At 36.8% G+C, this 68,358-nt stretch overlaps 10 protein-coding genes across 13 annotated transcripts in view; 2 read left to right on the top strand and 8 right to left on the bottom strand.

Moving 5' to 3' along the window:
• The window catches only part of LOC109723812, a 2,368-nt gene extending 161 nt beyond the window's left edge, over positions 1 to 2,207 (bottom strand). The window contains exons 1-3 of the mRNA XM_020252297.1: positions 1,041 to 2,207; positions 428 to 867; positions 1 to 323 (exon numbers count right to left, since the gene is read on the bottom strand). The exon at positions 1 to 323 is cut by the window's left edge and continues 161 nt beyond it. Coding sequence (XP_020107886.1) covers positions 257 to 323; positions 428 to 867; positions 1,041 to 2,177 — 1,644 coding nt within the window. The 5' untranslated portion in view covers positions 2,178 to 2,207 and the 3' untranslated portion in view covers positions 1 to 256. The remainder of the gene's footprint in view (positions 324 to 427; positions 868 to 1,040) is intronic.
• Positions 2,319 to 4,891, bottom strand: LOC109724067. The gene is made up of 6 exons (XM_020252715.1): positions 4,293 to 4,891; positions 3,387 to 3,572; positions 3,147 to 3,239; positions 2,871 to 3,053; positions 2,670 to 2,772; positions 2,319 to 2,586 (listed from the first exon to the last, which is right to left on the bottom strand). Exons 1-6 carry the CDS (start codon positions 4,545 to 4,547, stop codon positions 2,396 to 2,398), a joined length of 1,011 nt encoding a protein of 336 aa, XP_020108304.1. The 5' UTR covers positions 4,548 to 4,891; the 3' UTR covers positions 2,319 to 2,395.
• Positions 13,986 to 16,632, top strand: LOC109723864 (reticulon-like protein B16). 2 transcript variants are annotated; one of them, XM_020252353.1, is made up of 6 exons: positions 13,986 to 14,318; positions 14,423 to 14,580; positions 15,500 to 15,680; positions 15,793 to 15,934; positions 16,023 to 16,092; positions 16,385 to 16,551. In XM_020252353.1, the coding sequence occupies exons 2-6, from the start codon at positions 14,430 to 14,432 to the stop codon at positions 16,549 to 16,551; spliced, it is 711 nt and encodes a 236-aa protein (XP_020107942.1). In that variant the 5' UTR covers positions 13,986 to 14,318; positions 14,423 to 14,429. The 2 variants fall into 2 exon arrangements, with proteins under 2 accessions (XP_020107942.1, XP_020107941.1); XM_020252352.1 differs by having other exon boundaries at positions 13,987 to 14,580; positions 16,385 to 16,632.
• Positions 17,198 to 20,233, bottom strand: LOC109723862 (macro domain-containing protein VPA0103). The gene is made up of 7 exons (XM_020252349.1): positions 19,847 to 20,233; positions 18,809 to 18,857; positions 18,606 to 18,708; positions 18,409 to 18,504; positions 18,211 to 18,285; positions 18,034 to 18,103; positions 17,198 to 17,615 (listed from the first exon to the last, which is right to left on the bottom strand). Exons 1-7 carry the CDS (start codon positions 20,177 to 20,179, stop codon positions 17,547 to 17,549), a joined length of 795 nt encoding a protein of 264 aa, XP_020107938.1. The 5' UTR covers positions 20,180 to 20,233; the 3' UTR covers positions 17,198 to 17,546.
• LOC109723863 (expansin-A4-like) lies at positions 21,027 to 22,816 on the bottom strand. Its single transcript, XM_020252350.1, has 3 exons — positions 22,169 to 22,816; positions 21,634 to 21,946; positions 21,027 to 21,456 (listed from the first exon to the last, which is right to left on the bottom strand). The coding sequence occupies exons 1-3, from the start codon at positions 22,323 to 22,325 to the stop codon at positions 21,153 to 21,155; spliced, it is 774 nt and encodes a 257-aa protein (XP_020107939.1). The 5' UTR covers positions 22,326 to 22,816; the 3' UTR covers positions 21,027 to 21,152.
• LOC109724318 (uncharacterized aarF domain-containing protein kinase At1g79600, chloroplastic) lies at positions 33,431 to 37,802 on the bottom strand. Of its 2 annotated transcripts, XM_020253102.1 has the most exons (8): positions 37,468 to 37,680; positions 37,153 to 37,380; positions 36,177 to 36,512; positions 35,275 to 35,830; positions 34,957 to 35,143; positions 34,491 to 34,857; positions 34,232 to 34,356; positions 33,431 to 33,826 (listed from the first exon to the last, which is right to left on the bottom strand). In XM_020253102.1, exons 1-7 carry the CDS (start codon positions 37,540 to 37,542, stop codon positions 34,240 to 34,242), a joined length of 1,866 nt encoding a protein of 621 aa, XP_020108691.1. In that variant the 5' UTR covers positions 37,543 to 37,680; the 3' UTR covers positions 33,431 to 33,826; positions 34,232 to 34,239. The 2 variants fall into 2 exon arrangements, with proteins under 2 accessions (XP_020108691.1, XP_020108692.1); XM_020253103.1 differs by lacking the exon at positions 33,431 to 33,826 and having other exon boundaries at positions 34,102 to 34,356; positions 37,468 to 37,802.
• On the bottom strand, positions 41,022 to 45,743 carry LOC109723635 (transcription factor RF2b). Its single transcript, XM_020252064.1, has 4 exons — positions 44,892 to 45,743; positions 43,390 to 43,522; positions 42,840 to 42,924; positions 41,022 to 41,780 (listed from the first exon to the last, which is right to left on the bottom strand). The coding sequence occupies exons 1-4, from the start codon at positions 45,524 to 45,526 to the stop codon at positions 41,416 to 41,418; spliced, it is 1,218 nt and encodes a 405-aa protein (XP_020107653.1). The 5' UTR covers positions 45,527 to 45,743; the 3' UTR covers positions 41,022 to 41,415.
• LOC109724429 (B3 domain-containing protein Os07g0679700-like) lies at positions 47,680 to 55,554 on the bottom strand. 2 transcript variants are annotated; one of them, XM_020253249.1, is made up of 13 exons: positions 55,165 to 55,554; positions 54,661 to 54,742; positions 54,458 to 54,559; positions 53,173 to 53,849; positions 52,647 to 52,743; positions 51,958 to 52,132; positions 51,366 to 51,442; positions 50,442 to 50,855; positions 50,054 to 50,103; positions 49,559 to 49,672; positions 49,319 to 49,386; positions 48,429 to 48,877; positions 47,680 to 48,238 (listed from the first exon to the last, which is right to left on the bottom strand). In XM_020253249.1, the coding sequence occupies exons 1-13, from the start codon at positions 55,293 to 55,295 to the stop codon at positions 47,918 to 47,920; spliced, it is 2,757 nt and encodes a 918-aa protein (XP_020108838.1). In that variant the 5' UTR covers positions 55,296 to 55,554; the 3' UTR covers positions 47,680 to 47,917. The 2 variants fall into 2 exon arrangements, with proteins under 2 accessions (XP_020108838.1, XP_020108839.1); XM_020253250.1 differs by lacking the exon at positions 55,165 to 55,554 and having other exon boundaries at positions 54,656 to 54,735.
• LOC109724431 (vicilin-like seed storage protein At2g28490) lies at positions 59,032 to 62,202 on the top strand. The gene is made up of 5 exons (XM_020253252.1): positions 59,032 to 59,502; positions 60,382 to 60,563; positions 60,663 to 60,743; positions 60,831 to 61,247; positions 61,570 to 62,202. Exons 1-5 carry the CDS (start codon positions 59,097 to 59,099, stop codon positions 62,026 to 62,028), a joined length of 1,545 nt encoding a protein of 514 aa, XP_020108841.1. The 5' UTR covers positions 59,032 to 59,096; the 3' UTR covers positions 62,029 to 62,202.
• On the bottom strand, positions 62,482 to 64,957 carry LOC109724430 (pentatricopeptide repeat-containing protein At5g41170, mitochondrial-like). Its single transcript, XM_020253251.1, has one exon. It carries the CDS (start codon positions 64,896 to 64,898, stop codon positions 62,958 to 62,960), a length of 1,941 nt encoding a protein of 646 aa, XP_020108840.1. The 5' UTR covers positions 64,899 to 64,957; the 3' UTR covers positions 62,482 to 62,957.

Genomic DNA, 68,358 nt, shown 5'->3' with positions numbered 1-68,358 from the left:
CCTCCTCATGCTCACCTGAAGGGTGGGGGGTGAGAGGGAGGGATGATACTAGAAAGAGCAAAGCAAAGTTACTAGACTGTATGTACATTGACGAAACTGAAACTGCGACCGCAAGCTAGATAACGACGAACTCTTCTACTGCCATGAACGCTGCAACTCGAACGGTAATGTTCCGACTGGTTAGCTTCTCCTCTCTTTCTTTCTGCCTACCTCTATTAGTTGTATCTTTTCTACCTGTTAAAAGAAGTCTGTCTCCTCACTGCTTCAAACCAGAGAGAGGGGGGAAGTCGCCTTCATCTTTCAGTTTGTATGGTTCAGTTGGCCTGCAAATATTCATCCAAACAGTTACAACTATATTCATGGATAACCAACAAGCTGGTTCCTTTCATACTTTATAAAACCTTTTAGGGTGGCAAAAATGATTTACCTCTCACGGGTCGAATCCGCCCCCGATCTCTGCTGCGCTGCTGATGCATAGGTCACTGCAGAGCGCTGGTTATGGGGCGCAACACTGGCCTTCATACGAAGCTCCGGCGAGAAAGCCGCTAATGGAACAGCGCTGCGAGAGCCAAATTCAACACTACCTTCAGGTTTCACAATAAAGCCATTGGCTGGGGAATGACCTTTGGTGAGCAGGCGCGGGGGAGGGGGAGCATCAGATGCGGGAAGCTTCCCACGGCCGTTGCCGTTAGAGGGAGAGGCTTTTTCTTTTGGAGGTGGCACTGCCTCCTGACTGTCTTTTCCCTTCAAGCTTTTGTCTGTGGCTGAGCCCTCTTGATTGTTGCTACGAAACTTCGGTGGCCGATATGTGTAAGCTTGCTTTTTACCTCTTGAAGATGCGAAACGCTCCTTGTAGGCGCGGAAGTTCTACAAAACAAGATAAAGGAAATATTTTAAGTCGAAAACTTGGGAAAACTACAACCAAGTATATGAGTATATGATGATGCTGAGTCTAATTTCATCAATGAAAGTAATGGCCCAACCGTGAAGCAGAAATATATAAAGAGGATTAGTAACCAGAGGGTCAACAATAGCATTACCACATTTGGAAGGTATGTGCCTGTTCCGCGTTGCTGCCACGAATTATCCAGGATGCTATAAGAACAAATAGCAGGAGGGGGCTTCACTAATTGATCAACCTTAGATGAAGATGCTGCTACTTTTGGTGGCGGTTCAGGAATTGGTTCCTCTCCAGCAATACCCGCGAACATACTTTCCTTAGTATGGACATGCGATGAGTTTTCTTTTGCATTAACACTCGAGGAACTACTCTTTCCAGAAGGTGCCTCCGATGGGCTTTCTTTCGCATTGATACTCGAGGAAGTACTTTCCCCAGGAGGTGCCTCCGATGAGCTCTCTTTTGTGATAACACTTGAGACAACATTTTTCTCAGAAGACGCATCTAATGAGTTTTCCTCAGTTAACTCAGAAAGGGATTCTTTTTTAGCTGATTCGTCGATTCCTCCGAGCATATACTCAAGGATGTATTGCACTTGTCGAAGACATCTAAAATGGGAATCCAAATCTCCGGTGAGATCCGACAAGCTGAACAACGCATGGGTGTAAATAGCCTCCTCTACTCCAAACTTAGAAAGATAAAACCACTTTCTTGCTAGTAATCCATGTACTGAACCAGGAGAGAAATATTCTACATACCTAGTGTAATCGAAAGAGGAAAGTTCTCTTGATAGCTCATTCTCAAGTTGCTGCGGCAGTAAAAACATGTACGATCCCTCACAGTCGGCTGAAGGGGTACTATGAGATACTTCCTTCTTAGATCCAGGATTGGTCGATCCATTTTCATTGTTAGCATCCTTATTCTGATGAAAAAACAGATGGGGTACGGATTTAAGTCTTACCAGTGAGAAAGACGCACCATTTTCTGTACTTGGCAAAGCCGTTTGGTTCGCATTCTTGGTTCTTGACTCCAGTTTGGTCAGGCCATTTGCGGGACGAAGAGGCCTTTTGGCCTTCTCAATTTCCGACTCCAAATTTGAGACCTCCTTTTTTAAGCGCTCTTCACAGAGTGTTCCTTGAGAAGTCGAATCAACCTTTTTGTCCTTCTCAATCTCTAATCCTGATGAGAAAGGATTAAAGCCCGAATAGTTCGATTCTGCGGCACGCAACCCTGAAGGCATACGCCGTTGCAGGTCTGGCCTTTGTCCGTTCCCATGCATCTCCAAAGTATTTGCGAAAAATAGGGAAAGTTCATTCTCAATGTATTTTCGAGGTAAAATGAGAATATCGCAGAGCTTTCGAGCACCATACGAGAAAGCACTACGTATACGAAAGAAGTTCCCTAAAGAGAGGAAAACACAACATCAGAGGGTCTATCAAGCACGTAAAAGGAACGCACAATATATTTTCTGTCTATGGGAATTGAGAGCTGAATCTTCTAACCTTTGCTAACACTTCTGCCGAGGTTGTTGTTCTCCCTCAGAGGATCAATTATGTTTAGATACTTTGGACAAAATTTCGCAGAGCTTTTCTCAGACTCAGTCAGAGGTAAAGAGAACTTTTTAATAGACCTTTTCACGAACTCTTGACTAAGCAGTAAGTCGGCGCTACGTATATCTGTGTCTTCAACTGCGAAGTAAAGAAGAAAACCATTGAGAGAGAGAGCAAGCGAGAGATCGAGAGATAGGGAGAGATCAAAGGAAATCACTTACTGACTATGTCCGGCAATGAAGCTATGGCAACAGGACCATACAAACTGATACAATAGTTGTCCCAGTCGAAATTGCTGAAGTATTCCAAAAACCTGTAAAGGACCTGCAGAAGAGGAAGGAAGCTCGCATCCATAAGACTCCGATGGCGAATCCCTGCTTCAATAAATATGTTCCTGAAACTAAGTTACATTCACGACTCACCGCCAATGGCCCATCCATTGTTTTATGGAACAGGTTAAATATGTAGAGAACGAGCGTCTCCAACGCGTAAGTAGATATTAGGCCATGATGAGCGCCTAAAATACGACTCTCGTAGTAGCACCATGCCTTGATCAAAATGATACTCCGTTTAAAGAGATGGTCCTTTCCGATGTGTCGGTCAACCTGCGACCATGAATTCAAAGAAAAAACAAATGTGTACATAAACTTTGGGAGAGCAAATGTAGGAAGAGCGACAATAAGTTCGTACCGACATACCAGTTCAAGAAAGCAGAGTGTGCAGAGTCCGCCCATCTGGTTGAATGAGATATCGACAATAATATTATCGATAAGGCATTTAACAAGCCTGACCTGAAATACAAGTAAAACCAACATCATATGTATTCAAGATTATTCGCAACATGCCGTAAAGAAAGAGTCTAGATGTTTCAGGTCATATGCTCCAATTGTATGATCGAAGGAAACAACGTAGAATACGAATCCGATAGAGAAACGAACCTCTGCATTGATGTACTGCACATCCTTCACTTCGAATTCAGCGTCAGAGTTCTGCTCCTCATATTCAAGTATACAGCGAACGTCGCTGATCAAAGTACTGTCGGGAGCTGCGCTGCCAAATGCCGTCAGATCGATATCCCCATCGGGCAGATAAGTCTTCAACGGAACCGATCCGAACGGAAAAACCTGAAGAATTTGTATTCAGAGAGATTTTGTAAGCTTGTTATCTCAGCTACATTTTAGCAAAAAATAAAAAGGTAAGAGCAAACGCCGGAAGCATAGAGATTAGAAAGTAACAACACATACAATCTATACTAATATGCGATCACAATTTTATGACATATAAGCTCGAATTGAATTCGCAAACTACGCGGATCTCTGCTCAGAAAAGCGGAAGCGGGGCGAATTATCCTACTATTTCTCACTAGAATTCACATTTTATATCAAAATCAAGCATGAAAATCCATCGCCGCGCAAAGGCGCATGTGGAGATCAACACGGCACGATTCGAAGAAGCAACCGTGCTGCGAATTGGAGGATCTTATCACTAAATGCGCCTTGATTTAAGTGATTTTAAAACAAAACAATTTGCCCAATTGTGTTTGCTGAAGAAGCAGAGGCCGGTCAACGAGTCAAAAAGCGCTCCAACTAAACGCCTCTGACACTTTCACGAGCTTTATAGATATAAATCACTAAAGTACAACAATTCGGAGGAGTTAGGACATGTGAGTAGAAACATCATTGTTTAATGAAAATGACACAAACAACAAGGAATAATAATAATAATAATAATAATAATAATAATCAACGAGGTCAACTTCTAAGTTAATCAAAAAGTAATAACAACAACATCAGCAACAACAAAAAAAAGGTTAAAAATGAGGAATGAATTAGAATGGGGATCACCTCGCTGCCGAGGGAGACGCCGATGAGCTTCTGAACGTAGGCGACGACGCTCTTGCGCTTGGACTCGGAGTCGTCGGTGGGGCGGACGCGGGCGACGATGTCGGCGGCGCGGCGCTCGGCGGCGCGGAGGGAGTCGCGGCGGATCGCCACGGGGTGGGAGAGCGACTGCGCCATCGCCGCCGCCAGCGTCGGCGCCCGGTAGCCCCGCGCCACCGCGCTGCTCCCGTACGCCGCCCACTCCCTAAAATCCCCCATTTATCAAATTCCTCCTCCTCCTCCTCCTCCTCCTCTCCCCGAGGGAAATCGGAGGAGATCACGAAGCGCCGCCCAAAAAGAAAAAAAAAAGAAGGGAAAATTCAAAAGGATCGATGGATTATATTTTGCTTATATTTTATTTTATTTTATTTAGGAGGAGGACGAAGAGATGCGGCTCTCGGAGTTTGGGCCCGACCGGATCGGAAGAAGCTTCTTCTCCTCGGGATTTGGGCTTCGGTTCTTTCTTTCTGTGTGTACGAGAAAGAAACCCCCCGACCCCAAGGGAGAGATGTAATAATAATAATAATAATAATAATAATAATAATAACCCAGATCCCCTCTCTCTCTCTCTCTGTCTCTCTGTAAACAAACTATGCTCGGGGGAGAGAGAGAGAAAATGGGGGGGAGGAGGGTTTGCGCTCGCTCTCGCTCTCGCACGGACTCATGTCAATGTAATGTGGTGCCCCACCGGCTACCATTACCACCTCCGCTTTTATAGCGCGGGGGAGAGGAGAGAGACAAAAAAAAATAAATAAAAAAGGGGGGGAGGGGTTTTTTTTTTAAAAAAAATATTTTTCGCCACGTCATCTTTAGTAAGAGGAACACTGCCTCGGGACAAGCGCACCGGGGCCTAGTAAGTAGCAGCAAATGGGTAGGGGAGTCGGAAATCTTGGAAATAAATGGAAATATCCAAGGATAATATAGTTATTTTACTTTTTTTTTTATTTTTTGAGGAGTAAAAATAAAATGTGGTCTTATACTATTATTTTATTAGAGTACAAAACCTAGGAATGGCCTATGTTAGGAGGAAAAAAAAAGGATGCAGGTGTGGGAGAATTAAGTTTATGACAATTTTGATAATTTCTAACGGTGATTGAGCATGTGTTTGAAAGGTACGTTAATACGTTTGGACACCGATCGTTGTCGGGCGTACGTTTCTTGACGCGTGGCGCTCGATGATTCTGAGCGAGACCGACAAATTTGGTAGTTGCTAACGGTGATTGAATAGGTGTCTGCAAGGCACGTTACTGAGTTCAGGCACTGCAACGCTGTCGTGTACCCGCGCTTTTGTTGCGTGGTGCTCACTGATACTGATCTCAACTGACAAATTCGTTAGTTCCTAATTGTGAATGAAGACGTGTTTGGATCATATGTTAATAACTTCAAGCATTGAATCGTTGTCAGGCATATGTTTCTTGACGCGTGGTGCTCGATGATTCTGCGCAAGACCGACAAATTCGATAGATTGTGTAAGTGTTTGAAAGCGCGCACGTTAGTAAGTTCAGGCACTAAAACGTTGTCGTGTATGCGCTTTTGTTGCGTGGCGCTCGCTGATATTGAGCTCGACTGACAAATTTGATACTTCCTAATTGTGATTCAAGACGTGTTTGGATCACATGTTAATAACTTATAGCATTGAATCATTGTCGGGTAGGTGTCTCTTGATGCGTGACCGTCGATGAACACTGATTAAGACTAACAAAATCGATCGGTAGTTTCTAATAGTGACTGAACATACAAAAGACATGTTATATATATAATAATTTTGAAAACTGAATTATTCCCGATACACAATTCTTGACGCGTGGCGTGATGCTTGATGAGCGCAGTCAACAAAGTCGGTAGTGACCGACCATCTCTAGTACAAAGTGGTAAAGGGCTTGGTAGTTGGTATCCGAAGTCCCAAGTTCGAATTCTGGTTGATTCACATTTCCAGCTAAGTTTATTTCCAAATGAAATAAACGGAGCGGATAATATGCTATACCTATCTCTCAAAAAAAAAAAAAAAAAAAACAGAGTCGGTAGTGCTCAACCGTGATCGAGCACGTGTTCAAATGGTATGTCAATGAATTCGAGCATCGAATCATTGTCGCCCACACGTCTCTTGGCGCATGGCACTCGATGAACTTTGTGATTGCAACTCATGCCAAAGTTTGAGCTACAAATTGCTTAAACTACAGTTTAACATAGGATGTAAAGATTCATCTAGATCTCAATTATGCTTAGTTCAATTTTATCCCTAATAGTTTTCATCACAAGCAATCATATTTTTATGAATGATGCATGCAGTCCAAGTGGTCTTCCAAATGAATACGAATATTATAAATATCTTCAATGAAATTTAGCTTCTAGGGCAAAGAAATACTACTAGGGTTCTTAAGACACTTAAATAGGGACTGTATGACAAATTTAGAATGTACAGATTCAATGCACGATTTAGAAATTATTAACAATCAATTAGGGTAAAATGGCAACACAGTTTCAATTTTAGTCATGCACCCTCTCGACTTAGATTCTGAAAATATGGATAAATTAGGTTGATTAGATGTAACATGTTGTTCGATGTTGTTGACATGTCCACAACCCTTTAAATTTATAGAATAATTGATAAATCTGCACAATATTATCTAGTTGTAGCCGACCATCTCTAGCATGTACAAGTAGCAAGAACTCGATGATTGGTACTCGAGATTTCAAGCTTGAAGCCTTAATTGCTTCATACTTTCAGCTAAAATTTATTTCTTAAAAAAAAAAATGAACGAGGCAAGTAGCATACTATTTTTTTTAAAAAAATTATCTGGTTGTATAGAAATAGTTAGATTAAATTGGTAAACAAATCAACTATATCATGCCATAACCTAATTAGCAAATTTTGATTAAATTATGGCCTATTTTCTTTTAGTATTATTAACTCTCGCACTAATTTTTCTCAAAATGACAAAAATAAATTATCGAGAATTTGATCTTTAGCAAATGTTACGTGATATATGTGCAAATCTTAACACTCTAGCCTTTAATAAAAGAATAAGATTTACTCACTTGTATTATTCTTTTTTTAATACTAAAAATTCAATAAAAGTGTTTAAACTTTAAATTATGAGGTGTAAGTTGTGTATATTGTAATAGAGTATACAGTATTTTCCTTTTATCTTTACATAGATACACTGAAAACTTTTCTAACACTAGTGTATCTCATAAAATGTCAATAATTAATGAATAAAGTTTTTTTTTTAAAAAAAATATTTAACGGCTGTTTTACGGGCGACGAATTAGAATGACTAAATTGCCCCCGGGGGATTACCTCGCAATTAATGAAGTAAATCTCGGGTAGTAAATATGTGGGGGGTGGCGAGGGCCACGAGGAAGATACTCCTCGTGGACCCCCCCAGCGGTTACCTGCGCACCGTGAGGCGCCACGTGTCCCCGGAGCCACGTCGTCGGCGTGGGCCCCAGGGGCAGGGCGGGTCGGGGAGCGTTTCCGCCTTGGGGCTTTGTAACGTGTTGGTCCTCGTGGGGCCGTGGGCCCCACGTCGAGCGTTGGCACGCCACGTGGCAGCAGTCGCTTCTGTGCTCGCACCACGTGAGGCGTGCGCGCTCCTTCGCGCTTCCGTAGGTGAGAGAAAGGACACGTTATCGCCTGCACCGCGTGCATAAATACATCTCATACACCGTGTGTTATGTGATGTTCAAAAAGCTTGTATACAAATTTTATTTAGTAAATTTTTCAAAAAATTAAATGTTAGTCCTTTTTTGCCGTTAATTATTAAGACTACTTGATACCTTAATAGTAAATTTTTAATTTTTTAAAAGATTCTATATGTGCAACTATTTTGAGATGGGTTAAATCACATATATTTGATTAGTATATCATCAAAAATTTCTATAAAAAATTAATGATCGAGTCTTAATCCTTTGTTCGTACATCTATTTCTTGAATGGAAGGATTCCAATAGTCCAGAATAGAAAACTGTTAGGAATATTAGTAAACACTAATTCTTTGATCAAATTTTGAATGACTTTATAGTCGGAACGTTCCTACGTTTCAGATACTCTCAAAACTTTAGACAAAAATAAAATTGAGATATTGGGCCCTACAGCGTAAAGTACATTTTAGTACACCAAGTTTTGACAATTACTTGCAACCAAGAAGCGAATTCCTCGTGCATGTTGCACGAGTGCTTGGCTCAAGTTGGTAGACCTGAGAAACTATTGTGTGCACCAGGTGTATGCGCACAACTTTTGCATTGCATTCATGCACCGTTGCTCGAATGCTATTAGATTTGTACTTCATCAGTAATTTCATTATAATTTATCATAAAATTTTTGTTTTCGTCAAATCAATAAAATTTTTATCCGAAAAATTGACTAGCTGAATACATGAATTACCAAGATGATCTCACACGCGGTTACGTGATTAACATAGATTTGACCGAACTAACGAATATAAAAGCTTTATGTAAATTATCACCAAATTATTATTCGGGTCATAAATTTTAGCACTTTGAATTTCATACGGTGAATTATAAATTGAGCAAGATTAAGTTAATTCTAAAACTCTTTCCTTCTCCTTTTATCCAGTAATATAGTTTATAAGTTAAATGTTACAGCTCTGGCTCTTCTAGAAAAAAGAGAAACCCTTCATTATAAAAGTTATTTTAAATAAAAATAATAATATATTCAATCAAAATCTTCTCAAAGCAAAAAGATATACGAGTAATTTTTTTTAACATCATTTTAATATAAAATTTTTTAAATTATGTCCTATTAGATTCTTTATTATCTTAGATGACATAACAATTTCAGTTTAAAAATATATCCAATGTGGTATAACCAATACAATAGAAACTTTCTAGGTAAAAAACAGATAATACTATTTAATTATCATACACCTATAAAATAAGTATAAAATTTATATTCTGAACATCTAAAGGTCTGAATTTAATCACCAATTTTATCAATTTATTTGTTAAAATACTAATAAAAATTTTCGGATGATGAAATGTAAGATTTTACTTACAGATAATATTTATTTATTTATTTATTTTAAATGGTGTAATCTGAAGTATAAGATAAGATAAGAAAGGAGAAGGACAATACACGTGATGTACGAATGCGCGGGGCGCACGCAAGAAGTTTTTGGTGACACGGGCACACGGGAATCCTGTGGCCGGGGGGCATTTTGGGAAGGATAAAAAGGTGAGGGGTATTGTGGGAAATAAAGAGAAAAATGGGAGGAACGTACGAGTGCGGCGCATGGAACTTGCACGCGTTTTGGCGGGTACCCTTGCCGTTTCCTCGCCACTTTTTGTCGACTCCGACACGCCGAGCACCCTTGCGTAACGTCGCGTGACGTCACCGCTTTAGCTGTGCGCCAAAAGTAACGCTCAAGCCTCAAGCATTTTTTGGACTCCACTTGAGCCCCCCCATGGCTAGTGGAGCCCACCCTGACAGGGCCCCACTCTGGAAATGTCCTGATCAGTAAAATCGTGCCACGTGGCAGTCTATGGAACCATTCTAATTTTTTTTTTTTTTTTTGGTAACTGCCGTTTATCACGTGAATAGTACGAATTTTAAAATTACATAAACAATCAATTATTTTTTTTTTAATTATCATAGTCATTATGTGTGCAAGGAATTTGATACTCAGTTTCCTTTTTTTTTTATTTTTAATTTATTTTGATATTAGAAGTATTTGAAGAGCAATTATAATTCAAGCCAGAATGATAGTTTCAGTTGGTATGTACTACCATCCATACTATCGGTGCCAATAAAATCATACTATCCCTACTAGTCATATCATTCGTACGTGCCCATACACTGTCCTAACATATGAAAAAAAAAGTGTGCGTACCAAGACACACCAACATACTATATTGTACCGACAATATACCAGCACGTCCCTTGCTAGCGTTTTGAAAATTTTCGAATAGAACATACATAAGAGAGGTTCAACGTACATCCGTTGTTACGTCTTAATGAATAATTTGTTTTCTTTTAATTGTGCTTTGTTGTTCCTTTTAGTGATTCTGCAAAGGAGTTGATTCCATTTGCTAAATCTAGTTAATGCCTATAAACCTACAGATATTGATTCCAGTATTAGTAACAAATGAAGGCCAAGGGAATTGAGTGCTTTGCTCATAATTGTTTATGTTAGTTCCTTTATCACGACTGTTCAGCTTAAAGGAGTATGTTTAGGTCATATTTGGCTACACTTATACATTTCCTTTTCCGTTTTAAAACTCAAATGCTTGTATTATGAGTATCGCACGAGCCACCAGTTGTACTTTTCTATTATTGTTATTGTTGAGCATCTCACAAACTATCATATTTAGGAAAGAAAAGAAGAGCGAAAATAGGTGCATACTATTATTTTTGATTCAAAATTTTATCGATGCGTAGCTTGTAAGCAATTTACCATCCGCCAACATATTCAATCATTTTAATTTTAGAAAAGCCAAACCAGAGTTGCGTCACAATAAAGAAAAGTTTCCAGAGACGAGTTAAACAATATGGTAACTTATGTTCTCTCTAAATTTTTGACGCGCACACACAAAATCTAGTTAAAATGAAGTTTCGTCGCAATTTTTTTTTTGGATTATCGCAAAGCTAATACATGACCTTTGCGGCAACTAAAGGAGACTATACAGATTTTCCTGTGGATCAAAGAGGCATTTTTTTTATCAGATGATCTTAAGCTTCTTAAGTGACAGGAAATGTCTTTTGATTTAGCAAAAAAGTAGTCAATTAGCTTTAACTGATATTATACTCGATAGCTTAATGATCATTTGTGGCTAAACAAGAGAGAATTAATATCACAAGAGGTCAAGAATAAAAGGAACTCCCAAATCACCCATTCATGCTTAACAAACTAGTGGTGTATGATGGTCAGAGAAATGTACAATTAATTAGAATAGCATCACAGCTGCTTGGTAAATGCTAGCTTGGCACGGTTATATATGCTGAAATAACTTGAACTCTAATATTCTCCTGTTACCATGTTATGATTTGTAAGGTAGCCATTTTGTTGAATATAAAATATTAGGGGGGAATTGCTTATATACCCTTAAAAAATTTTCGGCTTTCTAATTTACCCCCTCCTAAAAGACTAATATTAAAAATATTCTTTTTACGTTCCAAGTTAATTCAAATATATCTCTAGAGTGAAATTTTGTTAGTTAAACAGTTAGCAATAGCCGTTATTTTTATAAAATTATTATTTTACCCTTTCAAATATATCCTTCTATTATTATCAATTTTTCTTATTTGCTCTTGTGTTAGGGGCAGACGAAGTATTTTGATTTTTGATCTTTTCAAATATACCCCTCCATTATCACTAACTTTTCTTATCTGCTCTTAAGTTAAGGGCAAGAAAGATATTTTTTTAACTCCGGTAGACATTTAGCTCACGTTTAACCTGAGATAACTTAACAGGTGGTAACTGTGGGATTATTTTTCAATAACGGAGGAACATACGAGGGATATATTTGAAAACAAAAAAATAAAATGGTAAATTAGATATTTCCAACTTTTTTTTGAGGAGTATATAGGTAATTATGCCAAAATATTAATACATCAACTTTTTTTTTTCTTTTTTACACCCTAAAAATAATCTTTCTGTATTATTTAACTTGGTATCAGAGTACAACTCTCGTATACTATCATCTGACAAGTTAAGCTTCTAAAAAAAGGGAATGGCCATTTCATTTTATTTAAGCGTATTTCATCTAGAAACTCTAAAATTGAGGGGGAGAAAAGAAATGTTGTGATCATGCTCTTTTTATCTCATAAGTGGGTTATTGTCATTGGGCTGGGCTTTGCGTGATAAGTAAATCAGATTTGGGCTCGAAATTCGACATTCTTAACAACATAAAGCCCACAAGAAATTTTAGCCTTTGGGTTGGTTAATTTGATGTCTACCAGTTTAGTTCCAATGGAAAATTCATGATTCGTAGATAAAATATGCTATTTTAATAAATTGCAAACAGCTAAGATCTTTTAAAAAGCTAAACTCAAATTTCTAATCTTATATTGTAAATGAAAATTCTTATAATATAATACACGAGTTGTTGTTAAATAACTAAGTTCTTTTGATGTTGAAACAAACCTTTAATTATGTTTGATGTTAGAAAGGTTTATCGATTAGGACATAAATTATCATACAGTAAATTTTACGTGAATTTTTATAACAAATTTATTTTTTCCGACAATTATTTTATAGGATATGGAAAAATTAGACTGTTTCTCTGTAAAAACCAATTTTTATTTTAACAAATTCCATCTATCTCTGATAAAATGAAAATAATACTAGTTTGCTAGTAGAATTGAGCTCCTAAATTATTTAAAGTGTCAAATTATTCGTGCTTGTAAATTTTTGGCCATTGGATGAAGATTTGAATGGTTAAGATAATATTTGTTCTCTAGAGTTGAGTAGATGCATGGTTGATGAAATAGGATGATCTAAGGAATAGATTTGGTCAAAGGGATAGATCTAACGGTTGAAAACTTGCAAGTATTAAGTGCTTGTTGTTTTAAAAGCACCATAGCGAGACTCTTTGTTATTATACTGTTATTACTAAACTCGGTAAACAGGCAAGTTGGATAATTCAAGGGCGGATCATGATATCCGTAGAGCATATGGGTAAGGATAAAATTTATTTATGTCCGCAAGATTTTCTTTTTTTTTTTTTACTCTTATATAAAACTTTCAAAAGTATAAAATAACTTCTAATTTGAAATATTATAATATACAATAAACAATATAAAATTTTAAAGCACATATTTTACATAATATAAAAATATTTTATCATCTTAATTTTTTATGGTACAAAATTAATAAAATTTTCATGATTATAGAGTCAATATTGTAAAGATTATATATCATTTGTTTAATTGCTTATGTTTCATTCTTTCTACGTACCCCGCATTTTTGTTATTTAAGGTATCTATTGGACCGAATTTTCATTTGTGTTTNCACACACACGCTAACATACAGGTTGTCCAATAAATCTATCACTTAACGGATATCTATTCATTTTATTCATGATTTTTACGTAAAACATAATATTCATATCCATAGATTTGCGAATAATTCAAACATGTCAGAGGATATGAATGAGTAGAGATTGTCGGGTTTAATTATCACATAAATAATTCAATTCCAACATTCCACGTATAGATTCGGGAAGCTAAAAGCATCCCAACATATGTCGAACAGCAACAGCAGCAGCAGCAGACTTGAGCTAAATTGCTCATTTAGTCCATGCGACACTCACCTTTCTTCGCAAAGTGAGTAAGCGTATTTTTTACTTGCTAAGTTAGAATCTACTCGTCCTAAATTAAGAACAAAAAAGAAAAAAAAAAAAGCTCTTTTATTATTTTTAAAGTGAAGAATTATAAATGAAAATTCTAAGTTGAGAGGATAGAGGCCACATCTATTTAAAGGCTATTTGTCGCCTATAAAATAAATAAAAAGATGCTAAGTGGTATGAAAATACATGTCAAAAGGAAAGGCTACGCGTTTTCAAAAGTCCTAATAAATATATTTTTTAAAAAACTTTTTGATTTCTGTACTATCAATTTTGAGATTCACATAGATGCTTCTAAAAGATCAAAGTAAAACTTCAACAGATATTTGCTTTGGAGTTGGAGTGAATGTAAAGAAAAATTTCAGACAAACTTTCTGAGTCCTGCAGCTCCGTTCCGTTTTTCTCCGAAAAGTCGACTGTCGTAAGAGAGAGAGAGAGAGAGAGAGAGAGAGAGAGAAAAGTTCCTTTCCGCCGAAAGGTACAACGCCCGTTAGGGTTTCTTTTTAACCCCAATAATTCTCAGATCATTCCCCCGATCGAAGCCCTAATTCGCCCCCCCAATCCCTAATTCCCCCTTTTTTGATCTCCCGAAAACGCACCGTAAGAGGATTTTTTTTTTTTTCGTGTGCGTGCTCGATTTTTGTTCCGATTTGACCGGTTAATTTGATTTGTGGCTCGAATTAAGGTACTGATGACGGATTCTAGTACTCTAGAGGAACTTAGTTGAGTTTTTTTCCTTATTTTTGTTGTAATTTTGGGTGGTTTTTGCGGTCGTTGGGTGGGATTAAGGTGTTAGATGGATTCTAGTGCGCAAGATGCTTCGAATGGTGAGATTACTGTGGATAGTAGAAAGGAGAGATCGTCGGATCAGTGTAGCTCGTCGGCCGCCGGGTATCGCCTTTTTGGTCGGCAACGATCGATGCATCAGATAATTGGGGGAGGGAAAGGTAATTTTATTGCACAAATTTTGCAAAATAAATTTGTGGTAATGTTTTTTGGTTCTTTTTAGTTTCTAGTGTGAGCAGGTGAAATTAACTGTTTGATTGTTGCAAAGTTCGAAGCTTGTGATAATTTTGGGCGAGTTTTGATGGCGGAGACTTGAGTTGGTGCTTGCAAGTTGTTTGATTTGTGGATGAAATTAATGGAATAGTGTTTTATCCGTAGATTATCCAATTATTTGGTGAATTAAGAAGGCTAGATCAAATTTACTCAGATTGATGGCTATAATGGTAATCCTGGGTATTCTATAACTATCATACTGTTTTCATTATATTAACACCTGATAGATCCCTTGTACAAATATAGTAAGAAATGCCAGAATATCTTAGTTTTAACGTATGTATCAATTTACTGTTCTATATTCGTTTTGGAATATTTGTGCTCAACTGGTGTTGCTGTTGTAATCACTTCTTCAGGATGTTATACCTGCCAAGCTAAGGGCAGAATAGGACGAGGAGTCAAATTACATAGTAAAGTTTGTAAAACTAGAAAATAGGATTTGAAACTTGCTTTTGTTCTCTTTGCTGCAAGTAAACTTTTCCTCTTCTTAAAGAATTATTTTGTGCATTGATTGATTACAAATTCCTGTTGTCAGATGGTCTTTGCTGATACAGTGGCCTTGCTATGTAATGTACGGTTAGTTTAGAATTCTTCAACTGTGTGAATCCTTTGTTTTTTAATCTCTTGAAGCTAGAAGCTCATGTTTCTGATAATTTTTTAATTACTAATACAGGTTTGTATCTAAATGCTAAATCTAGCAAATAACATGCTTGAAAGTTTAAAATTTAGTTACTAGATATTAATATCTTTTTTCTTTTCTTTTCTTTTTCCTCATTGATTTTGTGGCGTTTGCTTATTTTATGTCAGCTGCTGACGTCATCTTGTGGAAGTGGCGACGGGTTTCATTTGGGATTATCATTGTTGCAACTGCCGCATGGATTTTATTTGAGAAATCCGGCTTATCGTTCCTGACAGTCTGCTCTGACGTTCTGCTGATTTTGATAGTGGTTCAGTTCATTCGGGTTAAAACTGCTGCTTTACTAGATAAGTAAGATGATCATATGTATCTTATCTTTTTAAGTTTTTATTTGGTCGTGGGGTATTTTATTTAAATAAGGCATTTGTGAATGTTTAATAGTCTGATGATCATGTTTGGACAGGCAACTTAAGCCACTTCCAGAATTAGTTCTATCAGAAGAAATGGTGAACAATGCAGCAGCTTCTTTTCGTGTTAAAGTTAATCATATGCTCCTGATGGCACATGATATTACGCTTGGGAAGGACTTCAGGCTCTTCTTTCAGGTATGCAATAGTCAGAAAAATAAAATGCCACTGTCATGCTCTGGCCATCGAGCTAAAGTTTCAATTGAAACCATATCTTTCTTAACAGGTGGTGGTTTTCCTCTGGTTGTTGTCCGTTGTTGGTGGGTTCATTTCATTCGTCACTTTTGTTTACATAGGTATGTTTTCTTTCCACCTGTAGGTCCAACTCCAGTGTCCTCCCTTCTAGATTTATTAAGCTGTAGAAGTGTGTAGTGTGGCCAGCTATATGGATATATCAATGTAATATGAGTATCTACGTAAAATCAACTATCAAATTCTTTGTTAGTCTCTATGTAAAATCAACTACGAAGTGTGTAGTGTGACGGTTAGGACATTTCTTTGCATATTGTTCCAAAGTATTGTTAATTTTGAATCTATTGAATTGTACAGATTTATTTGGATATTGTTTTCTCTATGGATTGATTGCAGGGATTATTGTATCGATTACAATACCTGCGCTGTACAACAAGTTTGAAGCTCATGTGGATAGGTGTGCTGGGTTAGTCCACCAGAAGTTCTCCAAACATTACAAGATAGTGGATGAAAATGTAATAAGCAGACTACCGAGGAGCTTCGTGAGAGATAAGGATGCATGATGCTGCAAAGAACTCGAGCGGTGCATTTTCCTTTCCTTTATTTGCATTAAGCCAAGTGTTCATATGCTGTGCTTCTACACGGCATCTGTGTAGTGTGTAATATGCTCTTTTGTATTGTATACTTAAAAAGTTCATGTAGTGATCTCCTATAAGTGTATGAATTGTACAAGTTGGAAAGTTCGCGAGATTCAGAAGGGGAAAAACAAAAAAGAAAAACAGGTGACTATAGTATACATTTTATATAGAGAAATCAAATGTTGTTCATCTGTTGCATGAGTAAGTTTGATACAAGATTACAGTGACGGGCCACTTCGTCTTCTGCTCCTCCGGCTGAATTTTAGTAGGAAAACAATGAAATGCAAGGACACCAATCTTCTACGAGGAAGTCTTATATGCAAGTCCACTGATATTTTTGTGCTAAACAGCGATGATTTAATAGGGGAAAATGCTCGAGTCTCTGAAAATGTTGCTCTTAATTCTAATGTTACTCGCATGCAAAATTAATATATTAACGTATTGACCTGACATTTTTAAGGTTTGTAATAAATTAATAACAAAAATCTCTGTACACTAATATTAACACATCAGCTATATCTGAATATAACATTACAAAACTTGTAGCGCTCCAGAAAAATGTGACCACCCATTGATGATTTGAACAAGAATACGCCTGATTCAACATTATACCATAGAAACTACATTCTCTCCATCGTTTCATTTGGATGGTCAGTGATAAAACATATACTCGAAGAGCTGCATAGTCTCGTATTACAAACATATGGCCTCAGCTCTCAAATACCGTCTTATTTACTTAAACAAGAGCTACTGCAATATATGATCAACACAAATGCAATAGTCCTGAGACAAATAGAACTCTCAGATACCATCTTATTTACTTTTTAAACAATAGCTACTGCAATATGGTCAATACTAGTGCAATAGTCTTGAGACGCATAGAATTTTCGACCGTGGAGAAGCAATTTTGGTCGAAGCCTTCAAAGTAGCTCACGAGCAGTCTCGGCCCAAACATTATAAATCTCATCCGAGAATAACACAAAATGCACCTGCAAACAAAGATTCCCGCCATCGCTGACCTTAATCAGCTAAAAATGGATATCGATCTTATCCACATAGGTAGAATACAAAATATAAACCTAGCAAGGTTTTATTATACTGATGAACATGAAAGGATTCAAAAGAACTGCCAACAAAATAAATAAAAATTCAACATTGTAGAGCAAGAAAGAATAGCAAGAAAAGGGTGTTCAAAAGACAAAAATCATTTTATTTTAGTCAATATAATGAAAGGCTCTTAAGCTTAATTAGGAGATCCACCTAACCAAGTGCAAAGTGAACTTTCAATGCAGGTAAATTATTGCAAAGCAAAAGGCCCTACGCTTTCTAGTAAAAAGACTGATAAAATTGGTAAGAGAGTTCATCAATGAAAAAGGAAAAAAAACAAAATGGAAAGCAGTAAAGTACCTCTTTGAAGTCATCAGAGAACTCCTTCACAGTGGATATAGCTACTTTGGATGCTTCTTTCAAAGGATAGCTGCATTGAAGATATGCAAGATAAATTCAAGACTAAGAATAGAAAGAAGAATTGAAAATGGTCAAAAGTAAATTCAAGCTACTATATAAAGCTACATAACAAAATACCCGTAAACGCCACATGATATTGCCGGGAAAGCAATGTATCGAATGTTGTTCCCCTTAGCAAGCCTCAAACTGTTTCTGCACGAAAGCAAGTAGAGTTCTTGAGTATGGTTCCGCAACAATGAAAATACAAAAAAAAATTAAAGGAACTGTTCACTTAGTTTTTACAATAGATGCAGCAGCAAATATGAGAGGTCATACCTGTATGCATTACTCAAGGAAACCTCAGGCTGTTTATTGCTGTAATAAATAGGTCCGACAGTGTGTATTACATGTGACACAGGAAGCCGAAAAGCTCTGGAATTGTTTAATGTTCAAATGACAAGCATCTTTAAATAGCATAACAAAAGGTGGTATAATATTGAGCAATTAAATCAATATCCGGTAGAAATACTGACGGAGTAATCCTGGATTCTCCAGTAGGACAGCGAACTCCAGGTTTGACCTCTGGGACTTCCTCACACGCTGCTAAAAGTTCAGGCCCGGCAGCTCTATGGATAGCTGAGACATGGCATTTCAAGTCATTATAGATGATTGATGATAATCTCAAGACCGGCCACATAAAAAAACATTTGATCTCACGAAACTGCATTGCAGTTACCTCCATCAACACCTCCGCCTCCTAGCATCCGCTCATTAGCAGCATTTACCTGCAAACATTTTTATTTAATACGGGAACATGAGTAAAAGAAAGTTTTAAAAGTAAAGAATGAAAGATAATGTTGTAGGATGGTACTGCGAATTCTCTGGACACCAGGAAACAACCACGAACTATCAAAGTGAAGTTAAGTTCTACAGATAGGTGTAGAGTATAACTCTTATCTTCTAGGAGAAAGTTTAGGAGCAGGTTTGTGATAATGCAATTTTGTCAAACCATAAGCTCTTCCTGCGGTAAAGCCATATATATGCTGGCTAACACTTTCACATGGTGAAAAATCAAAGTGATAAGAGATATTTCGTTGGATATTATATCTAACGCAAGGTTATGAGGAGTCACTCTAAAATAAATAAAAAAATAAATTTGACAAAACTCCAAACAACAAAACAAACACGGAGGAAGGGATCTTGTGTTCTGCAATTGAACGACATTTTACAAAAGCACTACTCCCCCGAAAAGAGGAAATATCAGGCCCTGCACTAAGCCACTAACTAGTAGTAATAAATGGAACAAAGTTCGATAATTGGAGCAGCTCGTGTTTTACGAGGGTTTCTAAGTTTCAACGAAGTCAAATGATCAACATATTATGAACAAAATGCGTAGTTCTTTTTTGAATAAATTTGATTTTATGTTTCTCAGCCCTGAATGAAAAACTCCTCAACTTGAGTGCTTCGTGATCAACTAAATTGAGACGATAAATTTACTAAACCCAACAATTAATTAATTCTCTCAGTTCCATTAGAACAAAATAGCTAGCCCATTCCACAGGATAAAACTTTGAGAACTGTATTAACTATTATCATAATTTCTGAGAAATCCAACACCCTACCACATAAACAAGTATCTATAGCAAATTAAAGCAATAACCGGAGCATGCAAAATGAAAAAAAAAAAAAACAGGAAATAACAAAAATTCTATTGTTTGATGAATCAAATACTGAAAAATGAAAAAAGATGAATGAAATGGCGCCTCGATCTCACGATCGCGTCGGTCGATCCGTCGACGGACCACACGGTGATGTCCCCCTTCTGGATCTTAAGCACGCTCGAGGGCGAGAGCTGGAAACTCTCCACTGCGTCACCCATGGAGCTCAAAACCCTAAACCTAGGCGCCCCCGCGGCGGCGGCGGAGCTCGGCGGCGAGGAGCTGCGGGGGGTCTCCTTGGTTCTGGAGGAGAGGATCGACCCTGCGGTGGCTAGGGTTTTGAGGGGGCGAGGGCTCTGGAAAGAAGCGAGAGGGTTCGGGAAGCTTCGGAGGGACCCGAGAAGTCGAGCGGAGTTGGTTAATAGTGAAGAGGAAGCAGCACCCGTCATAGCCAAAAGAGACGATGCGGCGTCGCGGGCTTAGGACCAGAAACGAGCTTTTACCCTTTTTCGAAGAAATGCTGAGAACCTTATTTCCTGCGCCCGGTGCACACCATCCTCACTTTAACTCAACCATTTGATTTTTTTAGGCCAAAAAAAAAAAAACTTAAATTAATTGACTATTTTACTAATATTTTTTATAATTAAATAACTTAAATTAAACAATAATAATTAAACTATTTTTAATTATTATAAATCGTGATGGAAACGAGCCCTTAGAGTAGATGCTCGTTTTATAAAATGTAGTTTTAGCTTTGAGCCTTGCGTGGTATTATTTACTTTCGATTATTTGAACACCTAACGCATGCAACAGTTTCTTGTGCGCACATGATTTTTGGTGGGTCCCACAGTGCAGCTTCACAGCTATTTTAAGAAGCCCAAGTTTTATCCATCTGGGCCAAATCTAGCCCACTTAATTGGGCTTTTTAGATTCAGCCCAATAGTCCTACATTATACAGCAATCCTGTACTAACATACCACCCAAAACAACTTTGGAGATTATTTATTGATAATTAATCTAATCAAAAATAAGGAGAGATGCAGGGCAAAATAAATTCTTGAATTTGCACCAAATCGCGGTCCCAATTTTTTTTATTTTTTATTACCTGCTGATTCTTAAAATGGACAACTAATTCTCGCATACATTATGGCTTGAAACCACTCTACAAGTTCATAATCCCTATTCTATTTACCAATCACGACTCCCTCCTAGTACAACAGAAATTTAGGCCTCAGCGGGTGCTTAACTTAAAAAGCTACCTCAGCATCAAAGTAGGCCTCATGCTTCTCTCCTAGTTTATTTAGAGAGATCGCCCCCTCCTACTTTGAAATACATACCTACGTACGTACATACATGCATACGTGCATATAAATATATATATTTTTCGTCGAATCCGATTCGATAACAAATGAAAACGGAGACTTAGAATTGGCCTCCCTCGAAGGTCTGGCCGAACTGCCACCCGGCGGGCGCGACGTTGTAGCTGGCGACGGTGCGGCCGTCGCTGGTGGTGACCTGGAAGGAGAGGCTCTGGCCGTCGAGGTACGCGTTGCTCTGCCAGTTCTGGCCCCAGTTTTGGGACATTGCCTGCCACCCCGTGCGCGACCCCTTGATCGACACCGCGCGCACGTCCCCGGCCCCGCCCACGTTCGTGACCAGCACCAGGTTGAAGTAGGAGTGGCCGTTTATCGTGAACCTTATTCCTCCCTTCCTCGCACAGGGCACCCTGTAAAACAAGAAAAGATATCACCTTATTAGAATATTCGTGCATGATTTACAGAAGTGTTAGCTCATTACAAATACCGCAATAGAGCGTCGGATTCTAAGCTGAGAAGCTATGAGCACTTTTACCGCCAAAAACATCTAATTTTTAACTTCTCGTGCGAAATCGATGTGTGTTCACCTGCGGAAGGAGACGGGCACAATGCCGGCGCGGTATTGTGCTATTTGAAGGAAGGCGGGCTCGGCGAGATCAAAGTGCTGGAGAGGAGGATTGCACCAGCCGCCGTTGTCGTTCGGGAGGGCGTAATTCGGGGGGCAAAAATTGGTGGCGGTGACTATGAGGGAGCCTGGAAGGCACCACTGAGGATCGTCGGCGCACCGCATTTCGTAACAAGCCCCGCAGCTGAGCCCATTGTTGAACAACGCGGTGCTGAGGGCCGCGGTGTTCGTCCCGTACCCCTGGCTGTAGAGGTTGCCATATCCACACGCCCCTCCTACAAAAACAAAAACCGCTAAGAAAGGAACGCTTTGATAGAAAGGACTAGTTACTCTCGACTAGAACTTCTGTAAAAGTACTAATTTATTATAAACAGAAGATTGGAAAGTCTTAGAGGCTTTTGTGCTAGACGTCTGACTTTTACTTACTGAGCAGAAAAGCTATTTCAATAGCGAGGGTCGAAATATCTATCGATTAAACTCGATTATTAATTACTAACCCATTGTTCCCGACGCGTCGCCGCCGCCGTAGAAAGTAGCATGAGCATTTTGCCATCCAGAGGAGTACCCGAAGGCTCCTGGTGCCAAGAAACATAAAGAAGCGAGGAAGTACACAAGAGCATTGTAGAGTACTACTCCGTTCATTGTGGGTGCCATAGCGGGGGGAAAGTAATCTAAATAATTAGGAATGATTAAGAGAGTGAATGAGTTGTGGTGCTTCGTTGATGCTTTAATTGGGGAAGAGGAGAGGGGTATTTATAACACAAAGTTGGTGTGGTTAATTAACTAGTACTTGAATTGTGTTTATTGTGAAGAGACAAATCCGGTTGTTCGCAATGGATTGGCCCATCTGATGGGATTCATTCGGGTTGCTGCGATTTTTGGAACAAATGCACATGCGATTGCTCCGGGTGTGAAAAGTACCCAACCACTGAGCCCTGTGGCCCCTTGCCTCTCACCCACATGCACATATGATTTATTAAGAGCTACTCTGATAAGGAGCATCTTAGCGAGATTTTATTGAGACAGTTTGGAGAGCGGTAAGATTCGCTTCATATCTAAACGTTAAATTCCCGTTCAAATATACAAAAGTTTTTGTCCGAATCTCAATAGTGTGTTAGACAGCAGATTTTGAAGAGCTCAAAAAGAGAAAATGAAATGCTTCTTATTTAAGTTGGGCAGATTTAGAGGAGCTCAATAAGAGAGAATTAGATGCTCCTCATTTAAGTTTTTTCTCCATATATGTGTATATATATACACACACACGCTCGCACGCGTGTGTGCATGCGCACGTACACACAGAAAAAAGAGAGAGAAAGACTTAGACTAAAATACTCTGAGCAATTGGGTTATTTTACTACGAGGTCATTTTTGAAGATAGTGGGTCAAATCAACAATTGATACAGTTAAATATAATACTTAAGATATATTTGAAGAAATTAAAATCTTATGATTTTTCTGAATTACTTTCAAGTCCATTAATATTGGAACATGAATAATGGTTGAAAATGAATAAGGTTGTGAAAATAGTAGTTGCGATTTTCAAATTCAAGATCCAGTTGTTGAACGTGATTTAGATATTCTATCAAAAATTTAATGAGTTTAGTCTTTTTATACAGTTAAACGAGCAAGTGGTTTGTATAAACTATGGAACAAATGGAGGAATGTTTTAGATCACCTAGGTACATGATTTTTTTTAAAAAAAGTGAAATTTGATTCTAAAATATTTCAAATGCTCTCTATTTAACAATGCTAATTTTAGCTTCCACCAATCAATCTTCGAAAACGACTTCGCAATAAAATGAACCGTTTATTTTTAAGAGTATCTAATCCAACTTATATCTCCGATATATGTGCGACTAATTCTAATTTGAGCAATGCCATATGTACACTCAGAAAGTGGGTGTAAATTTTATACCTTGTTCATTCAAGAACTAATGTTCTTATACTAATCATATCAATTTTTTTAATGGTTAAAACTTAATAGAAGAGTCAAGGGCAAGTATAAGATTAACATCTTAGGGCTTATTTCGAAAATTTGAAATTTAATTCAGAGTTTTTTTCTCATTCATATAGTACTCGTTCAAAAAAATATTACTTTATATGAAAAAACTTGGTATATTGTTCAAATCATTCCAAGTTACTCAGTCTTTTATATATATATATATATATATATATATTATTTTTAGAGAGAGAGAGAGAGAGAGAGATGAATGCCTAAGGAATTTTACTCTCACTTTATTGCAAAATTTTACTGGTTTGGCCCTTTTTCAATTTTACTCCAAATTATATAGAAACGAAATTATTTTATTGTATTTTATAATTAATCTTATAAGGGCGCGTTTAGATATCACGTTATTTAAGATTTCTAGATATTGAAAAATTAAGCGGAATATCATTCATTGTGATAAGATTATTGGAAATTGTATAATTCTTGCATTTTGTTTGCACAATTATTTCATCAAAGATTATTAGAATTATAAAACTACCGTGTTTGATTTAATAGTAAAATTCAAGTAACATAGGCAGTAATATAAATGAGTTAATTTCTAGAATTATCTCTATACTTAAAAATTTTATTACTTATATATTTATCATTCGAATTTACAATTTGAATTCCAAATCAAAATTTTATTTTCAATTTTGAATTCAAAATCTGAATCTGAATTTTTAGTTTGAAAATTTTAAATTCAAAATCTGAATTTTGAGTTCGAAAGTTTTAAATTCAAAATCCGAGTTTTGAGTTTGAAATTGAAAATTGTAAATTCAAAATCTGAATATAAATTTAAATTTTAAAATTTGAATTTGAATTTAATATTGAGCTTAAATTTTGAACTTAAATTTGAACTCGAAGTCACGATCTGAATTGGAATTTAGAATTTGAAATCAAAATTTGAGCTCAAAATCTGAATTTGAATTTAAAATTCAAACACAAAAATGAATTTTTAAGCTTAAAATTTGAATCCAAAATTAAAATTTAAAATTTTAAAATCTAAATTTAAATTCAAAATTAAATTTAAAATTTAAATTTAAATTTACGATTCAAATTGTAACTGAGGATAATTTGAAAATTTTGAAAAAATTATTCAAGCTCGTTGCACTGGGAAATAAGAAATACCACAGCCTACATCTCATTCACAGAAATATTCTCTTTTTGAGTAAAATTAATTCTATTCCTTTCAGAATAAAAAATTTAACGCTCCCTGACAATCATTCAAATAGTTTTTTAAAAAGAATAAAATAAAACACTAATGAAAAATATTTTAATTTTAGCAATTATTCTTCTTTTGCAAGGCTCTGAAATAGGGACAATTCCCTTTGTAGTTGTACAAGTGACATTTTTTCTCATTGTAGTTTGGCCAAAGCCTAATAAATGGCTACAGTATCAAAATCTATACGTGGACATATTTAAAGAACAATGCAACGTGTTTACGTGCACAAGCGTCTAAGAGAGATGAGTGGTGTTACTATCGTACCAGATCCTTGGAATTTTGTTACTATCCACTAGGTTCTATCAATTTCATGTAATCTAGGTTCCGTGATGTTTTTCTCTATGGAATTTACCATGCGAATCTAATACTTAATTGGTTGATGTAAAGCACTGTTAATTACTCTCATTTGTTGCATCTTATTCAAATAATACAGGTCTTAATTAATTATACAGATTAAATGCTGTAAAAGGGAAGGTGACAGGTTAATTAGTTAATTTCTTATTAGATGATTAATCTATCTATCTTTAGTGTTACTACTACATTAAAATTAAGGTTTGAAAATTTTTAACCCTTGTTAAGCATCAACGGACCCTGATTCTCTAACTAGATAACAAAATTGCAATAATTGGGCATTACCCTTTTTTCCACAAGAGTAGAGTTTCTCGTACTCAAAACACTGCTTTTTCTAAACTTATTGATAATTATCATACATAATATAATTCTCTCGAATATTTGAAGTTTGTTGTTGCACGCAATCTGATGTGCCATGTGGATATTAGAATATCAATAATTTATACAAATTATTTGTGCGGATTCAAAGTATTTTTTCCTTAAAAATATTATCCTGAAATAACTAATACCGGTACGTACATGTTAGAAAATTAGTGGCTAGTCGATTTGCGCTGATTTTGTGTTCACATGAAGTGTTTTTTTTTTTTAAAACAACACATATTGATATATTCGTGTACATAAATTATTCTCTAGAAACGTTGAATAATAGTTATCTGATGTGCTGCAGGGATTATTAGAATATCAGTAGTGTATAGAAATTATTTGTATAAATTCAATGCATTATTTCTTAGTACAATTGCCCTGAATTAATGCTCATTCGTGCTATTAAATCATAGGCCAGCTGGTTCGTGCTGGATTTGTGTTCCCAGGAAGTGCTTTTTCGCACAGCAAGAAAAGGACAACTTAGTTACACCTACAATATAATATATAGAGTAATGCTTCTTTTTTTTTTTTTTTATTTTTTATCGTTCATTCATGCATATTTAACGACTCAGATTTAAATTTTTTTTAAATTGTGACATGCAATAGCAGGCCACTTTGAAAGAGATACTGGTTACCAGGTATCTCAAAAAAGAATATTTTTGTCTTTTAATACATAGGCAATTTAGTCATTTTACATCTACTATATTTTCAAAATTTTTGTTTTTTCTTTGTTTTCTTTTTCTCTCTCTATCTTTCCTTTCATAATTTGGCATTTCATATAAGAAAAATTTCAAATGATTTGACAATATGATCATTGAATTTAAACTTTAAATAGTAATATAAAATTCCTCTAATTTAAATTTCACTTTTAAATTTAAAATTTAATATTATATTCAAATTTATATTTTAAAAATTTAAGTTTCATATAAATATTTTGAAATACGGTAAACAGAAATAATTGTTTGAATTCTAGTCTTCTGGTTTAGGTTTGGTTTTGGATTTCGAAAAATTGGTCAATTTTGAATTTGGATATGGATTTTTGAAATCCGTCGTGTTCGAAAATAAGTTTTGTGATTCTTACTCAGATTCGAATTCAAATTCCTAACTATTTTTTTTCTCACCAATAATTCTAATCTTTTTAATTTATATGTTTAAAATTATATTTAAAATATTTATTAGCTCTAACAGTTAAATTATCATTCTGTTTAAAATATTTATTATCTTTACCGGTTCCAAATTGTTCTTAATGTTATTCGGTTCAATAGGTTAAAATCAGATTCTTGATAGAATAGGTCAAAGTCTGATCAATCAAATCAATCGGTTCAATCTAGTTTTTAAATCATTGAATTTAAAATTTAAATAGTAATATAAAATTCCTCTAGAGAAATCTAGTTGTAGAAATCTTACTCTCTAAGTTTTTTATGCATTACGTTTTAAACTGGTGCGAATAAACTGTATTTTAAATCTTGGTAGAAATTTAGTTTTTAAATAGTAATATGAAATTCCTCTAATTTTAATTTCACTTTTAAATTTTAAGTATTTAATTTTTAAAATTTAAATTCATCGTATTTAGAAATAAAACTATTTCTAAAATTTCTATAATTTAAATTAATGCATAATTTGAGAAACACTAAAAAATTTAAAGTAGATTCCTAAATTAATGCCTAATAATTGCATAAATTTGATTAATCAATTAATTTTCTAAATTAGTGCTAATTAATGCATAAATTTAGGATCTCAATTAAAAGTTTCTTTAAATATTGTATTATTTAATTACTAAACTAATCTTGAATAAAATAATCCTTTTACCTGCTAAGTATTAAAGTTATATTTTTACCCTCTATTAATCAACGGTTAAGTTTTTTTTTTTTTTTTTTAAGTACCAAATCATTTCTCTAATATTATAATATAATGACTCATCACTATTCAACCCTAACTTGTAGCATCTGTCCCTCCTATTGTAAAAGGCCACGTTATATCACCAATTGATTAAGATTGCATTAAAAAGGCTGAAGTGATAGATGGGGAAATTTCATAACGGTTACGCTATTAATTTATTTATTTATTTTTTTTAGAGAAATAGATAGCACGCTACTCGTTTTGTTTATTTCCTTTAAAAATAAACTTAACTGGAAATGTGAATCAACTAGGATTCGAACTTGGGTCTCGGATATCAACGATCAAGTCCTTTATCACTTGCTCTAGGGACGGTCGGTGGTTACGCTATTAATTGATCATCTGTTTTTTTTATTTTGTATGAAGAAGTTCTTGCGCACACATCTTTTAATTTAGGATAAACTTCAAACCCCATTCTTATAATTTTACACTTTTTCACTGTAGTTTAAAGTATATCAAGTTAATGTTTTATAGTTTTATTTTTATCTTTTCGTTAGTTTTTCTGTTAATATTTCGTTAAATTATATACAAAAAATTTTAGATACCGCACCTAGGTTTATCGAATATTCACTTTAGTACCATTTAGTTTTAATTTTGTCATTGATTTAACAAAAAAAATTAGTGGAATCAATAACAAAAAAATAAAAATAAATCCACGGAACACTATATTGATATACTTTAAACCACAGGGTATTAAAGTGAGAAAATGTGAAACCATATGATAGTATTTGAAGGTTTTTCTTTAATTTATAAACCTCAACAAATTAAGACTTAGCTCTTCCACTACGGAGCGTTTGGATGGGCGTAAAATAAATCAAAAAATTACTTTTGATAAAAAAAAATATTTTTTTTCTTGTTTGGATTGATATATGAATTTACAAAAAAAAATTGAAGTTTTCGCTTTCTGCCATATTTCGGCGGAATAAGAAAACTCAAGCTGCCCAAAAACATTTTTTATTTAATTCTTTCTACCGAATAAAATAAATGTAAACTTTTCTTTTCAACCAAATAAATATGGATGAAAATTTACATTTCTTTTCCCACTATGACATGTAAAATTTTTTTTCATCAATTTTTTTTTCACGAAAAATTATTTTTAATGGTTTTACGTTAAACCAAATGGACCCTAAAAGTTACCGATAATCTCATAATTAGGTTTTCGATACTTGCTTTTTATTTTGAAAAAAAGTGTTTCAAAACTGAGCCAAATAAACAGTTAAAAACAACTACTTTCTTAATTTCTTGTTTAACCCTCATTTTTATCAATTAAGATCTTTTCGTACACACCGACCGTCCCTAGAGCAAGTGGCAAAGGACTTGGTGGTTGGTATCCGAGACCCAAGTTCGAATCCTAGTTGATTCACATTTCCAGCTAAACTTATTTCTAAATGAAAAAAAACGAAGTGGGTAGCGTGCTACCTATCTCTCAAAGAAAAAAAAAAAAAAAAAAATCCTTTCGTACACAGTTGCTCAATCACATACTCCTATAGTTTATTGTAAAGGAATCAATCAACATTTTAGCTTAGTCCTAATCATTTGAGCTTCCATTCCTCGTAGTTTTTAATTAGATCACTTATGGTCACTTTTTATAATACATTGCATCATTTGGTTGGTTGTAGCTTTATATTAATCGATTCCGAAGAGCATTTCGAGGGTATCATTGTCGGCAAATCAACAAAAATTAGTACACCAACTTAGGAATCCCATACTCTACAATTTTAAGTTGGTTTTTCTACAAAGAAATTTAAAGTTAGTTATACAAAGTTACAAACAACCAATCAAATGTAAGTATGGTGAAATAATGTGAAACTAATAACTGTTTTTCTTCTGACGCTTAATTATAATGTCAGAGAATAATATATTAATATGTTATAAATCAGAATCGATTCTAATTTAGAACCTGCTATTCTAATACCATATATATATATAAAAAATAATATAGCAATGATTTTTTTTTTTTAATGATTGTTATACTCAACAACTATTTCTAGTGCCTATCGTGATACCTCAATTTGGTGTAGATGGTAGAGGGAACAGGGGGAAACAGAGTAGGGAGTAGGTAGTGCTCAGATGCGGTGTTTTAGTTTGGGATTGAAAAACTAAATGTTGTTAGGTTGATTTTCTGTTACTGGCTGGGCTTTAAAGGCGCTTAAAGTACACGAAGCATTGTACCACCCCAGAGTNATTTTTATATTTTCGTTAGTTTTTCTGTTAATATTTCGTTAAATTATATACAAAAAATTTTAGATACCGCACCTAGGTTTATCGAATATTCACTTTAGTACCCTTTAGTTTTAATTTTGTTACTGATTTAATAAAAAAAATTAGTGGAATCAATAACAAAAAAATAAAAATAAAACCACGGGATACTAAATTGATATACTTTAAACCACAGGATATTAAAGTGAGAAAATGTGAAACCATATGGATAGTATTTGAAGGTTTTCCTTTAATTTATAAACCTCAACAAATTGAGACTTAGCTCTTCCACTACGGAGCGTTTCGGTGGGCGTAAAATAAATCAAAAAATTACTTTTGATAAAAAAAATTATTTTTTTTCTTGTTTGGTTTGATATATGAATTTATAAAAAAAATTAAAGTTTTCGCTTTCTGCCATATTTCGGCGGAATAAGAAAACTCAAGCTGCCCAAAAACATTTTTTATTTAATTCTTTCTACCGAATAAAACAAATGTAAATTTTTCTTTTCAACCAAATAAATATGGATGAAAATTTGCATTTCTTTTCCCACTATGACATGTAAAACTTTTTTTCATCAATTTTTTTTTTACGAAAAATTATTTTTAATGGTTTTACGTTGAACCAAATGGACCCTAAAAGTTACCGATAATCTCATAATTAGATTTTCGATACTTGCTTTTTATTTCGAGAAAAAGTGTTTCAAAACAGAGCCAAATAAACACTTAAAAACAACTACTTTCTTAATTTCTTGTTTAACCCTCATTTTTATCAATTAAGATCTTTTCGTACACACCGACCGTCCCTAGAGCAAGTGGTAAAGGGCTTGGTGGTTGGTACCAGAGATCCAAGTTCGAATCCTAGTTGATTCACATTTCCAGCTAAGTTTATTTCTAAATGAAATAAAACAAAGTGGGTAGCGTGCTACCTATCTCTCAAAGAAAAAAAAAAAAAAAAATCCTTTCGTACACAGTTGCTCAATTAATCTTACAATCACATACTCCTATAGTTTATTGTAAAGGAATCAATCAACATTTAGCTTAGTCCTAATCATTTGAGCTTCCATTCCTTGTAGTTTTTAATTAGATCACTTGTGATCACTTTTTATAATACATTGCATCATTTGGTTGGTTGTAGCTTTATATTAATCGATTCCGAAGAGCATTTCGAGGGTATCATTGTCGGCAAATCAACAAAAATTAGTACACCAACTTAGGAATCCCATACTCTACAATTTTAAGTTGGTTTTTCTACAAAGAAATTTAAAGTTAGTTATACAAAGTTACAAACAATCAATCAAATGTAAGTATGGTGAAATAATGTGAAACTAATAACTGTTTTTCTTCTGTTGCTTAATTATAATGTCAGAGAATAATATATTAATATGTTATAAATCAGAATCGATTCTAATTTAGAACCTGCTATTCTAATACCATATATATATATATAAAATAATATAGCAATGATATATATTTTTTTTTAATGATTGTTATACTCAACAACTATTTCTAGTGCCTATCGTGATACCTCAATTTGGTGTAGATGGTAGAGGGAATGAGACCCCACCATGTTACGAGCACATGAAATTCGCGGAAATTTCGGGTCGGTCATTGTCTTTTAGTTGGATTGTTGTAAATCAAAAAGTTAGGGTTTGATTTTGTGGCGTAGACTCGTGATGGATGAGGGATGAGACAAAGGGGGACCATGTTGGATTTCCATTGTAATTAATTGCAAAAAAAAACAAAAAAAAAAAAAAAATCTTTGAAATGGGATTTTGTTTTGAGCTTCCTTTTCTTATTCCTTTTCTTATTTACTTTTGTTGTTTATAAGATGGATTAGTCGCATGTTATTTACTTCGTTCACGTTTTTAAAAATGAGCTTAACTTTAAAATCTCAAATATCAACCATTAAGAATTTAACTCTCTGTATTAGGGACGGTTGGTACCAAATACCTTATTCATCACGATCCATAATGACGAAGGATAGCTATAATTTGATTTTTTTTAAAAAAAATTTTGGGTGCACTAATTTGAGCTATACCTCTCCTTAATGCTAGCTAAATTATGTCAAACAAATGGAATTACCTAACAACTTTTGACTTAAATCTCTACAAATCTTCAACAATGCAGAATTAGGGCACCGCAAGTCACGTTGTATATATTTATATATATATTAGTTGCAGCATGGATTATACCTAACATGGCTTTTTGGGTGCCATTATTATTTTGCAATGGTAGATTCGACCTGGGTTTGACATCTTATCCACTTGTGTATAACTAATCCTTCTGGTAAAGTCGCAGTAGTTAAGCAATGATTTGGTGTATAAAAAATACTGCAGATATGTAGTGTTTGGTGGTATATCATCATCCCATCCATCTCAACAAGAATTATTTAAAACGAAAAAAAAAAAATCTCATGAGCAGTAGCTCTGTAGAAGTTGGGTTTTGTCACAAGAACACAGAGGAGAGATTAGATGGGGAAAAGAGAAAAAAACAAGAGGGGGCTATCCAATTCATTTAATTTGAATTATAAAATATATCTTCTGTGTGATGTGATTTTATTTGAATGTGTGAGTGTGCAATTTGCTTTAACATAAATAGGGTTATGTGAGTTATGGTTCAAGTAGTGGATAAGGGCTTAATGGTCGGTGATTGAAGGTCCAAATTTGAAGTATAATTGTTTTATATTTTTAGTTGTATTTTTTCTTTTGGAAAAAAAATAAACGGATGAAGCGAAATTAAATAAACGAAAACATAGTTTAACCTTTTCAAAACGAATAAAACTCTTGATTGTGAATTTGTGAATGGTCCTTCCATCTTAGCTTCCCCGAATCAAAACATGTTTACGTTTTTGCGGACCCAAACCGAGCCAAATTGGTGTTAGGAGGGGTCGCTTTCTTAGGAGAGGCTAGGGAGAGACGGCAAGTGCTTTAGGGACAAGCGCATGTGTGCGACTCCACCTCACCTCACCAACCTTTTTGAGCCCTCTATGAGCCCGATCCTCCCATGTGGTGCGTGGGGACCGCCTCGTTCTGGCTCGTAACCGTGCTAGAAGGGAAAAATTTTTTTTTTTTTAAAAAAAAAAATTGTGGTCACGAAGTGTAGCATATGATGATGTGGCGAGGGTCGTGAATTTCCTAGTAAAATTCATGAACACAACATTCAGTAAGATCCCACAATAGTGTGGTGATTTTTACTAGAGATGTTAAGGTTGTAGATTCAATCTTAAATCTTTTATAATCACAATTTGTGTGCACTAAAGGACTGATCACTAAGTGGGATGCTCCCTCCAGCATGAGCGAGAAGTCGATTGATTCTTCCAAAGAACGGGAAGCGTAGTGCAGTGGGGCCAGGGGATGGGAAAAGAAACTGCTCCGAAGAAAGATATTGGGGTTCCTAATGCTTATCTCCACATCCCATATTCTTGTTTACCACAACGAAAAATGAAACTTAAGTGTCGTGACCCAGGATCATACTAAAAATTTGCCGGCACGGTACGGCACAGTGTGTGTCGAGTTGTGTCTCTGCGTGTCGGTCAAAAAACATTTTGTGTACCGACACATAATAGTATAAAATATTTATTTTCTTTAGCAACAAAATATTCTAATTATTTATTATATTTTTTTATCACATCTTTTGAACTTTATTAAGAAAATTACTTACTAATTTAAAGAATAAAAAGTTTTGAGTTGTGCCATCGGCATAGAGTCTGTATCGTGCCAGTATCTTGTTGACACGGTGAATATGATCCGTACCGACAGATACTTAAAACCTTGTATTAAAGATTCAGAATTGAATCTAGAGTTCAATACAACCTAAAGCACTAAACCCCTCACCTTCTCATGGTAATGAAATTCATATACAAGAGTCCACAGTTTTTTGGGCTGCAAAATCTCTTGAATGATAACCCAAATTGAAATCGTACACGACTCAATCGGACCAAGGGATTAAGAATAGGGTTCTTAGATCGGAACCCGATTCGACAACTGAAAGGGGCATTGGACTCGATCCGCCCAATAGCACCCCCTTAAGTGGCTTGCATTTGCCCAGCTCGGCCGTTGTCGGGTCGGGCAACCTGAGATTTACAAGATCTTTCTTGGGTAGGCCGGGCCGGTTGAAATCCTGGGCTAGCCCAACAATCTAGAGTTCAATACAAGAGAATCAGATTTTTTACAACATAAAAATGTAGAAGACAAACACCACTGCAGCATGAACAGTTGCCCGTTCCGAGGACAAATTCATTTTCTGTTACAGCTCCAAAATGGCAAATCCACTTCGATTTAAGTTTTGAAAGAAGTGCTTACATAAATCGGGCTACTAACTTGGCCAGAAAAAGCCAATACTGGATACCTATTGAAGTTCAAACTCAATTTGAATTTATTGAACTACTGCATTAGCGAGTTAACTCTTGAAAATTCAAGACAATCTCCGTAAAGCCAGTTATTTCTTGCACAAGGAAATGAATGAATGATAAAATCATATTTTCCTCTTTGGAAAAAATTGTGTTAATTTACACGTATAATGATAACAATAACTTGGAATTACAGCTTATCTTATTGAGGCGGGGCTGGGGACTTGAGAACTTGCTGCAGCAAACGAGCCGCTAAGCGTTGAGTAATCCCTCCGGCAACACGCTCGCCTAAGCTGCGGGCCTCGGGTTCTTGAAGAACCTGTTCCATAGCATGTTTGTTGGTGAGAATGGTGCGGCCAAAAGCAACAAGGAGAATAAAAAGACTTGATTCCCTGCCGACCACAGCTGCTCAGTATTGCCAACCCAAAAGAACATAAAAAATGAAGTTCATACCTGTAAAATTGGTTGTAGAAGGCTTGGATCGAAACTATCCGAAGCTCTCAAGAGACCCCATATTCTGAAAACTTGATCACGAAGCGCAAGCATTTGTTCTTGCTCACCATCACGCAATTTAAATGGCCCAGCGTCGCTGCCATTTGAAATTAAGGGCTTCAAAAAGGCAGGAGTTGCACTATATGCATCAAGCAATGCTCCAAATACCACAGCTTCGGTGACACGAATAGCTTCTTTCACGACTAGTGCTCGTAGCTCTTCGCCACCGGGGCCCAGTAGTAGCTTGAGAACAGGTTGCAAAGCTTCTTTGGTCGTAAAGTCCCTATCTTTGCGTCCTTGAACAAGAAGATTTTCAAGCCTGTTCCACCTGTAAATCAAGGATATTTACCATAGATAGTTACTTTAAACAGGTAGAAAGCCTCAATTTTCAGCTTAGAGAGCAACATCAAACAATGGAAGCACTTGCCTAAATCTGCCATCTTTGAATAATAACTCAACTAGAGCATCTCTGAGATATGGATTTGGATCAGTGAGAAGCCTTTTAGCAAAATACGGATATGAGGCAGCAAGCACCTTAAAATTGGGATCGGCATAAAGAGCTAGACCTTCGAGCACCGTGAGTGATCTCAATATCAATGCATAGTAGGCCGGAACTGTGTTCAAATAAAACATATTAAACCATCAATACAGAAAAATACAGACAGAATAAAGAGAGGATCTCTATCCCAGTATAAGTTCCTGACCGATTTATAGAAAGAACTGTGAACACGTAAGAATAACTCACCAGTAAATGGATATTCATAAAGAACAGCACCCAACCCGTCGACTATGGTTTTAAAGTTCAGCTCGCTTACGGTTGAACTCAGCGCATCATCGAAAAAGTTCTTGAGAGCGGGTACAATCGGAGAAACATCTACATCAGGCGCCAAGAAATCCAAGGCATAATAATCGCGAGCCATTGCTTCATAGTCACGATTAACCATGTGAACCACGTGGCCGATAATAGCAAGTCTCGCGTCTTCTGGGGTCTCGCTCATCATGCCAAAATCAAGAAAAGCAAGCTTCCCCTCAGGGGTGGCTAGTAGATTACCAGGGTGTGGGTCTGCATGGAAGTAACCATACTCTAGAAGTTGCCTCAAGCTACATTGGATTCCAATATTTACCAAATCCAACAGCTTCAACCCTTGCTTCTCAATTGCTTGATGCTGATTCAGTTTGACACCATCAACCCAATCCATTGTTAGCACCTTAGCACTGGTGTAGTCCCAAAAGATATCTGGGACTACTACGTCTTGCTTGTCTGCATACAGCTTCTTGAACCTGCGTGCATTCTGGCCTTCCTGAAAACAACATCTACGCATAAGTGATTCAATGTTTCGCTACATGGTCGGTTCGTTGTAAATCATGTTACCATGTAGTAGCTAAAGAAGTGCCGTATATATGAATTACAGATTTAAATCTAATGTTATCTCTACTGATTTTCTCTCTTATTATCTCTAATTCAGTCTTTCATATTTAACATCCATCAGTCTCCCTCTCTAAATTTCTCTATAGATAAGATGCTAACTTCTAATTACGACCAACTAATAATCAAATCCATCTAGCGAATCACTCAGGATTAACAACAAGTTTGACGTAGAATAACAAGAGTGATGTTAAAAAAAGAAATGAAAAATGGAAAGGTACCTGGACGTAATTAAGCTCCTGGTAAACCCTTCTCGCGAACTCATCAATTAGAGCAACGACATTGCTGGTGACGAAGTCGATGTATTTATTTATTAGGAAGCCTAGACCCCTCAGTAAATAAAAATCAAGGCCTATAGCCTCTTCAATACCGGGCCGCTGAACCTTAACAGCAACAAACTGTCCAGAGTACTTCAGCTGGGCTTTGTACACTTGGCCCAAACTGGCGGCGGCAATTGGTGAAGGCGATATCGATGAGAAGATCGACTCAAGAGGCAAGCCCAACTCCCTCTCAATGCATGCAAATGCCTCTGAATCAGGAAATGTTGGGAGCGCGTCCTGGAAAGAAACATAGTAGTTTAGAGTTAGTAAGCCAGCGACAAGAGGACTTGATGTAACAGGGACCTGATGTTAGAGCACAATGATGTACAGTTTATTTTATATCCATAATGCAATCAATTACAAAGTATTAGGTGGATAGTGGAGCACTTCTTTAGCTAAATAATTTCCTCTAGTGAAGGTATTAGGTAGATAGCTTTGACAAGGTTTTCTATAACAACAGAATAGAAAATTTGGAAAGCAAAATGTTGTCTTACGGAAAGAACAGACTGAAAATGGGCAATTAAGCTTATACAAAAGAAGAACAACACCGAGACTACATAATTTCGATAAATACATCCTTAGTAAGTTCAAAGAATTGTATCGAGAGAAGTTACAAGCGACCTGCAGCAGCAGCCGCAAAAGCACTAGATGTAGCAACGTGACATACAAAATGCAAAGAATCTATGCTTTAATGAATGAATCAAGCGAAAGCCCCGCATCAGCTAAATTCATAAGCACATCAAGGAAAAGGCAACTAAAGCAGCTACTTTAAATGTATGGAACTGCATTTGATAAAGGCAAAAGGTAAGCTCTCATGTATCAAATCTATCTATCTACCAAATGCCAATTCAGAGGTTTCGATGAGAAAGACGATAACCTGCAACTCCGCGAGCTCCTCTAAATACTCCGGCGGGCAGATATCGGGCCGTGTTGACAGGCCCTGCCCGATCTTCACGAACGTCGGCCCCAACTTCGTGAACGTCCTCCGCAGCTCCGCCGCGCGCGACCGCTTATTCTGCTCGAGCAGCCCCCTCTTCTCGTCCACGAACAGCTTCCCGGCGAAAAACCCTAACGTCGTAAAGATCTCCAGCGTCCTCAAAACCACCTAGAATCACGGCAATAGCCCCAGATTGGGAACCCCCGCGGAGGGGAGGAGTCGAAGCGAGTGTGGGAGGAGGGGATGGGGAAGTACCTTGAGGGGCCTCGATCCGTATCGGGAGGAGAGGAGCTCGGGGGAGTAGACGGAGACGTTGGCGGCGCGTGCCATGGCGCGGACCTCGGCCTGCACCTCCTCGGCGCGGTCCCTGACCGCCGCGGCGGCGGCGGCGACGGTGAGGGCGGTGGAGGGAGCGGGTTGGATCGAGACGTCCCCTCCGTCGGCGGCGCGGCCCGGGGGCGCGCCGGGGCGGGCGAGGGGGCGTTGGGAGGGAGAGGGCGAAGGCGATCGCCATGGGCGAGTTTGTGGAAGCGCACGCGCACGGTGCGGGTGCGAGCGCTCGCTCGGGAGTTTTTGTTTTTCTTTCTGTTTTTGGGGAGGGGGGTGTTTCGTTCACGCCACAAACATGTGCGTGTGGAGACGAGGAGCGCAGCGTGCGCGGCGATACCTCTCGGGTTCGGGCACGTGGTTCGCACGTGAGTCGGGGCCTGGGCCAATGACGAGTTAGAGTTTTGAGGACAGCGGGAAAAGGTTAGTGGTAGGTGTCAAATGTTCTCAGCATAAATAAATGGCTGTACCTGGTCTACAAGGCCACTGTGGACCGTGCCAATTAAAGTGCCGCATCGGAAACTCACTTCATTAAAAAACAATTAATTTTTATTTATCATATCAATTTTTATTTTTATTAAAAATTATTTAAATTTTTGTAAAAACTACACTTTTTTTTTCTTTAATTTTTTTCCCCTAACAATCTCGTCGAGTTTCCGCACATTTGGTGGTCCACAGCAGCAGGCCTAGCGAGTTTGGTGAATTGTCACGATTTCGTTGATGGCGACCTGAGATATAAACAGCCGGGCAGACGGCTAATCCTAATCTTAAGATTTTAGCCGACTGCGGCCGGACCTCATTTTCGGGAAAGTGGTAGTGTCTGTTTGCCGGAAGTGGGGAGCAATAAAATAGTCCTGAAACGTAAATATTTAATTTTGGGCTATTTAATTTACTATAATTTTATCTTCAGTTAAAGTTCCAATTTTTTAAAATAATGTAATTAATTTCAATCCATTTGACTGAAATTAATTATAAAAAAATATATAAAAAATATTAATTTATCTATCATATATCTAGTTTTTACTTTATTAATTTTCTACAAAACAAACAGGAGATTTAAAAAAATTTTAGTTTTACAGTTATACGAATAAATAGCAAAAATAATAAAAAATCTGAACTCTAACTTGACCCTAGAGTTCAATTTGAATTTCATCTTCAGCAAAACAAGTAGGCATTTGGCCTGTAATATAAAAAGCCTCTATAGAGTTTCAAGTCTTAATAAATACAGAATTTAAAAAGAAATGCTTATACTACCCTATTTTGATTATCTTATTATATTATTGATGTATTGACATACATATGTGAATGGATTAGAATATATATTTTTTAGGCAATAATGATAGCTCTAAGAATTTTCTAATAATAATATTTGACTTTTAGTAATTAATATTTAGAGTATACTAATAATATTATCATGTCATTAATAATATTACAAGATACACTTGGTGTATTTGTAGTAGCACTCGAATTTAAAGCCATCCAACTTTTAACCAGAATATGCTAGTACGCAAGAAAAAGTAATTGTTATTTGGATTGCAATGACCTGAATTGGATGTTGACTGACTATTTGGTGGTATTATTATTATTATTATTATTATTATTATTTTGTATCCTCTACTGCCATGAAAATAGAAACTCATCTTTGAATGGGCAGTGAGCAGGATGTACACCCACTTCTGAATATACACATAGTTTTTTTAAAAAAAAAGATTGGTAATAAAAACATGTTAACAAAATAATTTCCATTTGCAAGTGTATTTAAGTTAGCAATATCTAAGGCTTAGTTTGGAATTGCGGAAAGATTATATTACGTGCGGTGAGAAAAAATAATAGAAAAATATTATATTTTTTTTCTATACGTAATATTATGTTCTGTATATTGCGATTTGTCGCTACGGTCTCATTAGAGAACGCAGAAACATACCATTTTATATTTTAATTTTAATTTTATTTTATCTAAAAATATTAGATAAATCTCAATACTAAATTAAGTCTAAGTATTTAGAGGTGCTTTTGCGAAACTTTGAGAAGCGAGAAAGACTTTTCTGGTGCTCCACGTCGAGTTAAATGGACACGTGGCGTTGTGTACGCACTAGCCAGTGAATCCCGCGATGCAAGGCGAAGATATTCTACATGTACTAGATGATGCGAAACGTATCATTCGGATTCCAAGCATTAATTAATCCAGTTATTAAAAAGAAAAACAAAAAACAAAAAACAAAAACATCAACAACAGCAACAGCAACAACCCAAAACCAGAAACCTCAGAGCCAGTAATGTATTTTTAAAATAATTCTTTTTTAAAAAAATGATCTTGGGACATTATTAAAGATTTACTAATAACAGCATGGTTGTATTATCATCTGAATAAAAGGGGGCAAAATTAGAAACAGGATGCAAGATTATTCTGTTATTTTCAAAATTTCTAATCCATATAGCTTTTGGATTTCGCTCATTTCTAAGGCACCGTTTGATTGAGCTATAAAAAAAAATAATAAGCCCTTATTTTTTTTTATATTCAAATATAATTTTGAAAGTCAGGAACTACGTTTTCTTTTCCATAAAACAATTGAAACAAACTTGTATCCAAGTTGGAACAAATTTAATTAAAATCTAAATTTAATTTTAATTATGATATTAAATTATTAATTAGTCAAATTTATGTATTTAAATCATATATCTATTGCTTAAGTAGTAAAATAATTAATTAATTTATTATTTATAATTAATTATCTAATTAAAAATTACTAATTTAATATGTTTATCCATAAACTAATATTTATATTGATCAACTATTAATAGTTTTACTAATCTAGTTAATTTCTTTACTAATTATCTAACTAAAATAATTTACTAACTAATTAAAAAGTTAAATTTAATTAATTAATTAATATATTTTCATTATCTCTATAATATTCATAGCTAATAAATTTATTTAAGTTATTAAATTATTTTTCATTAATATTTTGATGTTAATTAATTAGATAAAATTAATTTAAAATTATAACTTTTATTCCTCTTATTCTAATCTAATTATCAAACACTATTTATCTTAATCCAAAAATAATTTAATAACTTAAATAAATTTATTAGCTATGAATATTATAGAGATAATGAAAATATATTAATTAATTAATTAAATTTAACTTNATAACTTTTATTCCTCTTATTCTAATCTAATTATCAAACACTATTTATCTTAATCCAAAAATAATCTAATTTTCATCCAAACGCATTTCATCCAAACGCAAAACTAATTTAATTCCTTGCTTCTACTTGAGTTAGTTTCTACCTCTACCTGAACTTATATCTATTTCTGAAATAAGCAATTTTTACTTATATCCTAACCAAATACAGCATTATGAGAAAACCAAAGCATAGTACTCCCAACTCAAATGTTTTAATTTTACCAACTTCGAACGTTTTGATTTTAACAAACGAAAATTCGAGGTAACCACTTTGCACAACAGAATTATACAGAATTTCAAGGTAAATACAGAGCATATAACTGTTACCCAAAGAGAAAACAGATAATAAATGAGTACAAATCCAAAGAATACATAAACTTAAAGAGAAACAATCACCCCCAGACCCTCTAATTTCAACATCACAAATCCCAGGAAAGGACTCAAAAGAAACACAACCGAACGAGTCCGCAACATTACAACAACAATAAATTCAAGAATGTCTACGAAAGAGAAAGAAACAACCACCGCCAAGATTACAAAAGGAACAATTTCCCCCCACACAAAACAAATCGAATGAATAAATAAGCACGCGCATTAAAAGCAGCACAGTGATGTCAGCCTATGGACAGAGAAATCTAACGAGAAACATTTTTGTTTTTGTTTTTTGTTTTTTTTTTTATTAGGCCTGTTAGAAAGTGCTGCTGCTTTCACTTGCAGAGATCGAGGGGCTCTCCGATTTCACGACTAAAGAACCCTTACTGATTTCTAAACCCTGAAGTCTTCCGAGGGGGTCTTGCTGCATAATATCGGGAAGGGTATTAGGATGGGGGAGCATTTGGTGATTGGGTGAATTGTTGGAATGAGATTGGTTAAATTGGGGCTGGAGATGGACACCTTGATGCTGGACAGGCTGGGGCTGGGCAAGCGTGAAGAAGGAGGGGTTATTATACGAGATGTGCTGCAGTCCCATGTTATAGGTCTCACCCAGGCTTGTGATCTCCCCTGTCGCGATCTTGAGCCTCTCGACTTCATGCTTTAGTGCCTCATTTAGTGCTGCAGATATATTGAAAGTACTTTATTAAGCTATCTATGCATACACACTAAATCAAGAGTGTGAAGCTGGGGTTGAATTGTTGAGATTAAAGTATTCGAATATCATCGCTATTTATCATGAGCAAAGGAGAGGAGGTACATGGCACATTCATTTATGAAGTTATGAAGAGGAAGGATGCAAAAGTTCTTCTAACTTCCATAGGATATTCATCATATTACTTCCAAGCTGTACCGTAAATCATTCATATTAGCGACCTCATAAACACGTTTAAGCGCATTATTACTATCAAGGTTTTAAATGCCCGTCGGTACGGGCCGTATCCACCGTGCCATACCATGCCAACAAGATACCGACACGATACAAATTCCGTGCCGATGACACAGCTCAAAACCCTCTATTCTTTAAATTAGTAAGTAATTTTCTCAATAAAGTTCAAAAGATGTGATAAAAAGACAAAATAAATAGTTAGAATATTTTGTTGCTAAAGAAAATAAATATTTCATACTATTATGTGTCGGCACACAAGAATTTTTTTTACCGGCACGTATCGGCACGGCTCAGCACGCACCATGCCATACCGTGCCGGCAAGTTTTCGGCACAACCCCGTGTCACGGCACTTAAATCCTTGATTACTATATCTTCTCTATTATATCTGCATGCAGTTTTCCCACTTTAAATATTCGAAAACCTTGACAAACTAGTACATAGTACTTCATCAATGTCATTGTTTTCTCAACTACGCTAGATGTATGTGACGTGGCGTTTGTCCAGACGTGCATTGAGAACAATATACGATAATCAAACAACAACATTTTGCCCATGAAAAGCTATAGTGATGTGGGAAGCTATATACAAAAGTATGGTGTAATGGCACCTTGAGAAATTGAGATGTTATGTTTTTTCTTTAATAAATTAATACTTCAGTTTTTTAGCTACGCATGCATATTCGTGGCATATCTTTCTCATATTGGCAGGAAGAACCGCAATTCCATAATAATAACAGAAAATAGCAGAGGAAAGGAGAATTATTGTTATTCAGTAACTACAAACAGCTTACCATCACGCAATTGAGCTTGCTGTTCCATAGCTTGTAAACGTAGTTTAAGCTCTGCATTTTCTGCTGAAAGCCCAGTTGTGTCTCTCTGAAAAAAAAGGAGAGCAGTTAGGAGGGAGCTCTATTATTTAGCAAACAGCTCACAAACTAAGAAAAGCAAGAACTTTATAGACATGATACTTCTATTCCTTCAAAGACCAATTACCGTACAATACTAATTAGACTTTCATTTCTTTTCTGGGGAACTACTGTACATTTGTTAAGAACACAATTGTTGTCCTATCACCAAACTGTAAATACCAAAAGGTGACAGAAGCCCTCAAGTAGCACAATTCCTACATAAGCGCCTACAAGTGTGTCAAGGTATATGCAATAGGCAACAAAAAGCTATAAAATAACACTGTTGCAGCACATGCATACAGATTACTTTGGTCTTGTCCCTTTTGGGGAAGACTGTCAATTACATAAAATGCTAGAGATATACGGCAAGATCACCAACTCTTACGAGGACTCCATGAAATACCAGAATTTCAATGCCTAGATTAGCACAGACCTGGAATAATGTAAGTTGTGCAGAGAGAGTTGTAGCTTCCGTTTGAAGGGTTTGAACTTTCCTCTCTAGTTCTGATATATAACGAGCCTTTCTTTCTTTTGATCGAGCTGCAGATTGCCGATTGGCCAAAATTCTGCATATGATGAAAATTTAATGAATTAGTCTCAAAAGTAAAATCTTAATGATTACCATCAATGTCGACCTGATAACATCTAATTTTCTACTACATCAGAGAAGGCAAGTATTTAATGCATTACATAGTGTATAAGACAAGAATGATAATGCAAGAAGTACAACATCTGTTAAACAATCCCTTAAGTTAGTGGCTGAGCTATCTGTGATGATTAATTTGTTATCTTTCTCTTCTCATAGGTAAGTCCAAGGTTGTTGAGTCACAAGTGGCAGAGACCACCTAACACCTTGACTTTTAATTGACCTCTTTGACAATTCAATGCTTAATAAAATTAAGAAACAGAAGCAACCCAACCACATTGTACTTATGTTAATGCAATTAGAAAAGGGAAACTTTCAGCGTAGCTGATTGCTTATACCCCGAGACAAATGTCTAACTTACGCAAATGTCTTACTCGGCATACAGGCAAGTCTACAAACAGGCCATGGACTACAATCCTATGCGACAACTTAGGTGCCAACATTGCTCAATTCCTAGCAAACAGTCACCCGATCCTCTAAACCTAGTTTGTTTTTTCATTTAGGAATCACAAGCTTTATATAAGTTAAAGAAAAAAACAAATACTCGATGACCAGAATAATCTCTCTAAAACAATTTAATGGCAGTAAAGCTAGTGCTTTATGTCAAGAAAGACTTGATGCCTCCATATTTTCACTTGATGCATGCATGCGTGCATGCGTGCGTGCATGCATGCATGCGTGCGTGCATGCGTGCGTGCATGCATGCATGCGTGCGTGCGTGCACGCATCTTTCAAATTTGCACATCTAACAGACCAATTGTTTAGTGCAATAATTTTAATCAGGGAGGCTATCGTGTTTTCGTAGTGGAGATGTGTTTCCGAACTCCCACCAATTTTTTTCCCAAATATTCTTTCATAAGTCACTGATGTAATATCAAACATGGAAGTGAGTCGCTCATAGCACCGTCAGATTTATCTAAGTTTCTTTAACTAGCACATAAATGCATAATTTGGTGACCAAGTTGGACTAGGATATTCTATAGAGATTTTCGCCAACTACATAGATCCTCAAAGAGAAGTTTAATTGCTTCCATCAACATGCTCCTGATTTCACACAGCTACTTGACTACCACAAAGATCATATCCTGGTGTAATATTTATTCCATGACGAACACATAACAACACAATCTCAATATCAAAATCATTCTCTACAATTTTAGCTTTATCTATGTGGAATAGTACCTCTCAACTACCTCAATAAAATTAAACATTGAATGCTTATGATTTACATAATTCCGACGAAAGCAGCAAACCTAGATGCTGCTATGAGAGGGAAGTAAAATGCGAACCTCTTCGCGCGTTTCGGATCTATCGCCGCGAGCTCCGCGAGCTGGTCTGCCGTCATCGCCTTCTTTGCCTCCATCACATCGCCGAACACTCCCTCCGCCCTCGTCGTCGCCGACGACATCATCGACGCCCCGTCGATGGAGCTGCTGTGCCGATGCTTGGGCCTAGACGGCGCCGCCGCCCCCGCCGCCCCCGCCGCCGCCGCATTACCAGGTGTCTGATCCTCCGCTCGCCCCGAGCTCTCCGCAGTCCGATCCCGGCAAACCCCGCCCTCCGATCCCGACCCGCTCCCCTCGAGCTTACCCCCGATCTTCTCGATGTCCATGAACGTGCAAAAGAGGTCGTCCTCGGATCCCATCTCCTCCAAGCTCCCCGTCGACATGGGATCCCCCGAGCTCAGATCCAAATCGCCCGGGATCCGGAACGGTAGCTCAGATCTGGCCCTCCGGTGGCTGCTCCCGCGCATTGGCGCGCAATGCGCGGGGTTAAGGCTGTGGAACATCCCGGGAGCTCCGGGCGCCACCGTCGGCAGCGGCGCCGGCGCATTGTGCGGGAAGGGGAAGGGGAGGGAGGGGTTATGGTTAGGGTTAGGGTTACGGCTCGGGGGTTGGGGTGGATCCGTGGGGTGGGGTTGCATCGAGCGTCTTCCTTCGTCTACTTCGTTCGTCTTCGCCTCCTTTTTCGAAGCTTTCGACAGAAGAGAGAGAGAGCGAGAGCGAGAGAGAGAGAGAGAGCGAGAGCGAGAGAGAGAGCGAGAGCGAGGGAGGAGAAAACCCTTTTAAGAAAGCGAGGGATCTGAGCGGAGGGCCGGGACGGACCCCATGTGAGGCCCCCGCAGGGGAACACCACATATGTGTGGCAATAGCAACAGGAATGTAATTATTTTTGCTCTAATTTATTGGAAATATATATATATATATATATATATATATATNATAAAATATACGCATTTTAATCTAATTATTCTATTTTTTAAAATTTTAAGGCCAAATTTTAATTGTCCTATTTAACTTTTTAGTTTATTCTATTTGAGCCAGTAAATGGCTAATTTTATTTTAAAATTTAAATATATTATTTATTTTTATAGATTTAATCCGTATATTTTATGTAATTCATACTATAAATAATTAATTTAAATTGTATATTGAAAGAGCCATCAAATGATTTAAATTAAATAAAGTAAAAATTAGATAATAAAATCAAAACTTAAAAATATTAGATAGTCGAATTAGAATGGCCTTTATAGTTCATATAAGCTCCACATATTTTTACCTAATATATTTTGGTATTTGGAAAGTTATTGTATATATATATCTATATCTATTCTTACTAGATTTAATTTATTGATTTTAAATAAATTATATAATTATAGTTCATATAAGCTCGTTAGACTTGATTAACTATTGAAAGTATTTAGAAACTAAATTTCATAATTTTTCGTATCATTTTACCTATCAAACAAGTAGTTTAATGAACGGCTGAAATAACACTCATGAAAATAATGATAAGAGATTTAAATTCAAGATCAGATATACTGATCTTACTCTAAATAGTGAAAAGAAATTTTTATAAAATTTTCACGCATTTGGATTGTTTTACACGTTAAACTCACAAACAACCACATCTGCATTAAAATTGTCATTTTAAGATCTTTTGATCACATAGTAAAATATGTCGAAAAATCTGAAATTAGTTTCAAATTTAATAGTGTACATCAAGTTTAAGAAAGCCGATAGTCGATTTGGAAGCCCGAATCATCGAAAACAACTTCGGTAGCACGGAGCGTCTCCGTGCTACGATAGCATAGTAGCCGGACTACTTCTCGCTCTCTTCGTACACTCTCTCTCGCTCTTTTATTATATAGTAACTATTATTATATAATTGTCTTTGCACGTATATTCAACAAGTTTATAATAGATTCTATTATACTATATATATATATATATGCCGAACCTATATGAATCAAGTCATCAACTGGTTTCAAATTTTTGAAAATTTTGTTATTAATTAGAGCAATCTCTACCCGTTAATAGTTTGGGAATAATCATGTAGCGAGTAATTGCCAGACATTAATAGTTTCCCGCTATGTTCAATTTATTTATTTAAGCATTAAGCCGAGATCTTGTTGACTCCTAAAAGTGGTAATAGATTATACTTTTCCTTTTTCAACTACAAGAAAAATCGCATTCTTGCTTGAGCAATTTATTATCATCGAAACATATCTATGATAATTCGGAGTAACTCTACGATGACTTTACAATTTTATTACACAAAAAAAAATCCACACAACTCAGAAAAGGCATGAAGCTCTCCTAACTTCAACAAACAATAAATTTTGCGAGAGTATAAAATATGAGAACGCTAACGCTGTTTATTAGTGTTGTAGATTCGACAAAATATTTATGAGTGGTACCATTTTCATTTAATTCTCACATCGTCGCATATATAAAATTTTGTTATGAGGCCTAAACCTGATTATGAAGTGATTACAAAGCGGATTTGGTTACATAAGTCTCATTTTAGATTAAAATATTTTTTTTAAAAAAAAAAAAAAAAGAGTTCTCCAGCGGATTTGGATTGTGGGCATGTGTGGGACCCACGAGCGATTCGCCTTCCCCTGTGCCAAAATTAACCAAATCACGGTTGTGAGGCTGTCGCGTGGGCCCCACGCGTGCCACGTGGCCCCCTCATATCCCGTTACATCTATCGTAACAAATCCGTTACACCGAAGGCCATCCCCTTCTTTCACCCGCTCACCGACACACGCACATTCCAAATATCATCGCAATCTTGTTCACAAAGGAAGATCCACAACTTAACTATATAATAATGTAAAAAAAAGAAAAGGCAAAAAAATACACCGGCACGATTTTTAAAGTAAACATAGGTGTATACATAACCTTAAAAAAAAAAAAACAAAAAAAACAAAAAACAACCTAGAAGACCATGTCGCACTCTCCATCTTTTCAAAATTCACAAGACCAGAGACACCCTCCACGAAAGGCTACAAACATTACATAAACACAACTCAAGTGGCGTCCACTACAACCTTGTCCTGATTACCGCACCCTTCGTCAACTACACTATCCTGTTCACGGTCCACCGAAGCGCGGTGGCCTTCGTTGGAAGTTCGCCCCTCGCTCTCCCCGGTGGCTTGCGGAACCGTTAGCGTGCTCGAGCTCGCTTGTTCGCACACGAGACTCGTCAAACCGTTCTGCTTCAGATAATTCTCAAGCGGCCGGTTTGCCACCTGCAGAAGGCTCATCATGCTCGGCGGTCGAGACTGACCCACTTGTTGGTCCTCACTTCTTCCCGGGTGGCAGTTCAAGTCGATCCGCCCCTTGCTCGCCTGATCACAAGTTTAGTGTTAAGAGTTACATTCGGTGTTCGATTAAATTATTCGTAGATAATATCTAGCAAATCCTTTGCTTCTGGTGATTCTTTGTCAAGTGAATTCAGCCGAGTAGTTTAATAAAAAAAAGTAGTGAATAAAGTGTGGATTTCAAAACAAGAAAGGAGAATGTTAATTCTACATTTACCTCGAGCTTCTCGATAATGCTCCTACTGTAATCAGCCCCCAGATCACTCTCCACTCTAAACGGGTTACTTCCCTCGAATTCTTCCTTGTTGCTCCAACCAATCTTCTTGTTACTAGTATTGGCCTCGGCTTCCTCACGCTCGGACTGGCGCTTCTTCTTTCGCATCATTAGCGTTTTGAAGCGGCGTTTGACGGTCATGCAAACATTGCACGTACACGCAGGGTTGTGCTTGGGGCCCTTGCCGCTGGGGGGTTGAATGCATACAATGCATGAGCAGCCGGGACGGTGGCGGGGGTGACGGGTGGTTGGGGCGGCGCAGGTGGTGGCACCAGATTGGTTTCCAACCTCCCCCAGGGTGGCAGCAGTGGCCAGGGTATCGAGACCGGGTGTGTCCAGGTCAGATGAGTTTGTTGGTTTGAAACTGCCGCTCAACCTCTGCCTCTTCAGATCTGCATGAAGCAATTCAAGTTACAAAAATGGAAAACGGGTAAAATGGTTGTCTCACATGATCGGAGGTTATGTGCAGAGCGCATGACTTGATGGATATTGGTCAGTAGATGGAGCCAGAGTACAATTGCATAACATAGCAAAGTTTGTGGTCGAACAGGTTCAACTAAAAGGTTCAGGGACTAAGTCACATTATGACAAAGTATAGTATAGCTGCATCGCCTTGTCACAATTCCAGTATCAAGTGATGCCTAACGAAAAGATGCAGCTTGATGTAACTTGATTGATTCTTCAATATGGAGAGCAAAATTAACTCTATGACAACTCTACAATATGCATGCACTGCATGTGTTGGTAGAATACTCTGAATCTTCTCTACAAAGAGTATTATATGGTTAAATTCTATGAGTATTCATGGCAGGCATAAAAGAGAAACTGCACACCTGCATATTGCCGAAGAATATTTTGCAGCTCTTTTGGGTTCAATTCATCAGGCGCGGAACATGAAGAGCTGTCAAAATTATCACAAAGGATAATTGAGAAACTCTCAAAAAAGATTAAGAATCGTCACCGAAAACAAGACATCATGAAGATATCTAATACATTCAGAATTTTATATGACTACAGCTTGACTTCACAAATTATTCCTGAAGGCCTTGCTAGAGATCTGAAATAATGCATACCTTTTAGGGTCCCAGGAGTTATCAGCACAAGTCCACTTTGACGCAACAATGACATGAACAGGTATTTTACGCCATTTGGAACAATCATCACATTGGATCCATTGATCTTGTTCCCTGTAGATAAGAGTCAGGCAAGCCAAAACAGACAATATGAGTCAAATGCAAAGAAAAACAGGTATTATGTCCATGCATGCAGATGCTAAAAAAAGATGCATCCATATTAGACACAAATGCGCATTTGTATGTAAAAATGTAGGTACTGTTCTATATAATGCTTTTGTTACCATATTGCAGGTGCAAATATGAATATCATAGGTTTTACAAATGCACATTCATATGTACATATGTAGGTACTGTTCTATATTATGCTATTGTTACCGTATTGCAGATGCAAATATCATAGATTTCAAGTTTTCATTGCAAGTGCAAAAGTAAACATTTTCTAATAGAGCTTAATGAATTAACCAAGCTTTATCCTGTAAGGACCGCACTTACCCTGAAGCTCGAACTGTGAAAATAGTTCTCTTTCCGAAGACAGGGGGTTCCTGTTTATAATAAGTAATTATGAATTAGCTGCAGGATATATACACCCATGAAACTTGAACATGTTTATAGGCAAAAACAGAACTTCTTGGCAGGAATGTAGGCCCACAATTCTAAACTCAAAATGAAAAGAAGTTGCTACCTTTTCCTCAGAAAAAAAAAGAAAAAAGAAAAGAAGCTGCAAAGAAGCAGTATAGATCAAACAACAGAATTTATTACTAAACATGTGAAACTCGACTGCTAAAACAGTGAAACTAGTATCCAGCAGAATAAAGTTGGGCAGAAAAGTTCATAAGACCACAGAATTAAATGTGCTGAATTGTTGATACATGTGACTTACTTCATATTCTTCAATATCATGGTCTTCAATCGTGACAACAGTTGGCTTAGCACTTGGAGCCGGACGCAGCAAATCTTGAGCCTCTTCCCAAGTGAGCTTCAGTTCTAGGGCATCTAAATTGTCCATAAGCAGTCTCCTGCTTTTCGCACCAATATTGCGGCTCCTTTTCTGTAAAGGCTGAAAAGACAAGTCCTCATTTGGTCTCCCTCCAAACATCTCTGCCTTAAGCCAACTAGCATCCCCATCAGCTGAACTAAGACGTTCAGATAGAGAGCCCGAGTGGAAGTCTGCTGTTCCTTTTACTGACTGAAGAAGTCCAGAGAAACCACTTACAATTGGGAAGTTCTCATTTGCACCAGAAAAGAATGTATCGCTAACAAAAGAACCATTTGCGATCGCAGAAATCTGAGAATCCTGTTATCAGATATGGTATTAGTTGTTAAGCCAATGTTGAAAACTAAAAGGCTTCTTTTCAGTCTCTGTAGCTACAATAAAGGTACAAACATGCAGACATTACCTGAGCTGTAGTCATAGAAAATTCCATTACTTATTTTGCTGAAGACTTTACTACTTTGCCTTTTACTTATTTTAATTTCAGAAAATTCTGTTAAGTTCCATTTGTATTTTAACCATTTCCATAGAAAATCAGTTAAGAAACAGAATATTCTGCCAAACAAGAAGTTAACAATATTTCTAAGCTTTGATAGGATGGTAGTGAAATCAAAACAATGGTAAGGTTATGTAGTAAAATCGAAAGTTTTATACGTCAAGCATCCACTTTACAATGTGCAATGATTGAGGAAAGGGCTGTACATTTTTAATAAAATTATACGATAGAAAAGATGCAAAAGAAAGGTAATATGCATTAAGTGTATGATACACTCATAAGCACATTAGCAGCAGGCTATCTCATAAGCATCCTACCTGCAATGTCACAGTGTTGGTTGCTTTTCGGAAGCCCATAACAAGTTTCCCTTCAGGTTCTATTCGACTGAAAGTGACTGCAGAAGAGGACTCATCATCAAAATACTTAGAATTTATTTATAATCTATCAAATGGAAACAATAAGTAGGCACAGTAGACAGGAAAGAATGTAGTGCTTTATGGGATGAAAAGTGGGATAAAATCAAGTAATCAACATATTTTCAAGGGGAAAAGTGAACTCATCAATCTTCAAGAGTTGCTAAGTATCCTCCCCTCACCAAAATGATTTCACGAGTTGCAAAACAAATTTAACATTTTAAAAAAAAGAACTAGTGGAAAATGAAAAGCAGCAAGATATAGAAAAGCATCAAGAATCAAAATTATAATAATGCTTAACACTTTCAGAATGTAAATGTTGACTCTGAACTGCTGCTATGGCAACACGCAAAATTCTGTGAGATTGTACACTACACTTCTTCAGAAACTTTACAGTTAAACGGCAATAAATAGTTAAGATATGATAGGTTCAGAAAATGCATAGAAGGGTTAACTATCGAAGTTTCCTATGCATGTAACACTAGGCTGCAAGCACCTGTATCACCAGCTTGTAATTGCAGGGACTGTATACAGGGCGTAACACCCTCTAAGACATACATTCTGCTGTTATTATTTGGCCAATATCTGAACTGGAAGTGCCACTCTTTTCCTTTTGCATCTTGAATAGTCAACGGACGGCCTTCTGGTTGAGAAATAGGAGGAAAATATGCCTAAAAAAACAGTCACAGTAATTCAGATGAAAACATAACAAAAGAAGCACACCACAATAGAGAATAGTGCTCTATATGGGTACCAGAATCACTCTTGTTTTCATATTATGTTATTAAGATCTTTACTATTTCAGGCCTAAAGAACTATGGACATCAGAGTGTAAAACTTCTAATTATTAACCTTAATATACTACTTTATGGCCATGGTCTCTCATGTTCTAACATAATTTCTTGGCTTTATGCTTAGTCACCAGTAAAACATGCATACTTTTTATGCAGATTGTAAGTTCAATGTTCCATAACAATAGTTTAATTCTGAGGAAGAAAAATATCTGTGGCCAATGATAGAGCAGAAAAACACAGATCAAATTTTCTAAAGCTTTTCAAAAAGCATAAAGTCGACTGTTAATCAATGTTGCCAGCTACTCAGCCAATGCACAAATAACATGTAGTATGTTGGGGGTAAGTACTAGCGGCGATAAAACCAACAAAAACTAGGGAGCTTGAAAGTTACCTCAGCACACGCTTTTGGAAGGACTAACCGGCCAATACGGCCAGCATCGCTGGCACTGAGAACCTTCTCAAATAATGGAACAATGGTTGAATTTGCACTTAAGTAAGAAAGTCAAGGAAACAAAACGAGCATAATTGCTAAAAAAAAGGAAAAAAAAAAGAAGGAAGATTCAGAGCTAATCATAAAATCAACTTTTCAAGATACCATCTATTTATATAACTGGGGGAGGAAGAAGGTTTATCTGAGCTTTTGCCACATAGATAACTCATAAACTGTGCTTTTGCCATGCCCCATTTGGATGGTTCGTAAAGCACCATATGGACAACTTCTGGATTTTAAAGGTCCTATATAATTTTTTACACAACATCTATCATTATCTCTTTCTTTTTGAAGGATGTCATTTTCTCTTCTCCTCCTAACAGATTAAAAAAACACTTCCAGTTTTTCTTTTATCATTATTATCTGTAATCACACAAGATGAAAAACTAGCCTCCAACTGTACTGATGATAAGCATCAAAAGGATACTCTCCAGATATTTGCTGTAGTTCCTGGTCCGTAATCCTTGGCCAATAACGCGGAAGCAATTGATTCCGGCCTCTCCCCTCAATGGGTGGCCTAGCAACACGCAGCGGGACCACATCCTTTGCTGTATTATCACACGCAACACCAAGGCCAGGCCCAGTCTTTGGGGGTTTATGGAGAAAATGGCGACCCCGTTCCACCTGCTGAAAGGGAGAGAGTTTCTTACTCAAATCGCTTCCTTCAGCAATGGCACTTGGAGGAGGCAGCATTATATTCCTTTCAATATTCAAGGTAGTTTCAAATTTGCTGCCAGAATTAGAAATCCCCAAGCTCATGCTTAGACATGCCTTGGTTAGCGATTCACATGCCACATTATCTGTATCTTTACTGTCATCTTGTTGGGTACTTTGTGAAGAACCTATAGAATTTTGACTTCTCCTTAAGAAGGGGTTAATATGCTCCCATTTTATTGGACCAGTTCCATTCTCGATCTCTCTCGGCTTCAAAATCATACTGCTCTGTCCAGCTTCGAAGTTCTTCTTAGCAGTATCATCAAGTTTGTCATCAGCAGAAAAAGAACTTCCTGGCACACTCTCATCCTTCAAATTCCTAGGATAGAGACCAAAGAGCCTTTGGTATTCATGAGGTGGCATAAACTTTGGCATTATTTTACTTGGGATCTGCTCAACAGGGAACGAAAAAAAAAAAAGGAATTAAGAAGAGCATTTTTATTAAAACATTAACATCCTTGTTTGATATGAATTGTTCGTGACCTCAATCAACTACAAAAACAATCACTACTGGATCAGAAAACGCTACTATGATTCATTTATTCTGTGGTGATATCCTTGGAAGTCAAAGTTGTTAAAATATACTCATTAACTATGAAAACTTCAAGGGTTATGAGTAGCTTAGGGGCAATGCATAGTTAGCTTCGGTCTTACATATTACATTAGCTGTTTTGCTTTTTCCTACTTACTCAAACTAGCCATCTTATTTTATCAGACTTTCATTTTCCTTCCTCCATTTTGTAAAAAGCTGGGCTTGCCGCATACCGCCACCCTGCATTTTTACAAACATACTTGACCAAAGTTAACAGGTGGTAGCGCCCAACTTTTCTAAGAGGATCAAGTAACACAAAAATTGAAAAACTTTTTAATACTTGCTGGTGATACTATTAGATTCTAATGTGTGCTTACACAGATACTAATACAAGCATGATGTTCAATAAAGCGAGCTATGCATATAAGGCAGCGCGTTGCCACATCTGCGAGATAAAGGATCTTACGAGAGAAAGTCCCGAGTTCTTCATGCAGCTAATGCAATGTACTCCTCCAGTATCGAGAAGATCGAATGAAAACTTCGAAGCGATGCATCCACAATGAAGACGCTGCAGGAATCATTTTCATCAATGTAACAAAGGCAAATGGTGATGATAAAGTCAATAGAAATAGAGATTTTTGTGAGTTTATCAATTATCAGCAACCTGACCTTTCCACAGAAAGCGCACTCTCTCCAACCGGATTCTTTTTGGTGAAATATGTCACAAAACACAAGCTGCTCGTATGCCATCCTAGATACAGGGCAAGTAATATGTGATCGAGAGAAAAATTGAAGCATGTTTGAGGTTACAAAAAAAAAAGATAAAATTGAATCCAACAAGCAATCGTCCAAAGCCCATCTTCCTATACAGAATACCCGGAATAGCCAAAAGAAAGTTACAAGTGAGCAGAAAAAATGTAAAAAATATATATATATAAAATCATCAGAAATTCAACTCAACTCCATAGCACTAAAAGATAGGTACATTAAAATCTCGATCAAAGCAAATAAAAAAAAATTTTAAGCCCAAGTTGTATCATCCAAATAGTGAAGTGGACTACCAAAAATCTACAACCATATTCTCCAAATCCCTCATGCCACACATAAATTAAACACAATACCGACACAAAACTATCACGAACAAGGCGGCGGAAAGGGGGGAAAGCACAATACCCGCACTTGTCGCAGAGAGCGGCGTACCCGCCCGATCTCAGCGGCCACCCCTTCCTCCACTCACCCCCCTGCGGCGGCGCCGCCGCGCCGCAAACGGCGTTCATACACCGCTGCGCCGCCGCCGCCGCCATCTCCGAGCACCTCCTCCGCCGCCGCCGCCGATCACCCACCAAATCGCCGAGGATCGCCCCGATCCAAACCGCCCCGAGCTCGCGTTCGCGCACACGCCAAGGGTCAGAACCCTCGCTCGCTCCGGAACACGGCGATCGCCCCCTCGATCGCCCCCATCACTGAGAAGAGGAGCCGCTTCAAGAGTGAGGAACACGAAGGAGAAAAAAAGAAAGAGAGAGGAGGAAGGAGAGGAAAACGCTTCATGCAAAAGCGAAATAAATGGCTCCAAAACGAAAGAAGAAAACAAAAAAAAAAAAGAAAAAAAGAAAAAAAAAAAGGAGAAATTTGTACGAATTTAAATACATGTACTAGACAATAAACAAGTAAATAAATTAACGGAAAGGAATAATTAGGACGGAAATGAAACAGTATTAAATTCGGGCCAATCGTGGCCGTTGGATGGTGTACAACGAGGGTAGCGTCATCTCGAAGTCAAAATAGTCCTGTCCCCAGAGAGCGCGGGGCCCACAGTGTACGATGAGGAGACTACGGAGAATGTATGCGGTGCGGTTACGGGCGCGGTGAGTGTAACGCGGGTCGCGGTGGGGCCCGCGGTGGGGACGTGGAGTGGCGGTGGGTGCGCCACAGAAGCGGGAGCGTCGGGGTCGGGGTCGGGTGCGGGTGTGATGCGGACACCGCACCGGTCACAGCAATTTATTGTGCACCGGGTGTATTAATATTATCGCATCCACCTCCAAAATAGAGAAATGCAATATCACAGGTTCCGAATTCAAAATTTTAAACTCATTAAAAATAAGTATAAACTTCAAATATCATTTCTATAATTTTATATTTTTTTACTTTAGTACTTTATAATTTAAAATGTATCAACTTAGTATCCTATAATTTTATTTTCTCTTTTCGTCAGCTCCTTTGTTAATATTTTATTAAATTATATATAAAAAACTTCAAATATCTCATCTAAATTTATTAAATATTTATTCACTTAAAAGTTTTTTAGTTTTAATTTTGTTACTAATTTAACGAAAAAAATATGAAGAAAAAAAAAATGAAACTACAAGATACTAAATTGATACACTTTAAATTATAGGATACTAAAGTGAGAAAGTGCGAAACTGTAGGAATAGTATTTAAAGTTTACTCTTAAAATAATGTAATATAAAAAATTTAAACTTAAGAGGTCTATGGAAGCAATTATTACTGCACAAGCTGTATAAGTAAATCTTATACACGCCACATCTAAAATAGTAAAATGCAATAATTATAGCCGCAAATACAAATAACTATTGACTATATTTTATAATATCTAAAAGGTCTAGCTATATATATATATAATATATATTTGCGTGGGGCCATAGTGAGCAAAAATATTAAAACTGCTTAATGTCTTTGTAATAAATTTGTTAATTTTAAAACTTGTTTACATCCAAATATTTTAAATAATATAAATTACATTTATTGGATTAAATTTTAATGTTATTATACTGATTTTTGAAGAAAATATATTGTGTATGAGAAATAGAGTTACACTGCGTGCAGGCAATAATTTCTCCGGTGGGGTTGATTACGTGTGGGGCGTGCACTTGTAGCGGATGGATATATACATATATATTAACTTTAGGTGATTAGCTGTAAAATCATTGTTATACTAAGCTAATTAATATTTTGGTATTTATAATACATACAATCATATTGATGTTCCATTTTCATATCTCATATTTACTTCACGCATATTAGGATGTTGAATTTTCTCTTGCATTAAACTTCATCTTTAGTGCAATAAATATTTAAATTTTGTTCAGCAATGAATTTTAATTGTGTTCACAATAAATTTTAATAAATAAATTATTTTATCGGTGAATCAAGAAACATATTAGTTTATAAAAAAATATATTATAATTTTATAGCGAGGACCAAGAAGACGTAGTACCATATAAAACTTTACAAGCGGGAGATACTATAAAAGCAGGAAAATCAATCTAGAAAAAATAATTATCTTTAAAAATGCGGTTCAAACTGTACGAGAAAAATTACCCGAGTTGTTATTTTCTCAGGTCAATTACAATGACAAAAATAAAAGGGAAATGTGAGAGTGACATTTTGCGATCTGTTTCGAGGCGTGTGTGGGGATTTTGCGGAGGAGATGAATGATTAGGGGATTGACGATTTTAAGGCCCCAGGGAATAATCATCGAGGCGAGAGGAGAGCACGACGGGCGGAGGGGATTGGACATCTGGAACTCGTGGGGCCCACTCCCTAAAAGTGCCCACGATTCCCGCTTTACCAGCTGTTTTAGCTTGGCATTTTTTTTTTTAAAAAAAAATTATATAAAAATTTTATAAATTTTTTATATTTTTTGTTTAAAAAAGTTATTGCAGTTTTGACTTGAATTCTTAGAAATCTAATCAAAATGTTCATATATTTCAACAATTCATTGGCAAGTATCGCGCCTGCTGATATGAAACAAAAATAATCGTTGTCTCCCTGCCTATCCCAATTTCCATCTCCACCACCACCACCACCAACAACCGTCTTAACGCTCGTTCCACCCCAGTCGTCGTCACACCAACTCTCCTATTCTGTCTCCTTCTGCCGCATAGTTATTCTTTAATTCCATCCCCAATCTTTTCATCTCTGTCAAGGACTGTAACTTCTACCGCTACACGAAGCATTTCTAGAAGCGTGGGTGCATGCTTCTTGCTCAGGCAATTCCTCGCCCGTCTCCATTATGGCGATTGGCGAACCACCTCTCCCTCCTCATCCAAACCACCGATGATGACTTCCTCAGTGTCATCATCAAGGACATCGACGGTTCCCTCGGCCTCACCAACCCCGCGCAGCGGCGCAGGGAAAGGAGTATAACTAAGAAATAAAAATAAAAAATATATATATTTTTAAACTTTTATTCTTTCTTATTTAAAGAAAAATAATTTATTATTATTATTTTCCTTAACGGTCTAATGGAGTTTGTGTACTGTACTATTGCCAGTGGCGCTGCAGGATGGGCGTTCTTCCTCTGGACCAATGGTTTGGGCTGCAGAGGCTCACTTTACCTGGGCTTATATCTTTCACGACAAGCATATTAATGGGCTTGGTCTTGTTTGGGCTGTGTATATAGTAGGGATGGGCCTTTGGGCTGGGCTTAAATTGTTGTTGAGCGTTGGGACAAAAAGAGTCGAACATAAAAAAAAAAAAAAACATATATTTTTTATTTTTTTCAATAAAATTATAAGAACTTAAACGTTACTTGTGGAACTAAACGTTATAATATTCCCATGGCACTTTCATCGCGCAAAGCGTGATTTCTCTATAATTCCCAACAAAGCCCAGTTTTGAGTGGCTCGGAAAAGCTAAAAAGTATTTTAAAACTTATAGATCAGCTGCAAACTCAAACAACAACGTAGATTTAATTGTAGGATTAGCAAGACCCCTCCCGTAGTTAATTTTCACCTTTTAATTATAGATTTTTTTCTTTAAAAAAAAAATACAATAATGAATTAAAGCTCCACCATTTCCATGCTCCGTTCCTCGTAATCAGCTTAAGCAATAAGCTATCCGAGTCTCCTCCCCGAAGCCCCCCACGTAGAACCGTGACGCGGCATGCATGCGCGCCACGTGTCACCACCCCACCCCTCCCCCCTCCCTCTCATTAACCCCTTCACCGACCCCCCTCGCACTCTCCACATTACACAAACCACCTCACTCCAAAACCCCACGTTTAATTCGAGAGAGAGAGAGAGAGAGAGAGAGAGAGAGAGAGAAAGAAACAGAGTAAAAATAAGAAGAACTAACGAGAGAGAATGGATCGGAGGGTCATGACGATGCTACTACTCTTGATGACGGTGACGATGATGGTCTCGTCGTGGTGTGTAATGGGGGTGACGGGATACTACAGGGGAGGAGAAGAAGAGGAAGAGGAGTGGGGTGAGGAGGAGAGAGGAGGAGGAGGAGGAGAGAGAAAGGGGGTGTTTGTGTTGGACAAATGGGAGGAGGTGGTGAGAACGGATGCGGGGGTCGTGAGGGTGGTAACCTCGCCGCTGCTGCGGGGATTCCATTCGTGTTCAGGTTCGGATTCGGATTTGGGCCGGCTTGGTGGGGTCGGAGTCCGGCACGGGCTCATGCACATTGGGTTCATCTTCATGGAGCCCAACACGCTCTTCGTGCCTCAGTATTTGGACTCGAGCCTCATTTTATTCGTACGAAAAGGTAAATATATACATACTAATTAAGAACTCTTTATGTAGAGATGCTGAGAAATTTTGATATTTTTCATTTGGTTGGCTATACAATATATGTGCAAAAAAAGTTTTGAAATAAAACTTGAAATAGTAAAATTGAGATAAATTCTAGAGGAAATTAATTAGGCGTACATTTCATAATCAGATGAGCCAATTTTTCTACTGTGTAATTTCAGAGTGTACATTACTGTGTAATTTCAGAGTGTACAGTAACAATGATATATTCAGTAGATGCATGTGTTTTTTTTTTAATCTTTGACAATTCTCCTGAGTGCTAAGATTTGTAGATGATTTATCAAGTCATTTTGTTCTGATATTTGATTTCTATTTTATTATTATTTTTCTTTATAACCTTTCCAAAACCGAATGCTTAAATGCACAAAATGATTAATGCAATAGATATTTCTTCTTTTGAAAGGCATGCATTAGATATTTCATGAGCATCATCCTGACTCCAAAACTGCAAGCTTTACATCTTTGCAAATTCTTTTTAATGAGCCAATGCATGCCTGTTGTATCTCTCCTTCTTTTTCTTAACTTCTCAAAATTATTATATTGCCACTTGGTTGTATCTTCAAAGTATCTTAAAAATCTTGAATCTTGTTCAAAGGGATTGTACCTAACGTAGTTGGTTAAAAACTCGATGGTTGATACCTAAGTTTCCAAAATCGAAGCTTGGTTGCATTATATTTCTGAGTAAGTTACTTCTAAAAAATATTCTAAAAAATGAACTAAGTATGTTTCTTGCAACCTCTCTCTCTTTTCAAACTCAGAAAAAAAGGGTTCAGGTTAAACCTAATGGCAAAATCTTGTGATTAATGAAATCATCCATTAAAACCACGATTAGGAGAGGTGAAGGTTGGATGGATCCACGAGGATGCTTTGGTGGAGAAGCAACTCAAGATGGGAGATATCATCCACATTCATGCCGGCTCCACCTTCTACATGGTTAACACCGGCAAAGGCCAGAGACTGCAAATCATATGCAGCATCGATGCTTCCGAGAGCATCGGATTGAGCCCTTATCAGGTGATCATATATACATTCGCTCATTCTCTATTAACCCTATTCATGTTCTTATTATCGGCTGAAATTTATCAAAATTATTTCCTATATATAACTTCCTAGGCTTTCTATGTTGGCGGAGGAGCCTATCCGCGGTCAGTACTTACCGGATTCGACCCTGCAACACTCGCTACCGCCTTCAATGTGAGCGAAGTTAGCGATTAGGTTAAACATAAGGAAGATAATATCATACCAAAGAACTGCTAAAAAATTAATTGATGGTGTTCGTAGGTGACTGAAAAGGAGCTGTACACATTCTTGGGGGCGCAAACTAGGGGCCCAATTGTCTATATTAATAGCGAGGTAGCGGAGCGGACTCCTTGGTGGACTTCTATAGGAAGGGGCCTAGTAAATACCAAGACGAGGGACGACTCTTCTGATCGATATGTGAGCGAGGAGAATGATGAAGTGGATAATGGACCATGGACATGGAGGAAGCTATTGAATAAGATGCTCGGAGTGAGCAGTGATAATGAGGACCGGAGAAACAAAAAGGGTAAGCCAGTGCAGGCGCCCGATCCGTATAATCTGTATGATCGGGATCCCGACTACCGCAACAACTACGGATGGACCATTGCTCTTGACGAGCATGATTACGCTCCGCTTAAGCACTCTGATATCGGCATTTACCTTGTTAATCTCACTGCGGTATGTAGTAGCATCTGTGATTTGCTTATCCTACGCAAAGGCAAGGCTATATATGATTATGAACAAATGATATATCATCTCAATTTGAATCCTATACTTTAAAACTCTTATTTTCTTCTCAAATGTTCTTACCTCTTTAAACACTGTAGAATAACATATTTGGAAGCTCTTTCAAGCCGCAACCTAGCTTAATGGACAATTCAAGCGGAAACAATTATTGTCTTGAGTTCGTGCTCATAATGTAAATGTGCAGATATCGATTGCGTGGAGAAATAATGCACTTGTATCGAAAACTAGCTTTTGCCTTCTATCCTTTTTTCAGGGTTCGATGCTTACGCCGCATGTAAACCCTCGAGCAACCGAGTATGGCATCGTGCTCGGAGGGTCGGGACGGATTCAGGTCGTCTACCCGAACGGTTCAACTGCGATGAACGTCAAGGTGGCGGAGGGTGACCTGTTCTGGATCCCGCAGTTTCTCCCCTTCTGCCAGATTGCCTCTCGCAGTGGCCCGATGGAGTTCTTCGGCTTCACAACCTCTGCAGCGCGGAACCGACCGCAGTTCCTGATCGGGGCAAGCTCGGTGCTCCGCACCATGCTCGGGCCGGAGCTCGCGGCGGCGTTTGGAATAAGTGAGGCCCGTCTGAGGGACGCAGTCGAGGCGCAGAGGGAGGCGGTGATCATACCGTCATGGCCGGAGAAGAGGAAAAAAGGGAGGAAAGGAAGGAGAGAGGAAGAGAGAGAGGAAGGCGAGCCCTCCTTGATCTTCAAGGAGGTGGTTTGATGCTTAAGCTCACCAAGAACTCTTTTCAACTCTTTTAAGTTCTCATCTTCTGTGTGTACTTTGTGAGGTTTTCTCTGTTCCTTTTGTGGTGTGGTTGATGGACTCCGAAACTTGGTCAATAAAGAGGTGAAGAGAGTACCTTAGTGCAGTGATTTAGTGTGTCTAAGTTTAGAATAGACTTGTTGATAAATAAGATTTGATTAAGCATGATTTGAATTTGAAAAATCTCAAACTAGAGTTTTTACTCCAAATTGCTGTGTGGCATTAGAGTATTATATATTTACCAACAAAGTACAGTCGCAGCTACTGCGTAACCCTTTTGTAGCAATAAATATGCACATGAAGGGATTATGGAAGGGTGAAAACTATTTGAAACCTCCAAAATTACATGTATACGTTTCCAAACATCTAGATAACATCTATCACTTCGAATACGCAGAAACAACACGGTGGTAACTCTCAATTATGCTACTCATAATTATATTATTATACACAGAGTCTCTCTGATTCAGGGGAATTTCCATGTCAATATACAATTTATCTAACTATCATTGAAAAACATTGTATACATTTGAATTTCGAGATGCTTCCAGTCCAGGATCATCTAAACTTGATAATCTAAAACTCATGGCAATACCAAGGCAAGAGCTTTTTAATACTTTGAATGGTCGATCACATTGGTGTTTAAAATCATTCTTCTTGTTAGATTCAGTTCTGGCTCCTGGCATCAACACAATTGACACACTCATTCAGTTTAAATCAAGGACTAACAAGCTCGTGACGGCATCATCAATGCAAAATGTTGTTTCTTTGTGAACATTCGAAGCAACAATACACTTCTTTTGCACAAATAATACTCGATTCCGACACCGAATGAGCTACATGGTTTGATGAGTCATGGAACTTGTGGCTGCGGATAAGAATAGTTCTTAGTTGGCAATTTCTTCTACTTCTTTATCTAATGTTTGATCAGATTCTTTATTATCCTTCCTCTCATCTTTCCGTTTCCAATACGGGATTACACCCCGTTTAATCGCAGCAGCATATACTGAATAAGCATCCAGCATTTGTCCCTGCCGGCAGAACTCATTGAGCACTATGCTAAACGAAAACCTGCTGGGAATCACATCTCTTGTAATCATATCAAGTAAAAGATCTAATGCTTCGTATACCCTCCCTTCGTCACACAAAACTCGAAGGACGACATTATACGTCATTATTCTTGGAGAATACCCCTCCTTCATCATCTCATGCAAGTGTGCCACTGCCTCATCAATCTCACCTCCTTTAGCAAGAGCTTGAATCATCAAGCAATAAGTGTAAGGGGAAGGCCCATAGGACACTTCCTGAATCTTCTTAAAAAGCTCCTTAGCATCTTTTAGCACTTCATTGTTAGTCATAGACTGCTTACACAGACCTCTAAGGAGTGTGTTCATCGCGCGCTTATCTGCCTCGAAACCAACCTCATTCATTTTCTTAAATGTTTTCCAAGCTGAAGAAATCTCCCCCACTCTCAATAGGCCCTGTAAGACAATACTATAACTAATTAAGTCTGGTTTGCATCCTATAGCTTGTTGCATATCTTTTAGGAGATGAAGAGCTTCAAGAGGCCGGTTTTCTTTGCAATAACCATTTAGTAGGGCATTATACGTAACTACAGTCGGCACGATACCCGTTCGCTCAGCTTCTTTGAGCAGATCCATAGCCTCATCTGATCTACTGACTTTACAGAATCCGTCAATAACTAATGTAAAGGTATAGATATCTGGTTTTTTCGAAGAATTCTTGATCTTCTTCAACAATTCAAGTGCTTCCTCCAACCTACCCACATAACAAAGCCCACCGATTAGGCAATTGTAGGTCCAAATTGTGGGCTCGCAACCAATACGGCTCATAATTTCAAACACTTCAAAAGCTTTTGTCACTCTCCCCCTCTTGCACAAACAGTTGACTAGATTAGTGAAAGTTATAACATTTGGATTAAACCCTCTTTGCATCATCTCATCCAGGACCCGTCTCGCTTCATCGGGCTCATTCTTCTTACACCAACACTGAACCATAATCGAGTAGGAAAAAGTGTCCAACGATATATCATGCGACTCGAGAGTAGAGAACAGGTCCACAGCAGAATCTAATTCTCTGGCTTTCACTAGAGCTACTAATATATCATTATAATCAGAAATTGTCAAACTGTTACCATCGCACTGCACGAGATCGAGAATTTTAACGCACTCTTCAATCGGTAATCTTCTAATGCTCTTCATAACATTATCATCTAGCAAGCAGCCACTTCTTCTGCAGGAATCTAAACCCAACTCATTGGTAATCAAATTACCCTGCTCCTTGGACATTACAACACCGCCGGCATCTCCACCCCTGCTAATGCCCAAATCACCATTTTGGTCATCAAAATCAAAACTTTCTTTTTTGGGCATGCTAAGACCTTCTTTAACCAAACTGGGCAACACACCATTCTCCTCGCAACCACCATTATCATCCTTTTTAGGAAATTCACCATTATTCCCCAAACTGAAACCTACAACATCATTTGCCTCCTCTTGTGTTTCCACGGAGGGGAACCTACCACTAGCCCCCTCGACAAAATCAACTAATTCCGCTTCCGATCTAGTGGGTAATCTACTATTCAACCTAATCGTGCGAAATCTACGAACTCGTCTACTACTTTGTAATCTAACAAAGAAAGATACAATTGGGAGAGGAGCTCGATTACCTCGACGGGATTGGGGACTAAGGAGCTTCCGATTCTCCACAGAAGAGTCCACGACGAGGGTTTCATGGGGGGTTTGATACCTCGCGGAGGCGAAGCATGGCGGAGAAATGGGGAGAGAGGGAGATTGGAGTGGAGACATGAGAGAGAGAGAGAGAGAGAGAGAGAGAGAGAGAGTGCGCGTGTTTGGGGTTTCGAGGATGAGGCTTATGAATTCGCGTAGAATCGTCGAGGGGATTTGTCGCAACTAACAAATTCGGTAAACGGGTCTGGTTTAAGCTAAATGGGCCCCAGTAAGCCCAATAGGATTAGTGAGATCCATTTGGGCCCATTTGTTAGCACGAATTTAGGGCCTGTTTAGAAATTTAAGGGCCATATAATGAAATCAAACAAAGCGGAGATGAGAATTTGGGCCAAAATTATATAAAAATTTGTTATACACAAAAATAAATAGAGTATTTCTTTCTTTTATCATACCTTTTTACCGCACTGAACTCCTTAACAAATTTTCTTTTTTCACTTAGGGGGTATTTTGTTTGGCATAAAATAAATCAAAAAATTATTTTGGTATAAAAAATATTTTTCTGCTTGTTTGATTCGACATAAAAATATTTTTACTGATTTAGAAAATAATTGGAGTTTTCGCTTTTCATTATTTTTTGGTGAAAAGTAAAACTTCAAACTGAGTAAAATCTTTTTCATTTATTTTTTTTTCACCAAACTACTAAAATATAGATTTTTTTCTTCAACCAAATAAATATTGATAGAAAACTACATCTTTTTTTCTCTATAACCCAAACAATGCAAAATGTAAAAAGAGAAATTCCCACCAAACTTTTTTTTTCTATAAAAATTATTTTTTACGATTTTACGTAAAACCAAACACCTCCTGAGCTTTTTTGTGTTTTCGCTTTGGCTCATGCATAAAAAAGCTCTCTCTTTTTTAATCCTTTTGAGTTTACTAGAGTTGGAGCCCATAAATCTTTGCTTAATTCTTTTTTCAATTTTCCATTTATTTTTTACTTCAAATAATCATAATATTTATGATACGACATCCTCGAACTTATATTTGACACAATAGTTACTCGATCTATTGAATCTCCCCTTGTAATCAACCATTAGTGGCAAATTATCTACAATTTTGTTTAATTCTCTATAAACAAAATAGCAGAAATTTTATAGAAACTTCTCATAATTTTGTAGAAACTTCTATAAAATTTTATAGAAATTTTATATAAACTTCCCATAATTTTATAGAAACTTCTCATAACTTATAGAAACACAATTCTCTATAAGTTTAACATTCAACTAATCCCTGAATGGTTTGTTGTATTAATTATTTTAGAATTTACAAAAATTCTTAGGCATTGTTAAAGAGGGGAGATTTGCAGTGAGGTCGGTATGTTTCTGGAAACACAGAGTCTCTATATTTTCCAATCGCTTTTGATATTGGATTTTCGAATTGATGATCGGCTCCGCTAGACTTGATCTAGAGTATTTGAAGTACTTAAAAAATAAAATTTATAATTTTTCGATATCATTTGCCTAGTAATCAAAGGGATTCAAAATCAATGGTTGAAAATAAAAATCTTACCAAATGTGAATTTCAGATCAAAAATATCAATCTTGTTTTATATAGTATAAAAAACATTTCTATCAAAATTTCACGTGATTTGAATATTTCTATACCGTTAAACTTGCAAATAGCTCACCACGGCCATTAAAATTATTGATTTTGAGCCATTTGATTGCTAGGCAGATGATATCAAAAAATCGCAAAGTTTATTATTTAGATACTTAAAAATACTCTAAATCAAATTTAACGGAACCGATCGTCGATTCGAAAGTCCCAACATTGAAAGCGACTTGAAAGCACGGAGAACTCTATATTTTCAGAAATATACCAATCTCACTCGGAGATTTGTTAGAGGCCTACTATATATATAAGAACATTGGAAGGGGAAATTTTTTTTTTTTTTCCAATGTTTAACTTCATGAGACATCATCATGTTCTATTACACCACTAACTAACGATTTGTATGGTACCTACCATGTTTGTATAATAATTATTTTTGATAAGAGGAGCTAGCACATCATGCTCATGAAGAGCTTTTTTATTCAGCTATATTCAGAACTATCCAACTACATGATTGTGGTAGTGCCCTTTTTATTGCTGCGTTTGGAGGAAGCTGCAACTTTATGTCCACCTTTTACTTTACTTTCACAACTTTTATCATTCTTTTGATTCTATTGGATTAAAGTGCCCTTGAACTTAAAGTTCAAAAGGTCAAATCACTAGCAACTTTGAAAGCATAATTTGTAGAAACAAAATTTCTCTCTCAAAAAAAAAAAAGTAGAGAAAAATAAATGAAATGCATCCATTCCCGTAACTTGATTTTTTTTTTTTGTTTTTTTTGTGGTTTTTTTTTTTATACTTTCTCATCCCTGCGCAAGTGGCAAAAAATTTGATAGCTGGTAGTCGAGATTTTAAGTTTCAAATTTAATTGCTTTATATTTTTAGGTAATTTTTTAAAATGAAGGTAAAAATGTATAAAAATTATTAAGATTATGAATCATTTTGAATCTACTACTCAGTCTTTCAAAAATTTGATTTTATCATGCAGACTTTTAATTTGCTTGATTTGAGCCAGTTAACGGCACTTTGGCTTTAAAATTTATACTAATTTATTATTTTAACAAATTTATGATTGAAAAAATTGCATGAGGTATAATAATTAAATATGTAAGATAAATGACAAATTCAAATTTTAATGCCAAAATATTATTGATTTATTCAAATAAAATAAAATAAAAGATTGGATAGTAAAATCAAAATTTTGAAATGTCGAATAGTTGATTCAAACTTGTTAATAATTCATACAAGTTTTGTATATTTCTATCAAAAATAAATAAAATAGATACTACATTATTTTTCTCTTTGAAAATAAAAAAAAAAATTTGTTGAGTAAGAAAAGGGTAAAAAAAATTGTTATTTGTTTCTTATAAAAAAAAATATGTGTCATTTACTTTGTAAGGCTCATGAATGACATGGAATGATTGAGCAAACTCAATCGTACAAGTGTAATGTTCACTTCTTGTGAGCGTGATGACCACATATTCGAAACAAATTCGGAGCGGATCAAAAATATTTTCTATTTTATGTTTCGAATCCATCTCAGATTATTAAAATTATTCTATTTTCTGCTCCAAATTTATTTATTTTTTCATTTTTGGTGCTTGATTATGAACGAATCGGGTGGGAGCTCCACCAATCCCGATCCATTTGCATCCATAGTGGTAAACCGTATGATTTTGTACGCGGCTTAAATCATAAAAAGTTGCACCAAAGTTTTTGATTCTCAGTTCCCCCACACTCCACTACTGATAAAAAGTCCTTGTGCTCTTCCTCTTTTCCCCCTTTTTATAATTGCACCTCCCTTTTGTACCACTCCAAATGATGGTGCATAACATGCTTCCTCTACCATTTTCTATGAGCCATTTTCTTTCTCCCAAAAGAGAAAAGGAAAAAAAAAAAAACCAACTGTGGCCATTTTTGATACAAGCCCTCAATTCTTTTTCACTTTGATTGGAGTTATTTTTAG

Source organism: Ananas comosus, linkage group 18 (assembly GCF_001540865.1).
Source record: "Ananas comosus cultivar F153 linkage group 18, ASM154086v1, whole genome shotgun sequence".
NCBI lineage: Eukaryota > Viridiplantae > Streptophyta > Magnoliopsida > Poales > Bromeliaceae > Ananas > Ananas comosus.
Note: the sequence above shows the minus strand (reverse complement) of the source record. Positions and strands in the feature narration are given on the sequence as shown.

Excerpts from the sequence above, each read along its gene's own strand:
- LOC109724067 (XM_020252715.1), bottom strand. The coding sequence starts at position 4,547 with ATGGGGGATTTTAGGGAGTGGGCGGCGTACGGGAGCAGCGCGGTGGCG. Across the intron at positions 3,240-3,386 it reads TGCAGTACATCAATGCAGAG|GTCAGGCTTGTTAAATGCCT; the intron begins GTTCGTTTCTCT and ends CTTGTATTTCAG. Across the intron at positions 2,773-2,870 it reads CAATGGATGGGCCATTGGCG|GTCCTTTACAGGTTTTTGGA; the intron begins GTGAGTCGTGAA and ends CCTCTTCTGCAG.
- LOC109723864 (XM_020252352.1), top strand. The coding sequence starts at position 14,430 with ATGGATTCTAGTGCGCAAGATGCTTCGAATGGTGAGATTACTGTGGAT. Across the intron at positions 15,935-16,022 it reads ACTTCAGGCTCTTCTTTCAG|GTGGTGGTTTTCCTCTGGTT; the intron begins GTATGCAATAGT and ends CTTTCTTAACAG. Across the intron at positions 16,093-16,384 it reads CGTCACTTTTGTTTACATAG|GGATTATTGTATCGATTACA; the intron begins GTATGTTTTCTT and ends GATTGATTGCAG.
- LOC109723862 (XM_020252349.1), bottom strand. The coding sequence starts at position 20,179 with ATGACGGGTGCTGCTTCCTCTTCACTATTAACCAACTCCGCTCGACTT. Across the intron at positions 18,858-19,846 it reads ACGGATCGACCGACGCGATC|GTAAATGCTGCTAATGAGCG; the intron begins GTGAGATCGAGG and ends AAATGTTTGCAG. Across the intron at positions 18,505-18,605 it reads GGAGAATCCAGGATTACTCC|AGCTTTTCGGCTTCCTGTGT; the intron begins GTCAGTATTTCT and ends AAACAATTCCAG.
- LOC109723863 (XM_020252350.1), bottom strand. The coding sequence starts at position 22,325 with ATGGCACCCACAATGAACGGAGTAGTACTCTACAATGCTCTTGTGTAC. Across the intron at positions 21,947-22,168 it reads CGACGCGTCGGGAACAATGG|GAGGGGCGTGTGGATATGGC; the intron begins GTTAGTAATTAA and ends TTGTTTTTGTAG. Across the intron at positions 21,457-21,633 it reads GTGCCCGTCTCCTTCCGCAG|GGTGCCCTGTGCGAGGAAGG; the intron begins GTGAACACACAT and ends CTTGTTTTACAG.
- LOC109724318 (XM_020253103.1), bottom strand. The coding sequence starts at position 37,542 with ATGGCACGCGCCGCCAACGTCTCCGTCTACTCCCCCGAGCTCCTCTCC. Across the intron at positions 37,381-37,467 it reads ACGGATCGAGGCCCCTCAAG|GTGGTTTTGAGGACGCTGGA; the intron begins GTACTTCCCCAT and ends CCGTGATTCTAG. Across the intron at positions 34,357-34,490 it reads TTCTACAACCAATTTTACAG|GTTCTTCAAGAACCCGAGGC; the intron begins GTATGAACTTCA and ends GCTATGGAACAG.
- LOC109723635 (XM_020252064.1), bottom strand. The coding sequence starts at position 45,526 with ATGCAACCCCACCCCACGGATCCACCCCAACCCCCGAGCCGTAACCCT. Across the intron at positions 42,925-43,389 it reads CACAACTTACATTATTCCAG|AGAGACACAACTGGGCTTTC; the intron begins GTCTGTGCTAAT and ends CTTTTTTTTCAG. Across the intron at positions 41,781-42,839 it reads GCAAGCTCAATTGCGTGATG|CACTAAATGAGGCACTAAAG; the intron begins GTAAGCTGTTTG and ends ATATATCTGCAG.
- LOC109724429 (XM_020253249.1), bottom strand. The coding sequence starts at position 55,295 with ATGGCGGCGGCGGCGGCGCAGCGGTGTATGAACGCCGTTTGCGGCGCG. Across the intron at positions 54,743-55,164 it reads GCTCTCTGCGACAAGTGCGG|GATGGCATACGAGCAGCTTG; the intron begins GTATTGTGCTTT and ends CCCTGTATCTAG. Across the intron at positions 52,744-53,172 it reads CTACAGCAAATATCTGGAGA|TGCAAATTCAACCATTGTTC; the intron begins GTATCCTTTTGA and ends TTCTTACTTAAG.
- LOC109724431 (XM_020253252.1), top strand. The coding sequence starts at position 59,097 with ATGGATCGGAGGGTCATGACGATGCTACTACTCTTGATGACGGTGACG. Across the intron at positions 59,503-60,381 it reads CATTTTATTCGTACGAAAAG|GAGAGGTGAAGGTTGGATGG; the intron begins GTAAATATATAC and ends AACCACGATTAG. Across the intron at positions 60,564-60,662 it reads TCGGATTGAGCCCTTATCAG|GCTTTCTATGTTGGCGGAGG; the intron begins GTGATCATATAT and ends ATAACTTCCTAG.
- LOC109724430 (XM_020253251.1), bottom strand. The coding sequence starts at position 64,898 with ATGTCTCCACTCCAATCTCCCTCTCTCCCCATTTCTCCGCCATGCTTC.